Here is a 72089-nt window from a genome sequence, read left to right as displayed (position 1 = left end):
CTGACAATCTCTGAGTACTCTAATGCCTCGTTTCCACTGAGCGGATCGGTTCGGTTCGGTACGGTACGCTATTTTGGGTGTTTTCATTATAAAAGCGGCCCATACAACCGAACCGTACCGCTACATTCAGGGTCCTGCTTCAGATGTGGGGCCATAGAAAATGGAACGGTTCGGTTAGGGTGGAGCTACGATACATTCCACTGATTGGCTGACAGAAAACCCTCTGCTGTGCTATGCTGAGGCATTTTTTCTAAACCCTGTATGGCCCCTTGTGGTCCCACTTGCAGTGGAAACGCTCACCAGCATAGACCAGACCATTCTAGGCCGTTCAAACTGTATCGACCCGAACCGATACGCTCAGTGGAAACGAGGCATAATATAATTTTTTTTTTTTTTTTTTTATTGTGAACCTATGCCAATAATTTGCACCTTCAATAGCAGGTTCCGGGCTGTCAGAATACAATAGCCTGCAGTCTTTTAGTATGAATGGGGGAATAAAGTGATTTTTCTTGTTTGGCCTACAGACTGAAAAAGTGAAATTTTACTGTGTATGGGCAGCTTGAGAACCATACTTGATCATACTTGAAATCCAGCAATCTCGGTTTACAAATCATTTTTTTCTCCGACATGATACAGTGTAAAACAATGCTTGGTATGCATTGCATGCTGAGACAGAAACAGCGCTAACATTCTAGCTTGGGTCTTATCGGATCTATGTGACAGTGAGGCCCAGGACAGGGAAGAGGGATTATGATGGTTTGCAAAGAAGGAGAACACAACCCACATCTTTCATCCTGCTGATAAGTAGGAATTTCTGGTACATCTTTGCAATCATCATGTGGCAGAATTTTGGCATTCTGCAACAGCTGCCTTGGAAATATTCCACCACTACCCTTTTTTTTTTCTCTCCCTGAAGATTGGTTTCAGCAGTCCTCTACAACCTCTGCAAGATCTTTGGAAATGTAGATTCTTTTCAACTAGGGACTATTGGAACTGTAAAAATTACTAACAGGTGAATCTTTTTTAATGCAATAGGCAAATTCTCTTTAAAAACGATGAGCAAATTCCAATTAAATCCCACAGTGCATCCAAAAAAAAAAATTGCATCACAATTCTTTAAGTGAAAGTGCACGTGCATTCAATCTATGCAAATGTGGGAAAAAAAATAAATGTTATTACACGGGTTTCCTGTACTAGTCAATTGTTTTCACTGACCTAAAAGAGAAAATACTGTATTTAGACACCCGATGACACCAAGTAAGTATAATAGAATTTTCCTATCATATATAGAAAATACCACATTTGGCCACTAGATGGTGCTCTGTATCATAGGAAAAGCCATTTAGTGACTAAATGCGGTATTTTCTCTTTTAATTTAATAAAAAACATTTGACCAGGATGCACTTTCACTCAGTTAGTTAAACACATTTTTTTTAAATCATTTCACCCCCTAGAGTCTTTTAGTATGCCATTACACAAACAAGCACACTTTTGCCATTATTCCTCAGATCAAAAAGTGAAATATACCTTATAATATAAATTGTCCTGGTTGATTCCATCTTTATTATTAAATCAGAACTCCGGGTAAAAACGCTTTTCCATGTTCTCAATGCTGATCTCCTACCTTTACCAACTTTGTCAGCCATGTTCTTCTGAGCTCTGTAGTTCCTCTGCAATAACCTGCTGAACTTGCTGAAAAAACATTATTGCCTGGCGATTTTCTGTTTGTAAGACCGTTGGCTGCTATCCCTCCAGTAACCTCAGCTAAGCGGTCTGGCACGCCCCCTTGTAGTCCTCTGAAAGCGAGCAGAGAGTTATACTTCCCCCTGACTCGTTGTAGTGGGCAGAGGGGGTCTCACAGCCCCCGGTCTGTGCCGCCCATAGAGGTGATGTCCTCCTGTTCCGCTTCCTCCTCCTCCCTGCTAGCACTCTGCCCCCATCCCACCGCCGCAACCGCCATCTCTCTTTCTAGTGCGGGGAGAGTTACAGATAATTGGGACAGAGTGCATCTCGGGCTGACAGGTCTGTATGTGAGAACACCGCTCGTCGTACAGCCCCGCCTCCCTGTACATTAGAACAGTGTGCTGTGAGGTGTCTATCACAATTCCGGTGCAGGGAGGCGGGGCTCTACGATGAGCGGTATTCTCACATACAGACCTGTCAGCTCGAGATGCGCTCTGTCATAGGAGGATCTGTAACTATCCCTGCTCTGCACTGATGGGCACAGATAAGGCACTGGTGACACCGCAATGATCAGAGGCGGCTCTCTAATTAGGCAAATAAGGCGGTCGCCTAAGGCCTCACACTCATAGGGGTCCCACGACCGCCTCATTGAAGAGCTGCCTCTGCTGACAACAATGCCACTGCAGGCGGTGTTAAGCTCCGTCCAGCAGTGGTTTAACATTGCCTGTGTTCTCCACGGCCAGGCAGCGGAGAGAGAGGACGGAGTGTGGCTCTGTCTTGAAGAGGAGGCGGGGCCAGCGCTGTGTTGTCCAGGGTAGGAGAGGGGGAGGAGGCTCCAGCAGCTCTAGCAAAAAGTTTCCTGCTGCTCCGGAGACGCAGATCGCACCCCCCCGGGCATTACCCCCCACCACTGGAGTGCTCAGCGGAGCGGTCCCCGCACACCCGGAGGAGGAATCTGGCTTGCAGTGGTGGAGGCTTTAAACTATAGCAGTGGATTCATTTTTTATCTAAGAAGAAGCAGAGTGGGAGCTTGAGTAATTTGGTGCCAACAATTGGCCAACCAGAATTCTCCTTACAGACATACAGAAAGTGCTGGATTAAGAGAGGTATGTGCTTAGGAAAGGGGGAAAAGTAGTGGAACATTTTATCTTAAAGGAGAAGTAAAGCCAAAGCTCGTTTGGCTATACTTCTCCTGTAGGTCACAGGAGTGCCGTTCGTTCTGCACTCCTGTGAACTGTTTTCGGCTGCCATCACAGATCCCGACCATCTGGTCAGGATCCACCCAGAAGCGTTGACCAGCAGTTGGCTCAGAAATCTTCTTAGAGCCTGAGCCAGCCCCTTCCGCCCCCTCCACAGCCCAGCACTCCAGTGAGCGATGGAGGGGCAGAGCAGAGAGACATAGACTGAAAGTCCCAGCTCTCTGCTCAGAGCAGAGGGGGAGATCTGAGTGATTAGCAGTGTTTGATCACTCAGTTCTCACCGCAGAGCCACCAGGGGGATAGATGCAGCATTGGATCGATGCTGCATCCACCTAGGTATAAATGTTTTTTATTTTCTTTATTTAGAAGTCCATCCTTTTCTTTTATTGCAGGAAATAAGGTAAAAAATGTTTTGACTTTAGAACCACTTTAGCCTCTGTTACATAGTTACATAGTAGGTGAGGATGAAAAAAAGACAGTCCATCAAGTCCAACCTATGTGTGTGATTATATGTCAGTATTACATTGTATATCCCTGTATGTTGTGGTCGTTCAGGTGCTTATCTAATAGTTTTTTGAAATTATCGATGCTCCCCGCTGAGACCACCGCCTGTGGAAGGGAATTCCACATCCTTGCTGCTCTTACAGTAAAGAACCCTCTACGTAGTTTAAGGTTAAACCTCTTTTCTTCTAATTTTAATGAGTGGCCACATGTCTTGGTAAACTCCCTTCCACGAACAAGTTTTATCCCTATTGTAGGGTCACCAGTACGGTATTTGTAAATTGAAATCATATCCCCTCTCAAGCGTCTCTTCTCCAGAGAGAATAATTTCAGTGCTCACAACCTTTCCTCATAACTAATATCCTCCAGACCCTTTATTAGCTTTGTTTCCATTCTTTGTACTCGCTCCATTTTCAGTACATCCTTCCTGAGGACTGGTGCCCAGAACTGGACAGCTTGCTCTAGGTGCGGCCGGACCAGAGTCTTGTAGAGCTGGAGAATTATCCTTTTATCTCTTAGGTTAATCCCCTTTTTAATGCATGCTAATATTCTGTTTGCTTTGTTAGCAGCAGCTTGGCATTGCATGCCATTGCTGAGCCTATCAACTACTAGGACCCCCAGGTCCTTTTCCATCCTAGATTCCCCCAGAGGTTCTCCCCCCAGTGTACAGATTGCTGATTTGCAGATTTTGCCACCCGAATGCATTATTTTACATTTATCTACATTAAACCTCATTTGCCATGTAGTTGCCCACCCCATTAATTTGTTCAAATCTTTTTGCAAGGTTTCCACATCCTGGGGAGAAGTTATTGCCCTGCTTAGCTTAGTATCGTCTGCAAATACAGGGATTTAACGGTTTACCCCATCCTCCAGGTCGTTTATGAACATATATAAATAGGATTGGTCCCAGCACAGAACCCTGGGGGACCCCACTACCCACCCCTGTCCATTCAGAGTACTTTCCATTTATCACCACCCTCTGAACTTGCCCTTGTAGCCAGATTTCAATCCATGTACTTACCCTATGGCCCATGCCAATGAACCTTATTTTGTACAGTAAAAGTTTTTGGGGAACTGTGTCAAATGCTTTTGCAAAATCCAGATACACCACATCTACGGGCCTTCCTTTATCTAGATGGCAACTCACCTCCTCATAGAAGGTTAATAGATTGGTTTGGCAAGAATGATTCTTCATGAATCCATGCTGATTACTGCTAATGATACAGTTCTCATTACTAAAATCTTGTATATAGTACCTTATCATCCCCTCCAAGAGCTTGCATACTATTGATGTTAGGCTAACTGGTCTAATTCCCAGGGATGTATTTTGGGCCCTTTTTAAATATTGATTCTACATTGGCTTTTCTCCAATCAGCTGTATCATTCCAGTCAGTAGACTGTCTAATTTTAAATCTGTCCTCTGTTAACCATGGAGGTGCTTCCTGGGCTATCTCTTGAGGATAAACACTGAAGTTTTGGTTACTGAAGCCCCCCGATTCCCTTGTGAAGACTGAGGAGAAGAATAAATTCTCCCTATCCTTTGTAACCAGATGTCTTTGCTCACTCTTTATGGGGCCAATATGGTCTGTCCTCCTTTTTTACTGTTTACATACTTTTTTTGAAAAATTATGTTTATTCACATCTTTTTAAACATACATACACGACATAACATAACTTGTATACCAAATCCCCCCCCCCCCCCAACATCCCTCCCCCCCTCCAAAACCCCCTCCCCGCAGCTCGTGCAACAATCCATTACATTATATGAACATATTCAATTCCATGATATTTGGGGACAGTGACCATAAATTCTTAGTAATAAAGCATTACACCAATCTTACAAAAAGGAAGAAAAATCTTCTAGCTGGTCACACCTAGACTTTCTAATATCACTATAGTTTCAATTCATATACAGCCACTATGCTAAAGTCTCATTAGCATTAATCCAACATTGCCACACCTTCTCAAATTTTGTGGGGCAGCCCCTACTTAGATATGTAGCTTTGTATAGAGGGAGTGCCTTGTTTACCATGTCTTTCCAAAAGGATACCGTTGGGGACTCAGACCTCTTCCAATAGCATATAATGGCTTTACGGGCATAAAACAGAGAAATAGAGATCAAGGTCCTCTGAGCTCTTCTTGGAGCAATCCCTTCCAGCAAGCCCAGCAAGCATACCGACACTGAGTGGAATAGGTATTTTCAGTAAGGACTGAACAGTGCGAGTAACCCCTGTCTAGAACTCCCTAATCTCCTGACAGTGCCAGAAAACGTGGTCAAAGTCAGCTGGGCTGTGTGCACAGCGCCAGCACTCACCTGCATCAGTGCCATATATGCCAGCTAGCCTTGCCGGGGTATAATATATCCTATGCAAAAGTTTGAATTGAATAAGTCTGTCTCTAGCCGAGACTAAAGTTCCAAATGTGTGGTCCCACATATCCCAGTCATCTCTCCTGAAATCGGGAATTATAGCACTCCACGTGTCTCTACATTTATTAAGCATTTTTGGCGTTTCAACAAATAACCCTTTGTATACCTCCGATAAGGGCTTTTTTAAATTTTCCTCACTCAGTAGGGACTTTATGGGGGATGATCCTATATCCAGGGAATCTGATCCAAATTGTGACTTGAACGCATGACTAAGTTGTAAATAATGGAAGAAGTACCAGTTGGGCAACTTATGTCTGTCCTTCAGCTGATTGAAAGTAAGTAGTTTTTTACCTCCCACTATGTGTTTCAATTGTTTTACACCTACTCTAGCCCATATGACTGGGTCAGGTATTGTACCCAGATGCGACAGCTTGGGATTGAACCACAAGGGAGTATCCGGGGACCACACCTCATTCTGAGACTTCATCAACACCTTCGCTCTGTCCCATGCACGAATCGTAACGCGCATCGAGTCAGTCGGAGATATCAATGCCGAGGTGCCTCTATGTAGCAAAAAGAATAGGCTCTCATAGGACCCCATATAGGCCGCTTCCAACACGTTGGCTGCATCCCCATCATCACGAAGCAACCATCGCCTGGCCACAACCATATGTCCGGCTATGAAATATTTAAATAGGTCCGGAAGAGCAAGCCCTCCCTGTCCCCATGGCTCCTGCAGTGTCCTAAGGCCGATCCTAGGGTGTGTTGCGGACCAGATGAAAGACCAACAGACTGTTCACACGTTTAAAGAAAGATGCTGGAACCCAGACCGGAGAATTTCTTAAAAAGTATAAGAAGACTGGTAAGACCTTCATCTTAATGAGGTTAACTTTTCCAATAAGCGAGAGTGGTAAATGCTTCCATGCTTCCAACTATATTTTTGTTTTGGCCAGTACAGGAAGATTTAATGACATATAGTCACTCACATTGGGTGTTATATGAATACCAAGATATTTAAAGTGTGATACCCAGGCAATGGGGACCTGTTGCGTCACCACAGCCTGAGCATCCGGATCAATGGCCATCGCACTAGACTTCTCCCAATTTACACACAGCCCCGAGAACCTTGAGTATTCTCCCAATATCTTAAAAACCGCCTCCAAAGACGGACCTGGGTCTTGTAAAAAGAGAAGCATATTGTCTGCGTACAAAGCAGTACACTCGCGAATGCCTCCCACCTCTAATGCCTTTACATCTGGTGATTTACGGAGTGCTATAGCTAGTGGCTCTATCGCTATAGCGAACAGTGAAGGCGACAGGGGGCATCCCTGTCGCGTTCCCCTGCCCACCGTAAATTGTTGTGATACAGACATTCCCAATTTGATAGCTGCCATTGGTTTACTATAAAGCAAAGATATCCATGTCCTAAATGCATCTCCAAACCCCATGTGACGCAGCACTGCCGACATGTAGTTCCAATCCACAGAATCAAACGCTTTAGCCATATCAAGGGACAACACCACCCTCGTCCCCTTATTAACGTGTTCAATTTGAAGGTGTGTGAACAGCCTCGTGTGCCCTCTGTGGAATAAAGCCTGTTTGGTCTATGGACACTAGGTTAGTAATAACTTTTGACAGTCTAGTGGCCAATATCTTTGTCAAAATCTTTAGGTCTTGATTCAACAGTGCTATGGGTCTATATGAGGAGCATTCAAACGGGTCTTTACCCAGTTTTGGTAATAGAATAACCTGAGCCTCCAACAGTGTATCCGGTAAAATCTTATTTTCAAGACAGAAGAGGAAAATCGATTTAAGTCGCGGGACTAGGGCCTCCAGATGTGCTCTATACCATTCTATACATAGCCCGTCAGGCCCTGGGGATTTGTGCGGAGGGAATGATCTGATGGCTGTTTCAATCTCTTTTTCTGTTATCTCAGCCTCCAGATCAGACCTATCAGCCTCCGAGAGCGTAGGGATATCTAAAGAAGATAATAATGTCTCTAATTCTTGTACATTGTAAGTAGGTATAGGAGCATAAAGGGTCCTATAATATTCCACAAAGGTATCCAAAATATCAGTGGGATCCGTAAGAAGAATACCCTGGTTATTCCTAATACATGGTATGTTTGTCTGCAGTCTCTGTTCCGCAACTAAAATGGCCAATAATTTCCCATTTTTATCACCCTGTTCAAAGATGGATTCAGCCCTCCTTGTCCAGGAAGTATGTGTTAACTCCAACAACGCCAACAGACGACGCGCCTCCAAGAAAGTAACATCTGAGTGGTCATTAGCATGAGCTGCCTCGTGTGCCCTATCTGCCTCCTGCAATTCTTGTGTTTTGCTACTGAAGCTTTTCCTGGCCTGTTTAATGGCCGAAATGTACTGCCCCCGCATACATGCCTTAAAGGCATCCCATACAACAGGCAAAGGAGCTGAATCAAGGTTATCCTCCCAGTAACTGGACACATATGGTGTCACCTGCGAAGCCACTGATTGTACCTCTATCCAACCCGGATTCAACCTCCATGCTCCCCCCCCGAGCCTTGAAGGCAGACCCACATGCACAGACAGGGGTGTATGATCCGAGAGGCCTCCCGCTAGATAATTTGCGCCTCGTACTAGCTGTAGCATGGGTGGATTGGCAAATGCCAAGTCTATCCTTGAGGAAGATTTATGCGTTTTAGATAGATAGGAAAAACTCCTTGTGGTTGGATTCTTCCAGCGCCACAGCTCTGTCAAGGATGCCGTGTCCACCCATGCAGCTAAATCCACTGATGCCGCCCTGGACACATTAGATGAATCCAGGGCAGCACATAATATGGCGTTAAAATCCCCTGCAATCAACAGGGGAAGATGCATAAAAAGGGAGCTAGCTTGCCTATCAAATCATACAAAATCTGAATATGGAATGGGGGAGGAACATAAATGTTTACCAGGACCATTTTATGTGTATATAGATCAGCAACCACTATTAAATACCGACCTCCAGGGTCAGATATGACTTTATGAATTGTACAGGGCACCGACTTACTAATTAAAATGGCAACCCCTCTGGCATACGTAGAGTATGCAGCATGAAGTGCACGCTGAATCCAGGATCTGCGCAATGACAAAATCCTGTTCCCATCTAAATGCGTCTCCTGCAAAAATACCAACTGTGGTTTAATTGGTTTCAGATATTGGAACATCAAGGCCCTACGGAACCTATCATTGAGGCCCCTGACATTCCAAGATACCACATTAACAATTGACCCCGCCATAATTATATGTTAGCATATTACATATGTTGCTGTATACCAAGACCTTTAGTAGGTGTGACCATGAAATATCAGGATTTTGTACGTGTAATAAAGTATGACTATCACCAAATACCCAACATGGATCATTGCACATTCGCTGTAAATAAAGCCCAATTTCTTCATAACCCCATGCTACGGTGGTAAAAAAAACAAAAACTGTACACCGAGCTTACTCCCAAAGCTTGCCTCTTACAAACAAACCCTGCCAACCCGCCAGAACCATTAGGACAGGTCAGCTTCATCCCTGAACAAAACTGGAACAGTCTGTAATCCAAACTAGTCGCTAAACTAAGAGAAACTAGTTAGTCATATACCTCCTATACTTTTGTGGTGCAACAACAGTACTTTGCAGTGAAAACAGACTTGAACTCAAAAGGGGGCAACGTCCAAGGGTGTAAAGATCTTCCATTCTGTATTGCTCCGTTTACTCCAGTTAGTCAAGGATGACAAAAGTAGTATACAGGAAAGGACCTAATTAAAGTGGAGTTCCACCCACTTTTACAACTCTTCAGAATCCCTCACTAAACTGTGCACTGTAAACGAATTGGATATTTTAAAAGTTTTTTTCTCAGCACCTACTGTATATCAGCTGTATTCATTTTTCACTTCCTCCTCCCTGGCCCAACGCATCATTTCCTGTTTGCAATGCCTTCTGGGAAGGGGCGGCAACTTCCTCTGACTCTGCCGTTGCTATGGAAACCTGACCTGAAACCTATTACACTGCTTGTGCTGCACTGAGCATGTGCGAGATCTGCAAGATCCAGGAAGAAATACAGTCTGGCTTCAGATGCCCATACTTAAGATGGCCACAGCCTGCTGTAAGTTTATAAAATAAAATACTGCTGCTATAAACTAACAAAACAGACCTTAGTTTACAGACTGACTTTACTAGAATACATTAAGCGTGTGTATTATAGGGGTATTTTTATTTAAAAAGTATAATTTCGGCCGGAACACCACTTTAAGCGCCAGGATGTTCGGACCCGTTAGGGTAGGATAATGCATCCGTCAAACACCATTGGACGTGTCAGGCAACAACAGTTTACCGCAGAGTAGAGAACCAGGAGTCGGTCTCCTCCGGGGAGTCAAAGAATTTTGCAGTGCCAGCATGGACAACTCTCAGGCGGCTCGGGTACAGCATGCTATAGGGCAGGCCTTTTTCTCTGAGGCGTTGACGGATGTCTTGGAAGGTTTTTCTCTTCTTCTGTAGGTCCGCCGAAAAGTCGGGGTAAAAGTGGATGTCAGCATTTTCATATTTGAGGTGAGGATGTTTCCTAGCTTCGCTGAGTATACGGTCACGATCCCGATAATTGAGGAACCTTACCAGGAATGGGCGAGGTTGTGCCCCAGGTGGTCGACGGCCAGTGGGAACTCGATGTGCACGTTCAACTACATAGGTCGGCGGAACAGGTGCTAGCTCGAGGATGTCTTTGAAGAAGGCCTCAGCAAACTCTGCAGGCCGCCCGCCCTCTGATCCCTCTGGCAGGCCAAGCACCCTCACGTTATTCCTCCTGAGGCGATTCTCTGCATCATCTGATTTAGCTACCAGTGATTTGACTGTGTTTTCTAGCACTTCAATGCGATGGTCATGGCTGGCAGTCAGGTTCTCTGTGGCTGATATACGTGATTCAGATTCTGTGAGGCGTCCTCTGAACTTATCTAGATCTGCCCTTATGCAATTGCATTCCTCAGTGAGCTTATCACTATGAGTCAGCAGAGAGGATCTACTATTTTCTATGGCTAGCAGAATCACCAGCGTGTCCCCAGAGGTGGAGGATTCCGGGGCCGCTGGAGCGAGCGGGCTCTCCTGGCTCGTGGCCATGTTTAGCTCAGCCAGCAGCGCGTGGAGCCTGTCAGCTAAAATGGCGTCTGGGTGTCCGACCGGTGCCGGCGGTTGTTTTTTACTGGAGTTCGAGGCCGCTGTTTTACCTTTTGCCGGCATGGATGGAGGCACAACAACAAGTACTATCCGTTCTGGGCTCCAATGGCCGTCCGGACAGAGTCCCGTTTGGTGCGGAGAAGGATGTTGTTATTTTAGGGTGACAGAAGCTCTTCACAATGCGACCTTCCTCCCCACCCCGGCCCAAATGTAGTGCTGAGAGGCAGCTAAATGCAACCTAAGCTGGCCATATACCTCTAGTCCTTGGTGTTTTCACTGTGGACAGACAGACAATGCTCACCAGCAGCCTCCCCCCTCACAGTAACAGGCAGACAGGAGTAAGGCAGTAAAGATGGTGGGCTGAGAGTGCCAGGGAGCAGAGGGCCCAGAACAATGCGGCGGAGGCAGCAGCTGATGGGGCACCAATACCCCCACCCGGTCAGGCAGTCCTTGGGAGCACTCCGGGCCTTGGCAAGAACCTGGGGGACTGGTAGAGAGGATGTGTAGAGGATGCCTGCACTTCCGACGTAGGCCGAACCGGCCGCGGCGACCCCCGGCGGGAAGCAGCCACAGGAAACACTGGGGATCCACAGGACTTACTAGGCCGCGGCCTCCACGGACGTCCCCGGAGCTCGTCAAGGCCTCCGGTCTGTCCCAGGTGGATTGAGATTCCCCCGGGAGGCCTCGGATCTGCAAGATGGCAGCGGCCGCGAGAGTCCAGAGGCCGTCTCCCTCTGTTGATGACTGGCCGAGTTTCTGAAAAATATTGGCGTAGAACACTGTAGGGGCACTTAGATGAGTAGGTTGGCAGGTTTTTTGCAGATAGTAGGTCTTTAAACACTCGGATGGCGACGGATTAGCAATCAGGATTCTGGAGCACCTTGCAAAGACGTCCGCCGCCGCTCACATCCGAACACGCCCCCCACTTTTTACATACTTAAAGAATTTCTTGGGATTTTTTTTGCTACTGTTACATGTTTTATTTACATAATTGTAGGACTATACACTGATAACATGGGAAGAAACAACGAAAAAGTGTAGCGCTAAACAATAAACGACAATAGATAGGTCGATGTGCAGTGAAGGGGATCACCTATGCATAAAACTTTTTGTAAATAGGTAGTCCTGATATGGATATTATGACTAAAAATGACAGTGGTTAGTCCTTAAGTAAACATATATTAGACAAATAATTCCAGCGTCCCAAAATGCAGATCAGCTCACTCCCACCGAGAGATGAAGAGGCTTACCAGATGAGGTGGACCCAAAGGGGCATACGCCAAATTGGGTCAGATAAGGCTTGGGTGGTGAGTGGCTGTGGATGTCTGTGATCCCACAGATTGCTGTATTCCTCCAAGTGGCACCCGGGTCCTGAAAGGTGTGGGGAGTCACACGGATGTAGATGGTCCTATAGGTCCTGGAAGGGGTGGGGTATTCCGTAGATGGGTCCCTCAAAGCAACATTCCATGGATCGAGTGATGATGTTGTTTAAGTAGAAAGGAAAGGAAGGGCCACATAGTGTAAATCCGAAAACGAAACTTTTTATTTAAAATAAAAGGATATACACTCACGTATAAATCCAAGGTATAAAACAGCGCTGTAACAAAGTGGCGACAGTGGATTCCTATCCGACGCGTTTCGTCCTAAAAGACGTCATCTGGGGGTTACCCCCACTGTAGCCACGCTAATATATATAGGGGATGCATCAGTAATCATGGGAATCAGCTCCACATTGAAAAAAACTTCACCAAAATGGCCGATACCGGAAGTGAAGTTTTTTTCAATGTGGAGCTGATTCCCATGATTACTGATGCATCCCCTATATATATATTAGCGTGGCTACAGTGGGGGTAACCCCCCAGATGACGTCTTTTAGGACGAAACGCGTCGGGTAGGACTCCACTGTCGCCACTTTGTTACAGCGCTGTTTTATACCTTGGATTTATACGTGAGTGTATATCCTTTTATTTTAAATAAAAAGTTTCGTTTTCGGATTTACACTATGTGGCCCTTCCTTTCCTTTCTACTTAAACAACATCATCACTCGATCCATGGAATGTTGCTTTGAGGGACCCATCTACGGAATACCCCATCCCTTCCAGGACCTATAGGACCATCTACATCCGTGTGACTCCCCACACCTTTCAGGACCCGGGTGCCACTTGGAGGAATACAGCAATCCGTGGGATCACAGACATCCACAGCCACTCACCACTCAAGCCTTATCTGACCCAATTTGGCGTATGCCCCTTTGGGTCCACCTCATCTGGTAAGCCTCTTCATCTCTCGGTGGGAGTGAGCTGATCTGCATTTTGGGACGCTGGAATTATTTGTCTAATATATGTTTACTTAAGGACTAACCACTGTCATTTTTAGTCATAATATCCATATCAGGACTACCTATTTACAAAAAGTTTTATGCATAGGTGATCCCCTTCACTGCACATCGACCTATCTATTGTCGTTTATTGTTTAGCGCTACACTTTTTCGTTGTTTCTTCCCATATATACTTTGTTGGTTGTGTTAGCTGCTGTTTGTTTCCTTTTTGGGTAGCGCAGAATTATTTTGCATATATTATACACTGATAACATGACAGGAAAGCGACATGAACACCTGCAAGTTATGAGAATTTTTATGATTTTATGACCCCTTTCATGTAGCAAGAAGGGAGCCATTGTATCTGGCCTGAATAGCAGCAGGTGGACTAGGTGTGTATAGATATATTGTAACTGAGTTCCAGGACTATCCCTGCTTAGAAAAGAACAAAGTCGTTCAGGTACACAACCTTCCAAGAGTTGACTTTTCTTACCATACAGTATTTGAACAAGCAAACATTAGATCTTTATTCAAACAATGCCTACAGTTAAGTGTAATATATACTTGAACAAATGACACAGAAAATTGACATGATGTATTAATGCAAATAAACTAGAATACTAATGTAAGCACCCCCTCAAGGAGCCACTAGTTCAGCTGGTCCTCTGATGCTGGCCTTGACTCTTTTAACACCTCGACCACTCTGACACACCCAGCTGAATTCACACAATTCAAGTTTCACCACAAAACCACTCATGAAACAAGTCTTAGCACCAATTCTGTCTAAAAAAAAAATGGACAAGAACACAGTTGGAAAGTAAACCTTATATAATAAGGCAGTAAACTTATGATAAATATAATTTGACATACCAAGAGACAAAACAAATAAAATTCACTTGGGTCAACAGATGAAGCAGAATATTGCACCAAATACATCTACTGTACTGTAGATATAGATTTGTACAGAATCACCCATGTGCAATCAATAGCCAGTAGTTAGTGATGTACCCGGGTCAGCTTAAACAGTAACACGTTCACTGAAGGTGCATTGAGGGCAGTCTAACCTTGGAAAAGTCTAAACCCCTGGAGCTATACTGCCCACGATTGCACTGGTGTGGCTATCTTGGGTCCAAGGCTGCCTTTAGGACTTTACCAGGCCTGATGGCCAAAGATAGGTCACAATAAGTGAAATCAATGCCAACTGAATTGGAATAGACTTCCAGCAGAGGTAGTGAGTCAGTTAACAGTAAATGTATTCAAACATGCTTCCAAAAAGGGACCACAAGAGCCCAGGCAGCATCTCAGTAGTCAGTCTACAGCCCACACACAACTGTATTGTGTTCCACTCAACACTTCATAGACACCTGCTGACTGCTTCTGCCCTTTTCAGCCCTCTCTTGCAGGTGGGTTAACCCCACATGGGACCAAGATACCCGTAGTCAGGGTTGGAGGCTTTTTCCCACCCAACAATCTCTCCAAACTTCTGAATTCCGGGTCCTATATCAGGCCTTAATAATCCTGGGGAAGCTGCAAATTAGCTTTCCCTTTCTATTGGCTCACCCTGGAGCCCCTCACTGACAATCTCTGAGTACTCTAATATAAGTGTGTATAAGTGTAAAACAATGCTTGGTATGCATTGCATGCTGAGACAGAAACAGCGCTAACATTCTAGCTTGGGTCTTATCGGATCTGTGTGACAGTGAGGCCCAGGACAGGGAAGGGGGATTATGATGGTTTGTAAAGAAGGAGAACACAACCCACATCTTTCATCCTGTTGATAAGTGGGAATTTCCAGTACATCTTTTGCAATGCCCATGTGGCAGAATTTTGGCATTCTGCAACAGTTGCCTTGGAAATATTCCACCACTACCATTTTTTTTTTCTCTCCCTGAAGATTGGTTTCAGCAGTCCTCTACAACCTCTGCAAGATCTTTGGAAATGTAGATTCTTTTCAATCAGGGACTATTGGAACTGTAAAAATTACTAATAGGTGAATCTTAATAATGCAATAGGCAAATTCTCTTTAAAAACGATGAGAAAATTCCAATTAAAATCCCACAGTGCATCCTTTTGCCATTATTCCTCATATCATAAAGTGAAATACACCTTATAATATAAATTTTCCTGGTTGATTCCATCTTTATTATTAAATCAGAACTCCGGGTAAAAATGTTTTTCCATGTTCTCGTTGCTGATCTCCTACCTTTACCAACTTTGTCAGCCATGTTCTTCTGAGCTCTGTAGTTCCTCTGCAATAACCTGCTGAAAAAACATTATTGCCTGGTGATTTCCTGTTTGTAAGACCACTGGCTGCTATCCCTCCAGTAACCTCAGCCAGCGGTCTGACACGCCCCCTTGTAGTCCTCTGAAAGTGAGCAGAGTTGTTCTTCCGCCTGACTCGTTGTAGTGGGCGGAGGGGGTCTCACAGCCCCCGGTCTGTGCCGCCCATAGAGGTGGTGTCCTCCTCCTCTGCTTCCTCCTCCTCCTCCTCCCTGCTAGCACTCTGCCCCCATCCCCCCGCCGCAACCGCCCGCCCGCCATCTCTCTTTCTAGTGCAGGGAGTGTTACAGATAATCGGGACAGAGTGCATCTCGAGCTGACAGGTCTGTTTGTGAGAACACCGCTCGTCGTACAGCCCCGCCTCCCTGTACATTAGAACAGTGTGCTGTGAGACGTCTATCACAATTCCGGTGCAGGGAGGCGGGGCTGTACGACGAGCGGAGGAGGCCCCATGAGCGCTGTATGGAGCCGATTGAAAGGGTGGTAGGAAAGAAGAGGTATCCGGACCGGGCCGCCTCTCTCTCTCTCTGGGGCTGTCAATCAGTGCAGGGGGGGGGGGACCGGGGCTCCAGCTGCAGGGCGAGGCACAGCTACCATGCCACAACCCCTTCTGCAGCCAACGACCACCAACATGAGAGAGATCCAGCACCCCCCAGCATCCCTCAGCCACAGACTGGTCTTTATATCCACCCCCTGTCCTGTCCCATGCACTCCACTCCCTTCCTCCTGATCATCAGTGTCACAAACAGTAAGGACAGCTCAGTCCCAGTGTGTCCACCTGTGATTGGCAGCCCCTGACCCCTCCCTCCGCCCTGCCCTTACCCCCACCTATGCGGGACTCCACTGCGGGGGGGGGGGGGTTGGGAGGTCCCAGTCCAATGCTGATCCTCAGCCATGGTGGGCCGGGCGCTCTGCATCCTGCGCTGGCACTGCCTGCTGATTGGCTTCTCCGCTGCTATCTCCTTCACTGACACCAGCACCGAGACAGAGAACGCTGACACCAGCACCGAGACAGAGAACGCTGACACCAGCACCGAGACAGAGAACGCTGACACCAGCACCGAGACAGAGAACGCTGACACCAGCACCGAGACAGAGAACGCTGACACCAGCACCGAGACAGAGAACGCTGACACCAGCACCGAGACAGAGAACGCTGACACCAGCACTTTAAAGATCCTAATATATGTAATTTATACAGGTTATTTTTTTGTTGCTTGAATTATTTTTCCCATTATGGGCGTGAGTGGGGCCTCATGTCTAGGTTTTGCCTAAGGCCTCACAAAGCCTAGAGCCACCTCTGACAATGATGGGCACAGATAAGGCACTGGGGACAGGTAAGGCACTGGTGACACTGCACTGATGGGCACAGGTAAGGCACTGGTGACACCGCACTGATGGGCACAGATAAGGCACTGGTGACACCACAATCATGGGCACAGACACGGCACTGGTGACACCGCACTGATGGGCACTGGTAAGGCACTGGTGACACCGCTCTGATGGGCAAAAGGTAAGGCACTGGTGACACCGCACTGATAGGCACAGATAAGGCACTGGTGACACCGCAATTATGGGCAAAGATAAGGCACTGGTGACACTGAAATGATGGGTACAGATAAGGCACAGGTGACACGGCACTGATGGGCACAGATAAGGCACTGGTGTCACCTCACTGATGGGCATTGATAATCTGCACTGGTGACACCACAATGATGGGCATAGATAAGGCACTAGTGACATCGCAATGATGGGAACAGATAAGGCACTGGTGACACCGCAATCATGGGCACAGACAAGGCACTGGTGTCACCTCACTGATGGGCATTGATAATCTGCACTGGTGACACCACAATGATAATCTGCACTGTTGGTCCCTGACATTCGGCACGTGTGGTCCCTGACATTTGGCACTGGTGGTCCCTGATAACCTGCACTGGTTTGCATTTATATTAAATGAGTTAAATATTTATATTTTTTATTTATTTATTTTAAAATGCTTTGCATTTATAAGGCTGTAACCTATCATACTGGCTGCAGAATGAGGGGTGTGATTTATGTTGAAGTGGGCAAGTTCACATGTACAAGCCTAGTGTACCTCCTACATTCACTCCCATCCCAAGGATTCATGGGAAATGTAGTCTGATTACAGTTAGAGAGAGAAGAGAATATGATGCAATCACTGTTCTAACACCTCCTACCTGCCAGAATACAGGCTGCATATTTTAAATTACAAAGCTGACTTCCTGAAAATTCAATCAGACATATCTCTTAAACGGTAAGAAATTTCACAAATGTAATAACTGTTTAGTAAAAATGTGAATGAGGGGTTAAAAACCCCAGGACCGCAAAGTGGAAAGATAATTAGTGCAACTATAATAATTAAACAGGTGAAAGTTGGTAAGGAGCAGCACGTTGTAAAAAAGAAAATGGATAAGTAAACATCAATACTAAATTGATTAAACCGCGCTCCTTCCCTAATAAAATGCAAACATGCAAAAGTGATTTCAACTGAGCACCAACATGATAATATAATATGTGTATAAAAAATCCAAACACAAAATAAGTTCAGTAGTGCAAATATTCAAACAATGTATCAAAATCTTCAGACAATGTATCAACTTCTTCAGATATTATACACAATCTTCAAATCCCTGCTGGACAATAGGTAAATTTGACTGAAATATCTTCCACCACCACCACCTGTCATACATCCTACTCCCCAGACTTCCATGACTCCTATTACAGGTAGTCATAAAGCGCATATGGATATATCCAGCAGGAGTTGCGCACGATCCCAATGTTGATCCCAAAATTGGCAATCTCCCAGGCGAGTGCGGGAACCAGGAAAAGTGAAGTCACATAAAGAGACTGTTGCATAAAGAAGAAAATACTTTAAAAATGAAAAAAAAAAACAATATTTGGAAAGTTGGCAGGGTGGAGAAATCTATCTGGCAACCATTGTAAATCAGGTAATTAAATTAAAAGTATACAAAGTATTTCAATATACACCTATGGAGTCTTCACTAAACAGAGCATGTAAATTAGGCGGGGAGAGAGTGTGTTATCCAAGTGGATATTAAAGTCAGGTGTAGATGGAAATAGTCCAAGGAACCATCTAAAGCCACATACGAATTCTATATAGTATATAAAGAACATTAAAGAAGCTTACTGTTAGAATGATTGAAACGTCTTAGCGCAGATCAAATCCTAATGAGAGTGATCAAAAGAAATGCGAACCTATCTGAGAGATCTCAAAGCATAATGTCAAGATCACATCATGCGAGCTGGATATACTCAGTAGGGATCCAAGCTTCAAAGGATGTTCACAATGAAGTATTACACAAGATCTCAGACAGGCACTAGATACACCAGGATCTGTGGAAAAACATATCTTCAGACCGTGGTTCATAAAGGAACACATCATAAAAATCATATCAACACATATAGCAAGACACATACCAGTCAATCAACTCCACAGCGTGTATCTCCACCGCCATGCAAGCTGCCACAGGGAACATCTGAAAAATCAGTTCCCCTTAAATACCATAAGATGCACCTGATTCCTATCTGTTTATGGGTAAAAAGTGTGCGCCGAGGCACCGCAGTATGACATCAACAGATTCAACTTCAGACTGTGCTTGTGGACATGCGCAGTACTGCCTGACGATTTGTAAGTGTGAAACACAAAGAAAACAAAAACGTCGGCCCACCCACAAGTCTCATAACTGTGTGCGCCACCTAGTGGATATAACACAGAAGACAGGAGGATGGGGAATCACACACTCGCCCAAGAGAAATAGACCTCCAAGAAAAACGGGAAGTCGGACATGGGGAGTAATCGCAACTATTCACAAGGATCCAATCCAAAGCCGAGGAATGTAATTGAAGGAAAAAGAGGGGATAAAAAATTATATTAATCTAAAAATACAAAAATATATATTAATCCATTAGATAGTATTAACTATGTGGGTTCAATATCAAAGAGTCCAGATAAGCATTGTTTATATAAAATTCTAACCATACAATAGCACAGTATGCACAGATTCGGGTACCATAAAGCTAGAACCACTGACAGAGTGGAAAGGAAAGAGAATGGTGGCTTTCAATAGAAAGAACAACCAAGAATTTTGAACATTTTATGATGAGAGAGAGAAATAACGCCATGAAGTCCTACGGATACCAATTGGTCCCATGGGATCAATGCCTACAAAAAAGGTCTGTACAGATAAGGGTGGGAACATCATTTTGATGTCCCACCCCAATATCAAAAAATGTGTATTAACATCTTAAAAAATCACGAATGGTACTGTAAAATTGATTCACAAAAAATTCCGTTATACATTGATGAACTTTGTGTTCTATGTACAAATGCCTACCTTAAAGGATTGATTGACCAAAAAACCTACACAATAGAGAGTAAAAAGCTGTGTACATTCAGTATCTCTGTAACTGGTACACTAAAGGGTCTATTTGAAAAAAAAAGTCCCAGCATTCACAAAAAGATCACTAATAATCCTCCTAGTTATGTAATATGCTTTAAATGTCATTTTCAATGCAATTCCTGGGCTTGTCTGCTCCATCTAGTGGCCATAATGTGGTATTTTTTCCTAATTGCATTATATCAGGGAAATACTGCATTATGGTCACTAGATGGAGCGGACAACATATTACAAATATTTTGGGGCTTATTGAAGACATTTATAATAATAAATATTAAAAAGAATACAAGTGCTGCACTGTATCCCAATACAAAGGATCATAATATAATCAAAAATAAATCTGTAAGAATGCTGAGACATTCACAAACAATTTTGATTGAATTTTTGTCTGTTGACTCAATAAAGCTCAGAAGTTATAGTTCATTCAGTATTTTTTCCTGGAAAATGAAAGGTCTACTGAGCAATTTTTCTTATAGAGTTTTTGAGTTACTATACTTTATACAGTATGACATTGGTGCTTTTTATGCTAGTATGTAACAGGTACTCACCGAAACACTAGTTTCCCTTTCAGTCCGGCTAACATTTCAATTGACAACCCTGAGGATAAGGCTGAGGTTATAATATATATATATATATATATATATATATATATATATATATATATATATATATATATATATATATATATATATAGATTTATTCATTATTAAAACCTTTTTTTTTGTTACTTTGAAGGCTTTACAGCTGCATCATCAAATATGATCAGCCTGCTGTTGATGTATTCAGCAAATACCAGATTGACTTCACAGATGCATTTTTACTATAGTGTATTCGTTTGGGAGATCTGCAGCTTTTGAGTTTAAATGAGCGGAAAAAAAAAAATCATTGAAATGAAACTTTTATTGGAGAAGTAAAAACATTTACATCACGCCATATACAATCAGTCATGTCATTGTCTGTAGCCCATTAAAAAAAAATTACTGTACTGTCATAACGTAACACAAAAAAGGCAGTATTTTATTTTACATTTTCACAGTATACTCATTACATACATCTTGACTACTAAACTGCAATATTATTACATTTTTGTTTTTGGATTTATATATGTGTAACCTGTTGGGGTGGAAAAATAAGGTGTACTTACAAAAATGTAATAACTTGCAGCTTACCAATTCCTAAATATGTTGGCTACAATTGTTTTGGGTATTTTTTCAGTCTATTTTCCTTTAAGAGTTTATATAAATAAATAAAAGCGGACCATTGTAAGCACACCTGTGGGTGATCAGTGGTTTGTTTCAACCCTCTAACTGATACTTTGTCTGGATAGCTTGGTCGGTTAGAGAAAGTTGAAAAAAAAAAAACTTATTGGCAGGATCACCAGGTAAAAATAAAAAAGGAAAAAAAGCCTTAAAAAGAAAACTAATGCAGCCACCCCATCTAACAATTGGTAAGCTGCAATATATTACATTTTTGTTTTTTGGTTAATACCGCTTTAAAGTGAATCTGCTACTTTCTTAAATATTCAAATGAAATATTTGAAAGAAATAGTAGGGACCTTCACCGCTGAGGCAATGTGCACTAAAGTGCTTAGGTTACCTTGTGTTTCTGCAACACACGGCAATGCACCTGCTCTGTGTGCCGTGCATTGTGGAGCCATTTATTATGAATACTGTGTAGTATAGTGCAATGTGTGATACACCACAATGCACAGACTTTGCATTATAGAGCAGTGCATTGCTAATAAAGGGTCTTGTGCGCTTTGACCCATTGTGGTGCATTGACAGCCCATTCACAATGATTTGATTTCCTTAACATGGCATTCATGAACACACCACAACAGATTGTCAAAGTATGAATCAGCCCCCTTGCTGTGATACCTTTAATTTGAATATTTCCGGCTTTGTACCTGAATTTAAATATGTTAAAATAAACTTTATTTTGGAACTTGGTTCTCTAATATATTTTTGTTTATTGATTATGTATAACCAGGGAGATTTTGAAATGTACCGACCTAAATGTATTTGCTTCTGATATTTAGGAAGCATTTAGTTATTATTAATAGTAGACATGTACCCTTTTATTAAATAGTAAAAATGTGAAAAAGGAAAACAAGAAAGGGTAAAGAATAAAAGATCAGTGTATTCTGGCAGTAACAGCACATATAGTTAGATACTTATGTGAGAAAAATATTCATGAAAAATATTGAGCTGCTGTAGGGTCATCAATCATTATAAAATCAATAGACAAACCCTTCAGTAAATCAATCAACACAATTTAGCACGCAAAGAAAAACTTAAACAATTATGGCAAAGGACTGTTCTATGACATATTACCTTGCATGTTACCTGAGCAGTCTGCCTCTGTAACTTGGCAGTCTCTCTTAATAACTGGTTGGCCTCTCACTGCAACTGAACACTTTGTCTCTTTAATCAACCAGCCTCCCTCTGTAACTGGGCAATCTGTCTCTTTAATTGAGTGGTTTTCCTCTGTAACTGGGCATTCTTTCTCTGTAATTGCTCAGTCTGTCTCTGTAACTGAGAACCCTCTCTCTGTATCTGAGTGGTCTATATCTGTAACTGGACAATCTCTGTAATTTGGCAATCTCTATCTGTAACTGGGCAGTCTCTCTTTGTAACTATAACAAAAATGGCATTTCAAGCACCACAACACTTCTAAGAGGTCAAGATACAGCCCTATTCTAATAAAAGTCAGAGGGACAATCCAAAATGTAGCCAATGCGTTTTGGGGGTCAAAGAGCACCCCCTTCACCAGGGCTTGATTGACAACAATGGAAAAAGATTAGCAGATTTGGAGGACCCTGGAAACGCATTGGCTACTCTTTGTAGTGTAGCCCTGTTTTTTATTGGAATAAAAATTGGTCTGGACCTCTTAGCAGTGTACTGGTGTTTCAATTTACAATTTTGTTGCATTACACTACAAGTTAAAGAGCCTGTGTAGATCCTCTAGGTTGGAGCCTGTTTAGAATCTTTGGGATGGAGCCTGTGTAGATCCTCTAGGTTGGAGCCTGTTTAGAATCTTTGGGATGGAGCCTGTGTAGATCCTCTGGGATGGAGCCCGTGTAGATCCTCTGGGATGGAGCCCGTGTAGGTCCTCTGGGATGGAGCCTGTGTAGATCCTCTGGGATGGAGCCTGTGTAGATCCTCTGGGATGGAGCCTGTGTAGATCCTCTTGGATGGAGCCTGTGTAGATCCTCTGGGATGGAGCCTGTGTAGATCCTCTGGGATGGAGACTGTGTAGATCCTCTGGGATGGAGACTGTGTTGATCCTCTGGGATGGAGCCTGTGTAGATACTCTGGGATGGAGACTGTGTAGATCCTCTGGGATGGAGCCTGTGTAGATCCTCTGGGATGGAGCCTGTGTAGATCCTCTGGGATGGAGCCTGTGTAGATCCTCTGGGATGGAGACTGTGTAGATCCTCTGGGATGGAGACTGTGTTGATCCTCTGGGATGGAGCCTGTGTAGATCCTCTGGGATGGAGCCTGTGTAGATCCTCTGGGATGGAGACTGTGTGGATCCTCTGGGATGGAGACTGTGTTGATCCTCTGGGATGGAGCGTGTGTAGATCCTCTGGGATGGAGAGTGTGTAGATCCTCTGGTATGTAGACGTTGCCTGCCCAAGAACCAGTTTATTTACATCAACCTCTATACTTTAAGATAGCAATACCAGAGAGATAACCCTATGGGTCCAGTGCTATTTCTCCACTTTTCTCAACCCTCTTCCTAACTGGACAGTCTCTTTGTAATTGAGGAGCTCAGAACTTTCTTGTAACGTGTAGAAGTCTCCGTAATGTGGCAAGACCCCAAAGATTTGCATTAGTCGTGTCAAGTGGTGGTATTGCCTGTGAATGTGACATGCTGTCTAATTTTTGCCATGGCCGTGAAGCAAAGCATTGCAGCCACAGCATGTGTACAATCCTGATCAGCTCTATGCCCAGGTTCAGGCAGGCATTTGTGGGGTGGTGAAGCTACGATTCAACCATTTGATTTTACTGCCCTCTAGCTGCACATGTGAACGAAGCCTTATACTTGAAAGTTTGCATTAACACTGATTTATTTTAAGTTTGTATGTCTTCTAAATAAATATATATATATATATATATATATATATATATATATATATATATATATATATATAAAAGAAAAGTGGTGGGAAGTGCACCAGGGTGTTCCAACAAATATACAACTTTCATATAACTTACACCCAAGATTGACCTTTTTTTTTTTTTTACCTAAGATGCAATTAAAACAAAGGGTAAATCTTGTAAAAAAGTTGTTAATACTGTGTGAAAAACATTGATAAATAGATCCCTTAATAACCGAATTCCAACTGTTGTTTATCTAATGCCTGCTACACAATGAAACCTCACATTTGTGTGTACATTGAGATGATCAAAGATCTTTAGATCTGTGAGAAATGTACAGTAAAAATGAAACTAAAAGGCAAGAAAATCTCGTGTGATTCCACCTCAGGCTTGTTCACATATCTTGTTAAAGAGGGAGTCCCGCGGAAAAAAAAAATGTAAAAGTCAGCATCTACAAATACTGCAGCTGCTGACTTTTAAAAAAGGAAACACTCACCTATCCCAGGGTCCAGCGATGTCGGCACCCGAGACCGAATTGTCCCTCGGTCCTCGGGTGCTGCCACCGCCATCCTCTGTAAGGGAATCAGGCAGTGAAGCGCTGCGGCCTCACTTCCCGGTTCCCTACTGCGCATGTGCGAGTCGCGCTGCGCTTCCTAACTTGTCCCCGCTGTCTCTGGGACCCGTGTGTGTCCCAGCAGACAGCGCGGTGGGGACGGGAAGAGGCATAGACTCCCGTGGGAGTCTATGCCGGAAGTGGGTACAAATACCTGTCTTAGACAGGTATTTGCACCCCCCTCCCCCCTGAAAGGTGCCAAATGTGACACCAGAGGGGGGGGGGTTCAGAAAAGCGGAGGTTCAATTTTTATGTGAACCTGCACTTTAACTGCAGCTTGCACAAATGTAAGTAATCCAGGAGCAAGTATGCATCCCAGTAAGCAAAACAAAGGAGGTTGTGGATTTCAGGAGAAATTCTGTTGATCACTCCGCACTGACCATCGACAGCTTGACTGTAGAGAGAGTAAATAGTATTAAATTCCTGGGAGTGCACATCTCAGAGGATCTTACCTGGACAACCAACATCACGTCACTATCCAAGAAGGCACAACAGCGCCTATATTTTCTCCGCCGCCTTAAAAAAGCCAGTCTCCCCCCACCCATCCTTACTACATTTTACAGGGGAACCACTGAAAGCGTGCTGACCAGCTGCATCATTGTCTGGTATGAGAACTGCAGTTCTGCTGACCGCAAGACCCTGCAGCAACTAGTGAAGACGGCTGAAAAGATTATTGGTGTCTCTCTCCCCTCCATCCTGGACATTTTCCATACACAATGCTCCAGAAAAGCTACCAGTATCGCGAGGGATCCTACTCATCCCTCCCACAGTCTCTTTCAGCTCTTGCCATCAGGTAGAAGGTCCCGGAGTATCAAAACCAGGACTGTCAGACTGTTCAACAGTTTTTTTCCCCCAGGCTGTGAGAGCCTTCAACTCCAATGTTCTTTGAAACCTCTTCTACTCCTATAAATTGTGACCAGGAACGTATCACGTCCCCTCCTTTTTACTCTTGAATATGCACTAGACACTTTTATAAACACTTGCTGCTACAAAGACTTTTGGAAACATATAGTATATGTACAGTTACGTAGTTCCCAGAAGTGTATTCCTCACTGTGTTTTTATTCTTTGTACATCTAGTTATAATTATGCTTAATTTGTATGTAGCACCTTGGCCCTGTGAGATACGACATTTCGTTCTACTGTATGTTCTTACGTGTAGTGGAATGACAATAAAGCTTTACTTGATTTGACTTGACTTGGTTTGGTACCATATAGCCAATGTTGCAGTTCAGATATAGGTGGTTGAAATGGAGCATCCCATAACTCTGTATACAGCAGCTAGGGTGGTGTTGTATAGAGTATAGGCAGTGGTGTATTTATGTTTTGTGCTGCCCTAAGCCTGACTAAACTCGTATACCCCCAAATTTAAATATGACCCACCCCTTCCTGGCAAGGCCACACCCTTTCCTGTTTAATGCCCACCCTGTCATCTGTAAACCACACCCCTTCCTCCTGATGCTCCACCTTTTGCTCTTAGAGCTCCACCTCAACTGCAGTGGAGTCCTGCAGTTGGATTTTCAGGTGCTTGAAAACAGTTGAAGCTGCTCAGGCTGTTCAAATCCATGAAAGGCTGACAGCAGCCGCAGCCATCCTCGATGTTTACATGTAATCAATTTATGGAATGATTATCTATGGTGAGGGACAGATGACTGTCCTTGGACACAAGTGGTTTGTGTCCTGGAGTGATCATCTGTCCTGCACCCCAGGTAATTGCTCCATGTGAGATTACATTGGAATACCAGTGGACAACTGCTGTCAGCCTGTCACTGGTTTGTATGGGCTGAGCTGTATGTTTTTGTGCAGGAGGCAGGACAAGGGGCTTTTTTTTGTGAGGGTTGGGGGGAGTGAGCAGCTTTTTTGCTGCCCCCCCCTGTAAAGTGCTGCCCTAGGCCTGGGCCTTGTTGGGCTAGGCCAAGATACAGCGCTGAGTATAGGGACAGCCATCTTCTTTATCAGATTTAAACTGTGGGTTTGCAGCACAGATAACTAAACATAGCTTTAGGGAACTAGACCCATTCTGCCTCTGCATTGCAGTGGCCTCTCCACTTTCTGCCTTTTGGGTGCTGTGAACCCTTAAAGCACTTGCTCCTGCCTCTTTAAATGAATGCACCGGGAAACATCTGAATAGGACATATGTAGGTTTTGTTGGGTGCACTATTCATAGGATTCAATGAACCCTTATGCCCCATACACACGGTCGGACATTGATCGGACTTTCCGACAACAAAATCCATGGATTTTTTCCGACGGATGTTGGCTCAAACTTGTCTTGCATACACACGGCCACACAAAGTTGTTGGAAAATCCGATCGTTCTGAACGCGGTGGCGTATTGGCAGTAGCCAATAGCTTTCGTCTCTTAATTTATTCTGAGCATGCGCTTTGTGTGTCGGATTTGTGTATACATAAACAGAATTTCCGACAACGGATTTTGTTGTCGAAAAATTTTATAGCAAGCTCTCAAACTTTGTGTGTCGGAAATTCCGATGGAAAATGTGTGATGGAGCCCACACATGGTCGGAATTTCCGACAACAAGGTTCTATCACACATTTTCCGTCGGAAAATCCGACCGTGTGTATGGGGCATTAGGCTGGGTTCACACTGGAGAACGCAGCGGCTCAAAGCAGGAGTCTGGTGCGTCTCCTTTCACTGTTTCAGGTCTGATTTCAGCTCGAATTTTGGGCTGAATTCGGACCTAAAATGGACCAAAGGACACACAGGACTCCTGTGCAATTTGCACCGGAGCCGCTGTGGAGATGTGTGAACCGGCTCCATAGAGAGCCAGTCACAATCTCCTGCTATGCGAATTGGGTGCGGGTAAACCTGCATCCAATTTACAATAGTGTGAACCCAGCCTTAAGGAAGCAGGTGACGCACTATGGATCCTGTTTGATGGCAGCCAGAGGGGGGTGAGGCTTGGAACATCTACCCTTGCGCTGAAACCATTACCAGTGAAATAAGTCCATGGTATTGATTAAAAATATCTGCACCTACAGTAAATTTTCATAAGACAACTTCAGAAAATTTGTGAACTTGCTTCTTGTCCAAGAGCTCTTTCTTTCTTGGACAAATATAACTCAAGACAAGAATATATTTAAATAGATTGTAAAAAATAGAAGATAAGCTAAGGATGCCCATGCATTGCTTCCAGGATAATTGAGTGAGGATTAGTCTTTGTAAGGCATCTCCAAAGGGGCACCTCAAACTGTCCAAACAGATTTAGAAAAGGAAGAAGTTATCCATGCATGGTGACTCATTGCGCTGGCCAAAGAGCAGATAAGTATTGGCACAGGTCCTGGTGGGTCTGTGGGCAGGCAGATGTCACAATGTTGTAATTCTCTGTCGTATTTCAAAGCATGTATGACTGTATTTCTGTGAAGGTTCTCATGTATTCTGGATATGGTATATCTAGCAGTGCAGGATTTAATCATGCATGGCTGCATTGATATCCAGTAGTATATATCCTCAAAAAATATGTGTGCCCACTTCATCTACATTGTGATAACAGACAGAACAGCTTGCAGGCTGTTCCTGCTGGATTATAGGAACAGGGGTTTTATCCCTGTTCAACCTGATAAACAGTGGTTTAGGACATGGTTATATAATGACAAGAAGCCAGGTCTATAACGAGGATCCTTGAGAAGTACCTTTTTGGTTTATGAGCAGTAAGGCCATTTGGGTAGGGTCTGATGGCATCTCCATCTATTCTTCTTTAGCTGATATTGGTCTCAAAGACTAGAGAGTCTTATTGGAGAAGAGACTGCATAATTGTTGGTAGAGTGCTGTCGTGATGGTGAGAGCAAGTCAGACCATAGATGTAAAGAAACAGAGTGTCCGATCCTTAGAGGTGAATAAGAAAAGTGCCCTGATGATTTAAAGGTTGCCAGAACAGAGATAGCCAACAACCTTATGTGATTCCAGCAGGCCCTCGTGCTAAGTGTGCCTGAGGCAATTTGTGTCACTTCTGGAATGGAAAGCTTTGTTTTCAAGTGCACAAAGCTTTTACTAAGTAATGGTGGAAGAAAGATGGTCATGCCTGGAAATTTGTACGTGAACCAGTGTATAGAGTCAAGTGAATTAACGTGCACATTTGGCACTGGATTTGGCGCCCAGAGTCCCATTTAAAGTACAGCAGAGCTAAGGAGAATTGCTGGGTGGTCATCACCTTCTGTGACTTCTGACCAGACCTGTATCCTATTTACCTGTGTTTGACCCTACTTGGCTCCTGACTCTACTTTATCCTGATCCTCTGTTGCTGATTTTGGCTTGTGTCCTGACTTAGTCCTCTGCCTTCTGTTTTTGTTCTTCTGCTGCCTATCTGATTGACCCTGCTCCTTCATTCTACTTTGGTACCTCTGCTGCCCGTTTTTTCTGACTCTGGCTTGTCTTGACTATGGCTTTGATTTTTGCATCTGTTAGTTCTTGTGCTCCATCTGTGTGCCGGCATTATGCACAAATTCCAGTCTGAGCATCCACAGCATCCCAGCAGTATCCAGACTGTCCCACTGTGTTGGGACCTACCACATCACTTGTGCCACTCCTTGTCCTGCTACACTTCTGCCACTCCTTGTCCACCTATTCCAGGGGGTATTGAACAGGAGGTGTAAAAGAAGCCCTCTAAACAGTTCATCCTCTTTTAGGTACGTTACAAAAGGTTAGCTCTGTTTCTGGTACCCCGTACTATTATACCTTCAGAGTTTAGGATGACCTGATCCATCTGGCTGCACCATCTAGGGGGCTCTGTACTTTTGCAGCCTCTGTTAAATGTCTTCAGCCTTATGTGGCTTCCCAATGTTCAAGGTAATGAAATACAAAAATCAAATACTTTTATCAGGATTGCGTCCTAAATGGAAAATGTGTGTACTTTGACTTTGTCATATGTTATATAAGTTATATAAGTCAAGTAGATACTAAAGATCAATGCGTGTGCATGCGCCATTCTTTTGAGGTAACATACCAGTTACAACTGAGCTGCTAATGGTGAGAAGACGGTTGTGTTCTGGCTTTCTGGGGTGATTGTTTTCTGTTGACATCACCTAAGATATCCTCATTACTGACCTACTTTTTTCTTGCCTGCAATACAAAGGTACCAGCCGTAGGTGTGTACAGTAACCCACATGAAGCTGAGCCCCTCTTCCCTAAGCTTTTGCCAGAATTCCAGTAGAATCAGTCTGTGACATGTCTCAAAGTACTGTACACAATGTCTTCACTTGACCCCTCTGGGGGATTGCGGGCCTCCTTGGGTACCTGAAAAACGAAAACAAAAAATAGTTTGCATTTTGCAATATTTTTGCCTAAAATAAGTTGAAACCTGAAGACGTTCCCTTTGCATAATAAAACTGACAGTGGCAGTATTTATGAACCTGAAGGAAAGAGTGAATTAGCAGTTCACCACAATTAGCTTCCATGTTTTATTTTCTTAGCTCCACTAAAAAAACTGATGTTTGGAATTTGGTTACTATGGGCAGTTTTCCTTTCTTTGGAAATGAGCACCAGTATGAGCTGTATTCAGCTAGAAGATACATGTCTTATTTAGTGTACCAAAAAATGAGGAGGACTGTGGTGTATATCTTGCTTAGAGACAACCAGTCCAATTGGATTATGCAAGAATGTGAAAGTTCTGTGTAGCCAAGTCCCAGGCCTCTCCAGGCCTAATGGTGACCTCCAGAATTAGGGACAGCTGACATCCTTCTGTGCAGAGTGGGTTACGAGGCATGGTGGGTGTAATGCAAGGTAGATTTATGGGCGCCAGACACTTCTTGAACGCAAAAGAAAATTATTTTCTCTTGAACAGAACTGTGGGAGAGAGGGTTAGGGCCAGGACACCCTTTAATAGTTGCAATGTTAATTAGCAGACTCCGAGACTTCTATAGGTAGACAGCCATGCCGGGAAAGGCACCCAGCTGGACACCACGTCTGCATGTGTAGACACGCTGTTTCCTATGGCAACAATCTTGAACAGTTTGCTCTTTCACCTCCACAATCTCCTCTTTAGATCTTCACTCAACTGAGCTACCAGTCTATCACTTAGACCCGCTGATCCACTGCCACTGGATCTCCTGAGCTCTTCCAATCTTCTCACTGAGTATCTTTCTCAAGCGTCACTGCTGGGTCCCTAGCTTGGCACACAAGACTGCTCTGCAAGGGTCACCTCCGCTGGCTGGGTCCCTGGCTTGACACCTGCTGAAGTTTCCCAATTCTTCACTGTTCCCGGTTGGTGAGAATACTGCTCTGGTACTTGCTTCAGCTACTCACGGAGGTCCCTGGTAACAAGGTGGGTGCCCCCCCTAGTGGCAACAGCTTTCCCTCTAACTCTGACCACGACAGGTTCCTCGGCCGGCAGAACCGTCACTTTTGGTTGGACTGCAAGCCGCAGTCCCAACCCTGTGCTGCTCTCTTGCTTCTGGATAGGCCCTCAGACAGCTTAGCAGCCAGATGTCCCTGGGATAGGCCTCAGGCTCTGGCCTAGCAGCCCCTGGCAGTGAAACACACATCCACTCAGACAGCCGTCCATGTGGGGAAGAACACCGATCACCTGACCTCACCCAAATAAATAGGCTCTCCGAGCAGGCCAAGGGACCCAGGAAATCCCTGCCCATTGGCTGAGACACCCCTCTATTCCTAATCTGTCCTTGCAATGCCCTTGTCTTATCTAATGCCACCAGATACCCGGCCATCTAGTGACAGAAGAGAGAGGTGCAGCAATTCCAGAATTAGGGTGGAATCAATTGATCTCCTATCAATTGGCCAAGGCAACTACACCTGGCAGGTAAATTTACTAGCAACCCTGCCTAAACATCAGGGTGCTACATCCTCCCCTGCCTACAAAATTACATCTCGGAGTTTGCAGAAAAATAATTTGAGCTCTCAAGCCTGAGAGCGAATGTCCTGGCAAAAACTGGGATGGGTGGGGAAAACAGGAAAGGAATAGTAATAACAAATAATGCAGGTGGCATACCACATGAAATAAACATGTCCAACACATACATGAGCAAATGGTAGTTCACACAGGGTGGATAAATATCAGACATCATATATACAATTTAACATGTGGTGTACCACCCATGTAGTTAAGGGAAAACATATCAACAATAGCCTTATATCCTATCTACCTAATATATACAGTAATAAAGAGCATGAATATTTAGCATTATTATCCATGTCGGGTCACTGTCTCTCCTTGTCCAAGGAAGACGCAATGGTGCAGGAACACCTGAAACAGAAAATAAACAGCAATGCAAATGCATCCTATCCCTATGATAATACAGTGTAATATGTACATAAGTGAACCTTAGGAAGGTTGTTAATTGTCCTCAGCCGAGGACAGCATAGCAGTGTAAATACCACCTTTAACATGTCTAAACTATACACATATGAATGAAAGTGGGCCCCATTCTCATTCGGGAATGCCACCCCTTTCACAATTAGCCTTCAAACTTTCTCAGCATGTACTATAGATGAACACATAATGTAAATGAGAAGTCACGCAGGCTGGCACCTCTCACACAACCTGGTGGCCAATATGTGCCACTGGGCAGTCCATTATTCAGTGTACACGGTAAGAACTTTCACCCTCTTTCTTACCACAGTCTATTCTATCTAGCTAATACCCCAGTGTCTTTGATTCGCCAGAGTATATCAATATCACTTGGGTGAAACACATTTCCCAGCAGTTTCCCTTCTTCTTAGGGATAACTCCGGGGACGGGTAGCACAGCTGCAATCAGGCAACAAGCAGCCAGGCCATGGTGCAAGGTACCGCACTCCAGAACACAGGTCCCCTTGCAAGGGTAGTCTCAATCTGTCCGCAAGACAGCTGGGGACTGAGAAAGATCTACTTATCAATTGAAGGAACAACCTGCTGAACATCACAGGTAATTTTTCAGAGGGAACCATACTGGCAATTCCACAGTACTGGCCAGCGCGACTCAAGTGGGCACTCCCTGTATCTGCCGGCAGAATTCAGTCCAGCACAATCTCAGCAGTACAGCCAACAGGAATGTTCTCCACTAGCAATAACCTGTGTGCAGGGGTGAAGTGGCTTCCAGCATAGCGTCCTTAACTCCACAGAGCACACATTTGTAATCAACAAGATAAGGAGAACAGGTATAGTTCCGTAGTATTTACCAGTAATACCTGGGATCTGGCAACTTCAAATCCTCTCCTCTCCTCTGGTATTTCCGGTGGGGATGTAGTGTTGAATATCCTTTTTGCCAGGTCTGCAAATGATCACACTGTCCAGATTGATTATATGTCTGTAGCCCCAGGTGTGCAGCACTGAGACGTATCTTTCGGCCACCTTGGGTGACAGTTTTGGAAAGTCCACCTGCAAAGGGATTAGAAGGAAACTTCGCAGAACCTCATCCACCCATTGCGTTTCCTTGTCTAAGATTTCTTCCTCTATGGGAGCCGGTACATAGGGATACAGGTATCCATATTCTTCCGCTACCTTTTTGATAATTATGTGCTGTACTTTAGACAGCCTGGGCAGTGTTGTAGGGTCTCCATACCCGGGTAGGACCCGTAAGTCTGGAGCACGCTGGACTAGATACCCAGTACCAAACATCTGGCTTGCAATCAGACTTAGTTACAGGTGTTGGCTTGGCTATGCGTACTTTAGGGATCCGTCAGGCCCAACGATCCTCCTCAAAAGATTTAGTAATACATACCGATGGAGCTGCATTGGCAGACAGCTCAATTTTGACACTAGCAGCAGTAGCAGAAGAAACTTTATCCTCCTCCATGTCACACTCCTGCTCCTCACTTTCACTCTACTTTCCCATACAAGACAAAGTGTTCGAAAACAGTTCAGATAATCCATCAGAGGGGGTGTCTGAATTGGTTGTCGTGGAGCATTTTTCAGCCGGGAGGTAGTTGCGCTTGGCACTGGCCTTAACCGGCACAACCATGTTGTCTCCCTTAACGGCCACAGGTATCACCTCCCCCACTGGCACACTGCTTTCCCCCCTTGCAGGCTTACCCTACTCCGGTACCCTTTTCCTCAGTGACTCCGACATCAGAGCGAGCAGGTGGGCCCGACTGTGGCCTCGAGGACTGACCAAAGTGATGGGTCCTGGGGCAGCCGCTCAGACAGGAGGAGCAGCTTCCTGCATGACTCAAGTGATGGCAGGTGGGCTCTTGATATCACTCCCAGCCAGGATAGCAACATTCTTGTCCCAATCTGCCTGCAGTATCTGTGGAGGTTGAGCTGGTGAGACTACCTCAAGCAGGGGTTTCCCGCAGCTTCCACAGACAATCCAAGGCCTCAGATGTGTGGTCAAACTGGAACACTTCCTGCAGATCAGTCCCAAGGCCTCAACACCCGGAGCATACATTTTCCAATCCTCCATATTACTTCCAAACTGCGCCATCTTCTCCAACCCACAATCAGGCACACGTGGCAGCACTTCCTTATCCTCCTCTGCAGAGCGGGGGGCTCCTGCCCCTGCCACCAGATTGGTGCAGATACTTTCTGGAAACTCTTCACTCTTACCTATTACGTTTGGAGGGTGCTCCTGGGGTGTGTCAGTGTACTTGCTTCTTCCTTGGGTTCATTCCCTCAGCTCCCGGGCCAGACTTGCCTCGCAGATCCTGACTTGCAACGCTGCTTATCTAGAACAATTTATACGTAAGTATTCCGGGGAGATATACATCTTGTTTCCCATTGCCCCTACCTTGTTTCTTACTATGTGGGCAAAACATTAGATGCTATTTGGTACCTTTTTTTATTTTTCCAGATATGCTATGCATTTTCTCCTGATGAGTGGCGACTGGCCACGAAATGCGTCAAGCCTAATAATGTCATCATGTTCCCAACATATACCCTGACCTCAACTGTGATTAATTTGTATCTTATAACACATTTGAATCCATTATTCTATAAGCATTGGCTTTTTATACTAATTACTTCCATGGGATACCGAAAAAACCCTTTATTTTTTCTGAATTAGCGATGGAGGTGCATGTTATCATGCACCTCATTTAAAGTTCCAAACCCCTTCTGCTTTCTATATTAATAGGGATGGAGGCACAATTGACTGGTTGGTCTGGATTAATTTGTTACTTTTTGAACAATTCATACTGGTGTATGATTTGGATGTTGCTATACATTTTGTCCGCATATGCTATCTGTTTTTTATTATTTCTACTGAGTCTAGCTTTTGGAATACACACATCCTTTATTCCATGTTTAGTGATAGTTTCTATTTTAGGTGGTTTTTGCCAGTCGGGCTGCGTATCTGTCTGTATACTAGGGATGAGCTTTATGTTCGGGTCGAACATGAGTTCGACTCGAACATTGGCTGTTCGCCCGTTTGCCGAATAGCGAACAATTTGGGGTGTTTGCAGCAAATTGGAAACCCGCGGAACACCCTTTAAAAGTCTATGGGAGAAATCAAAAGTGATAACTTTAAAGGCTTATATGCATGGTATTGTCATAAAAAGTGTTTGGGGACCTGGGTCCTGCCCCAGGGGACATGTATCAATGCAAAAAAAAGTTTTAAAAACGGACGTTTTTTCGGGAGCAGTGATTTTAATAATGCTTAAAGTGAAACGATAAAAGTGAAATATTCCTTTAAATTTCGTACCTGGGGGGTGTCTATAGTATGCCTGTAAAGTGGCGCATGTTTCCCGTGTTTAGAACAGTCCGAGAGCGAAATTACATTTCTAAAGAAAAAAAAGTAATTCAAACGTACTTGCGGCTATTAATGAATTGTCGGTCCCGGCAATACACATAAAAGTCATTGAAAAAAACGGCATGGGATTCCCCCACAGTCCATTATCAGGCCCTTTGGGTCTGGTATGAATATTAAGGGGAACCCGCGCCAAAATTTTTTAAAAAATGGCGTGGGGGTCCCCCCTTCAGGTCTGGTATGGATTTTATGGGGAACCCTGCGCCAAATTTAAAAAAGGGGTGGCCCCGCCCCCCTCTGATGCTACAGGGAAGCCATAGGGATGTCCCCGTGCATCAGAGGGGAGTGGGTCACTCAGCGATGTCACCGTGTGGCCCCGCCCTCAGTTATAAAAGAGCTGTCACCTGAGAGGATGGTCATTACGGCGGGTGCCTCCCATGGAGGCGGATCGGTGGTGGCGTGCTGATTTTTTTTTTATTTTTCGGTCCGTCGGCGGAGCAAGAGAAGAAGAAGACTTAGTGGGACAGTTTTATTTTTTTATTTTTAAATAAAGGATATGTCCCAAGCCGTGTCATGTAACTTTTTATCATTTTCCCAATTTTTTTGTGATATGGTAGGGGTACATTTGTACTCCGTTACCATTTCACACAGGGGGGAGGCCGGGATCTGGGGGTCCCCTTGTTAAAGAGGGCTTCCAGATTCCGATAAGCCCCCCGCCTGCAGACCCCCACAACCACCAGGCAAGGGTTGTGGGGATGAGGCCCTTGTCCCCATCAACATGGGGACACGGTGCTTTGGCTACCCCAAAGCACCCTCCCCATGTGGCCTGGTACAGTTCGGGGGGGGGGCGATCTCTCGTTCCCCCTCTTTTCCTGTGGCCTGCCAGGTTGCGTACTCGGATAAGGGTCTGGTATGGATTTTTGGGGGGACCCCCATGCCATTTTTTTAGAAATTTTGGTTAGGAGTTCCCCTTAATTAATATTCATACCAGACCCAAAGGGCATGGTAATGGACTGTGGGGGAATCCCATGCCATTTTTTTCAATGACTTTTATGTGTATTGTCGGGACCGACAATTCATTAATAGCCACGAGTAGGGATAAAGAGTAGGGATAAAAAGTGTTTGGGGACCCGGGTCCCGGGTCCTGCCCCAGGGGACATGTATCATTGCAAAAAAAAGTTTAAAAACGTCAGTTTTTTGGGGAGCAGTGATTTTAATAATGCTTAAAGTGAAACAATAAAAGTGAAATGTTTCTTTAAATTTCGTACCTGTGGGGTGTCTATAAGTATGCCTGTAAAGTGGTGCATGTTTCCCATGTTTACAACAGTCCGAGAGCAAAATAACATTTCTAAAGGAAAAAAAAGTCATTTAAAAGTAAATCTAAGTATAAGACCAATTCTGTGCTTTTCATTTAAATTTACTCGCGGCTATAATGAATTGTCAGGTCTCTGCAATACACATAAAAGTCATTGAAAAAAAGGCATGGGATTCCCCGACAGTCCATTACCTGGCCCTTTGGGTCTGGTATGAATATTAAGGGGAACCCTGAACCAAAATTTAAAAAAAAAATGTGTGGGGGTCCCCCCAAATTCCATAGCAGGCCCTTCAGGTCTGGTATGGATATTAAAGGGAACCCCGCGTCAATTTAAAAAAAAAAAAATGGCGTGGGGGTCCCCCTCAAAATCCAAACCAGACCCTTATCCGAGCACGCAACCTAGCAGGCCGCAGGAAAAGAGGGAGGGACGAAAATGTAACGGGTGACTCCGCCCCTCTCTAACACCATGGAGAAAGCCATAAGGAAGTCCCCTTGTGTCAGAGGGGGCGGGGTCACCGGGTAGCCCCGCCCTCAGTTATATAAGAACTGTCACAGAACCGAAGCTTCACATTGCGGGAAGAAGCTGGAGGAAGATGCCGGAGGAGAAGACCGGAGGAAGATGCCGCAGGAGAAGACCGGACGAAGAAGCAGAGGAAGATAGAGGAAGAAGCGGGGGAAGAACAAGATGGAGGAAGAAGAAGAAAACCGAAGGAAGACCAGAAGCAGATGAAAGAAGAAGAGAGGAAAGAAGAAGACATTAATAAAGGAATTGTCAAAAACCATCTCTTGTCTTTTTTAACATTTTTGACACTTTTTTGTGAAATGGTAGGGGTACATTTGTACCCCATTACTAATTGACACGGGGGGGGCGGGATCTGGGGGTCTCCTTGTTAAAGGGGGCTTCCAGATTCCGATAAGCCCCACGCCCGCAGACCCCCACAACCACCAGGCAAGGGTTGTGGGGATGAGGCTCTTGTCCCCATCAACATGGGGACACCCTCCCCATGTTGAGGGCATGTGGCCTGCTATGGTTCAGGAGGGGGGGCGCTCTCTTGTCCCCCCCTCTTTTCCTGCGGCCTGCCAAGTTGCATGCTCGGATAAGGGTCTGGTATGGATTTTTAGGGGGACCCCCACGCCATTTTTAAAAAAATTTTGGCACGGGTTCCCCTTAAAATCCATACCAGACCTGAAGGACCGACGGACTGAAAAATAAAAAAAAAAACAGTGCACCGCCACCGATCCGCCTCCATGGGAGGCACCCGCCGTAATGACCATCCTCTCAGGTGACAGCTCTTTTATAACTGAGGGCGGGGCCACACGGTTACGTCGCGGAGTGACCCGCCCCCCTCTGATGCACGGGGACATCCCTATGGCTTCCCTGTAGCATCAGAGGGGGGCGGGGCCACCCCTTTTTGTAAATTTGGGGCAGGGTTCCCCTTAAAATCCATACCAGACCTGAAGGGGGGACCCCCATTTTTTTTTTTAATTTTGGCGCGGGTTCCCCTTAATATCCATACCAGACCTAAAGGGCCTGGTATGGAATTTGGGGGGACCCCCACACACTATTTTTTTTATATTGGTTCGGGGTTCCCCTTAATATTTATACCAGACCCAAACGTTCCTGGTAATGGACTGTTGGGTTATCCCATACCGTTTTTTCAATGACTTTTATGTGTATTGCAGAGACCCGACAATTCATTAATAGCCGCGAGTACTTTTAAATGACTTTTTTCCTTTAGAAATGTCATTTTGCTCTCAGACTGTTGTAAACACGGGAAACATGCGTCACTTTACAGGCATACTATAGACACCCCCAGGTACGAAATTTAAAGGAATATTTCACTTTTATTGTTTCACTTTAAGCATCATTAAAATCACTTCTCCCAAAAAAAGTCAGTTTTTAAAACTTTTTTTGCATTGATACATGTCCCCTGTGGCAGGACCCAGGTCCCCAAACACTTTTTATGACAATAACTTGCATATTAACCTTTAAAATGAGCACTTTTGATTTCTCCCATAGACTTTTAAAGGGTGATCCGCGGCTTTAGAATTTGCCGCAAACACCCCAAATTGTTCGCTATTCGGCGAATGGGCGAACAGCCAATGTTCGAGTCGAACATAAAGCCCATCCCTAGCCGCGAGTACTTTTAAATGACTTTTTTTCCTTTAGAAATGTAATTTTGCTCTCGGACTGTTCTAAACACGGGAAACATGCGCCACTTTACAGGCATACTATAGACACCCCCCAGGTACGAAATTTAAAGGAATATTTCACTTTCATTGTTTCACTTTAAGCATTATTAAAATCACTGCTCCCGAAAAAGCGTCAGTTTTTAAAACTTTTTTTTGCATTGATACATGTCCCCTGGGGCAGGACCCAGGTCCCCAAACACTTTTTATGACAATAACTTGCATATAAGCCTTTAAAATTAGCACTTTTGAGTTTTCATGTTCGTGTCCCATAGACTTTAACGGTGTTTGCATGTTCGAACAAATTTTTTGCCTGTGCGTATGTTCTGCTGCGAACCGAACCAGGGGTGTTCGCCTCATCCCTACTGTATACCTGGGAGCTGCGATGCACGTTGGGTGCCCTCCCCTCCCCCTCTGCTGTGTTTCACATGGGGGGGCGAGAGGGTTTCCTGACGTGCATCGGTGCCACACCCCGCACCGTGTGTTGTGCGTCCTGGCGGACATCATGACACCGACGCGTTAATTATCTAGCTGGTACACTAGCTGAGTGGTTGGGCGCCATCAGCGGACGGTGTTGCTGCTGGAGCGAGGCCATCTCTCTTAGACCTTCCATGCTTAACGTGATGCTGGGAGGGATCCGGGGAGTGTCGGGCGTTACTTACACTCCCTTGGGAGTCTTGTTCACACTCTGGTTTTTCATTCCACCTCATTTAAAGCCCCAAACCCCTTCTGCTTTATTTCTGGAAACTTCAGCACCTGCCCTTTTGCTTCTGCAGCGCGTCAAATCTGTAATGGAGTCTGTTTTAACCCTAGTAGCACTGGCGGGAAGTGTCAAAAGATCAGGCTGGTACTCTCCCATGAGCAATGAGACATGTTGGTTCTTCCCCACATTGTTAGGATGCATATTAACACAGTCTATAAGAAGTAGAGATGTTACTTGCCACTTTCCCATGGAGCCAGACGAAATCCCGATGAAGCTGTAGCCAGTTGCTATGGGTGACTGCTGCAAGGATAAGGCCTTTGCCCCATGTTGGGTGCCAAATGTAGCCAAGCCCCAGGCCTCTCCAGGCCTAATGGTGACCTCCACAGTTAGGGACAGCTGACATCCTTCTCTGCAGAGTGGGTTACGAGGCATGGTGGGTGTAATGCAAGGTAGATTCATGGGCGCCAGACACTTCTTGAATGCAAAATAAATGTATTTTCTCTTGAACATAACTGTGGGAGAGAAGGTTAGGGCCAGGACCCCCTTTTAATAGTTGCCATGTTAATTAGCAGACTCAGAGACTTCTATAGGTAGACAGCCATGCAGGGAAAGGCACCCATCCGGATACCATGTCTGCATGTGTAGACACGCTGTCTCCTATGGCAACAATCTTGAACAGTTTCTAACAAAGGTTGCAATGAACTCTTTCACTTCCTCCACAACCTCCTCTTTAGATCTTCACTCAACTGAGCTCCCAGTCTATCACTTAGACTCGCTGATCCACTGACACTGGATCTCCTGAGCTCTTCCAATCTTCTCACTGAGTATCTTCCTCAAGCATCTCGCCCGCATCCCTGCTGGGTCCCTAGCTTGGCACTCACAGATACTCCTCATGCATCACCCCACTGGCCTGCTCAGTCCCTGGCTTGGCACACAAGATTGCTCTGCAAGCGTCACCTCCGCTGGCTGGGTCCCTGGCTTGACACCTGCTGAGGTTTCCCAATTCTTCACCATCCCCAGTTGGTGAGAATACTGCTCTGGTACTTGCTTCAGCTACTCACGGGGTGGTCCCTGGTAACAAGGTGGATGGTCCCTTAGTGGCGACAGCTTCCCCCCTAACTCCGACCACAACAGGTTCTCCGGCCAGCAGAACCGCCATTTTTGGTTGGACTGTAAGCCGCAGTCCCAACCCTATGCTGCTCTCTTGTTTCTAGATAGACTCTCAGACAGCCTAGCAGCCAGATGTCCCCGGGATAGGCCTCAGGCTCTGGCCTAGCAGCCTGGGGCAGTACAACACACATCCACCCAGACAGCCGTCCAGGTGGCACAGAAAACCGATCACCTGACCTCACCCAAATAAATAGGCTCTCCCAGCAAGTCAAGGGACCCAGGAAATCCCTGCCCATTGGCTGAGACACCCCATCTATTCCTAATCTGTCCTTGCAATTCCCTTGTCTTATCTAATGCCACCAGATACCCAGCCATCTAGTGACAGAAGAGAGAATGAAGCAGCTCCAGAATTAGGGTGGAATCAATTGATCTCCTATCAATTGGCCAAGGCAACTACACTTGGCAGGTAAATTTACTAGCAGCCCTGCCTAAACATCAGGGTGCTACATCTGTCTTGTAAATACTTATTACAACTCATCATTTATATGTCATCCTTTTATCCTTAGTTATTATTATATAATAACTATATAATTTTTAATATCTCCCTCCTTGTTTAGTTTGTTTAATTTATCGTGGGATACAGTTTTGCCATCTTATCAGCTTTCCTGGCACTTCCCTTCTCCAGTATGGAGAATCTTGTAATGACATCTTAGTGAAATAATGTTGCACCATGTTCCATTCAAATTTTTTTAAAAAGGAAAAAAAAAAACAATTTTACATTTTATTTTTAGTATAAAACTTAGGAATACACTGGAGCAGGGGTCCCCAACCCCCCAGGCCTCAGAACAGTGTCTGTTAGCAGCCTGGCTGCATAGGCTGAACTGAAGAAGCTGCAGCGGCCGAGCAGAGAGATGATGTCATCATCTTTCACCACTCACCCGCATCACCGCAGCTAGGTCCGCCTTCTTACATTTCTTAGGTTGAATTCTGCTGAGATTAACTGCGCATGTGCTGGGTCCCCCCGCCCCCCTTCCTGAATGTTAGAGTCCCTAGCGCTGAGGAGAGGTGAGGAGTGCTGAGAAGTTCTTTCACTGCTGTCAGAAATTGCCCTTAAATTCTTAAAAAGTGGCACATTGCATCTATTGGTGGCTGTGGAGGCAGGCTACAGTGGGAAGCTGCACCTTGTGGCAGGCAGTGGTGGCAAGTGACAAGCTGCATCTGGTGGCAGGAGACGGTGGCAAGTGACACAATGCATCTGGTGGCAGGCAACGGTGGCAAGTGACATACTGCATCTGGTGGCAGGCGACGGTGGCAATTGACACACTGCATCTGGTGGCCAGCGACGGTGGCAAGTGACACGCTGCATCTGGTGGCCAGCAACGGTGGCAAGTGACACGTTGCATCTGGTGGATCCTCGCCCAGGATTGGCCTTAAATTCTTAAAAAGTGGCACATTGCATCTATTGGTGGCTGTGGAGGCAGGCTACAGTGGGAAGCTGCATCTTGTGGCAGGCAGTGGTGGCAAGTGACAAGCTGCATCTGGTGGCAGGCAACGGTGGCAATTGACACACTGCATCTGGTGGCCAGCGATGGTGGCAAGTGACACGCTGCATCTAGTGGCCAGCGACGGTGGGAAGTGACACGCTGCATCTGGTGGCAGACGACGGTGACAAGCGATGCGCTGCATCTGGTGGTAGGCGACGGTGGGAAGTGACAAGCTCAGTGCTAAACTATTTAATTAAATATGACAATGTAATAATAGAAATAATGTGCTCATTGATGATTGATATGCTAAGATCAGCCATTCCCCTGACAACACCGCCATCAGCCCCAACACTTCCCCCCTCCTTCTGGTTCTTGGCAAAATTTTCTTCCTTGAGACCACTCCCCGGTGGCAAAAAGGTTGGGGACTGCTGCACTGGACTGTCTACTTTTGTAGATGGGGTGATTTTATAGATGTAGTAAAAATAATTGTTTAATCCTCAGGTATTTAGAGCTAAATCCAGAGATTAGGTTTAGAGGATTCATTTAAAAATTGGTATGAGATGAAAGCCTAATCATTTAGAATTGCATTCGACTACATATTAGTATTACATATATTTAAACTTACACATATTTGATGCCTTGACTATACACATATTTAAAATACTTTTTATTAATTTTATTTTTTGCAATGAAAAAAACAAAAGACATATTGGTGCCTCTAATTCCTAAGACAATCTTTCCCAATGTGTGGCAGATATTTTAGTTGCCAAAGGGGAACTCAGCCACAAATTCCATACTTTTCAGCCTTAAAGTATAACTAAAGGCAAAACTTTTTTTTTTTGTTTTGGATAGAGTGTCCCTGTTAGGGAGATTCACAGCCTCTATTTGTCCTGTTTACCATTATCATTTAAAGTGAAAGTAAAAGAAAATTCAAAAGTTTGAGTTGTCCCCAGAAAAGTAATAGAGGGGAAATCTTCCAATGGGGACACTAGTTTTGGTGACCTGGGGGTCCCCAAGGAATTCCCTTAAAGTGGTTTTAAAGCCTAAAAGTTTTTTTTTTTTACCTTAATGCATCTATGCATTAAGGTAAAAAACCTTCAAACCTTCTGTGTAGCAGAACCCCCCCCTGCCCCACCCTTATACTTACCTGAGCCCGTTCACGATTCAGCGCTGTGCATAGGAGCCAAGGCTCTCCCAGCTCTGTCCCTCCTCTTTGGCCAGATTGATAGCAGCAGGAGCCACTGGCTCCCGCTGCTGTCAATCAAATGCTGTGAAGAGGAGCGGAGGGCAGGGCCAAGCTGCCTGGTCTGTGTCAATGGACACAGACAAAGCGGCCCAGTAGCAAGCCTCTGTAAGTGCCCCCATAGGAATTGGCTTCCTATGGGGGCACTAGCCGAAGAGGAGGAGCCAGGAGCGTTTGCTGGGGACCCCAGAAGTTGAGGATCAGGGTAAGTATGATATGTTTATTATTTTATTTAAAAAAAAGGAACCTTTAATATCACTTTATTATGCAGGGATTTACTTTCACTTCCTGTTAGGCTATGGGACAGGAAGTCCAAGAGAAATCTCCACAATGGGACAAAAAAAATCTGACAGTGGTTATACCCTCACTTTCTCTAGCTGAAATAAAAAAAAATGTTTTGCCTATAGTTCTACTTGAAAGCAAAGCTATTATTTGTCCATGCAGGTCAAAGAAAAAAGGTTCACTTTATTACCCTCATCTCCAACAGTATCTATTCAACTTTTCTTGTCTCCTACTGTTCTCCTCAGCTGCCAACTGGTACTTCCAACACTGAACAGCTGGTGCTTGCCAGGAGTTAACAAACTAATTGGTACTTCTGGGTTTGGAAGCCAACTGGTGCTTACAAAGATTGTAATAAATCCTCGGTACTTCGGGGTATGGAGGACAACTGGTGCTTTGTGGTTGTCCCTGAATAATTTTTTATTATTTTTAGGTACGCTGTGTGAATGGGAGCATATAAACATATGGTGGAGGTTTCTCAAATTTGGTTGCAAAGATGGAAAATACACTTTAAGAATCTATGAATATCAACTTTATTTCAACTTTATTTCACTTTCATTATTTATGGCAATGCATTTTTCCAAAATCTGACTTTCACCAAAATATCTGTGAATTAAAAACTCTCAATTTTGTTTATCCTTACTCTCTATGATGATTGGAGCATTGGGGGTGATGAAAAGGTGAGCACATGCAACTGGCCAGGGGTTTATTTTTTAAGTGGACCTTCACCCCAAAAATCCAAATTTAAATAAAACCAATATTTAACTCCAGATTTTGTTTTCTTGGAATACCTTTGCATTGGTATGTGTGTGTGTGGTGGGGGGTCCACTTTAAAACAAAAACATGTTCCTTTCCCCTACATGGGCAAGCACAGGTTTGAGTGGACATTATCCACGCTCAAAGGTAAACTTGTAACATGGTAGGGAAGCATTTAGCCACACATTCTGATATTGCTGGAGAAAACCCAGAACTTCTAGGTCATGCCCGCAATTTACAGACACAAAAAATAGTACATGAAAAAAATGAAAACTCCTTATATGGTTAGCGAGGGTTTTTTTTTTTATTTGGGTGGGACTTTATATGAAGCACGGCTAAAAAATAGGTTTGCAATCACATGAAGATAGATTCCAAAGAGAGGTATAATTAATAATTGAAATTATATGGTTAGCCTGAACCCCAACCACCCCAGAATATGCCCTTGAGGATCACAAATGTTCATCAAAGCAAAAGTGTTGTAAATAAATTGCATGACTTTTGACTAGAATTGATGTACTGCTGGACGCTTCTCAACTAGGGTTGGTATCTGATTCCATTTAAAGGAAATCTGTACTGAGGGAATACAGGATGATGCTGATCCAGTGTCTTCAATACATTCTGAGTTACTGACCCAGAATAAGCATGCAATTTAGGAGTTCTGACTTCACTTGCATGCTTGTTCTAGATCCATTACTCAGCTTTTAGATTTGAATAGAATAGTGTTGTATCCCAAAGTGTCTTAAGAAACTGACCTGCTTAGACTCATTTTGTCGTGTCAGTCGAACTTCTGTATAAGTAATGTCTTCTGGATTAGTTCTTGTAAGATCTACAAAAAATATAAGAAATAAATCACTCATTATAAAGTCAGGGTTAGAAAGTATTTTTTGTAAGATTTGTATAGCAAGTTTTATTTAGTTTTGATGGAAAACATAGGTTGTCTACAGTCAGTAAAGTGGAACTATACTCAAAAGCATTTTCTGACACATGTGCCTAGGCTGCAGTACCTGTAGCTTCATACTTCCAATTTTGCAAAGTGAGATTATTTAGGAGGAACTGAACTCTGAATGTTGTGCTCAAAGAAAGGCAGACAGAAGGCAAAGGATCAGTCACCAGTATTGGCTGTGGCCTCCTTGCAGATTTTCTTTTCTCCATTACTGACTTACTATGTCTTATTCTGTGCTGTGTCTCTGTGTAGATTTGACCACCCTGATAGAAGCAGGCTTTTCTTTTTCATGTCAGAGCCTCCAGCAAGAGGAACACTAGGCAAAATAGTAGTAAAATCACCAAATTTCACTCCTGATCTCTTGAGACTAACATTCAGAGGCAGCAGTACTTGTAGATGTCTCCTATACAGTTATGAGGCTGTATTTCAGGTGCTCAATACCAATATCAATATCAGTATATTTCTACAGCCTTTTTTCTCTACCTGTTTAACATTGGTGCTGCCATACTGGGGCAATACATTCTTTCTACCAATGAACCAATGAGCTTCCTGTTATTATGATTTCCCTCTTTTGGAACTTGGGGACATTCCTTGAGTGAGTGGTGGATGCAGAGATGGGCAATCTTAAATTTTGCATTCCCAGGAGTGCCTAGACACTCGCCCACCCCAAACTCTGTTGGAGAGCCAGTAAGTATAGTATAGTATAGAATAGTAACCGGTGAACTAATTGCTGTGCATTTACTAAAAATTCAGCATTGCCACAACCATAATGGCAGCTGCCAAGAGGAAGCGTCAACACTATTTGCAGATATAGCACCCTCTTCTGGTTAGGTTGTTAAGTAAATTCAGTTTTTGGCTCCCTTTTAGTGAATGGGGCAGTGATTGATAGCGCAAGTCTGTTCAGGGTCCTATGATTACTCCCACCTGCCTCTGAAAGAAGTTTCAAGAGCACAGGGCTGGGGGATTCAAATGATCAGTTGATTATTTATCAAGCCCCAGCCAATTCCTTGATGGAGGCACCCAGAAGGTGGCTGGGGAGGTGATAAATGTGTAGGAAGCCTGAGCAGATTGTTCTGTTCCCTAAACGGAGGGTTCCAGTCTCCTGGGGGGGGTGTGTGTGGGGGGGCGGGTGCTATGCTGCCCATGGTAGATAGCCAGAGAGACAAGAAGCTGCAGTCTAAGCCGCAGCAGCTGCTGGGCTGAGGGCCCAGAGAAGATTTTTGGAGCATCACATTTGCTGGAGGGTACTGCACTGAAGTCCTGGGTCTGGAGAAGTTGCTTGTTATCTTCCTCACCAAGGTTCAACCTGTGGATGCTTGGATGGGGCAGACAGCTTCTGGGACATTGTGAGTAAAGACCTTGCTGGGAACTATTAGTTTTGCAAGTGCCAGAAGGGAACTAAGTACCAGAGGTTGCTTTATGGACTGCTGCGATAGGGTCCCAGATATACTGGCTATTCCTTGCTACCTTTGAAAAAGCTGCTTTTGGAATATTAAAGAGAAGTGTGTCCTCCTACCGTTGTTAATGATCATTTTGGTTTATCCTGAGACCCTAAACCCCTCTCCTGTTAAGGTTCATTAGCAATAAATCCTAAAAAGACATCCCTTGGACTAAGCCTTAATTGTCGGTGTGTGTGTGACTGTGCTTGTATGACTGGCAAGGAGGACCTGGGTATATTCTCAGCAGTCCCTTTGTGAGTGAGCACTACACAAGAATATAATTATTATCAGTACTATTATTTAAAGCAGTATTTACTAAATTACTTTAATATTGATTGATGAACAATCTGAAACTTCTTGAAGGGATTGATGAACTGAAGAGTCCCTTGCAACATGGGAATATGTGGCTTTGGGCCATGTCTCGCTCATCTTTCCAACACTCTGGCAGGGCATGGTAGATACAGTAATGTTAAGGAGCAAGATTCCTTGAGGTCTACACGTTCGAGAAGCATTCCTTGACGTCACCACGTATCAGCCTGTTGGAAAGATCCACGGCTGTATTACCACTGTGATTTTCACTGTTTTCTTCAATGTAAGTGCTACATATTTTTTAATAAATATGCGTTTGAAGTACTACACCATGAAGCCTCTTCCTTCCATTATCCTATGTACCTGAGACAACCCGGAGACAAATGATCCACATCCACAAGAGATCCTTCATCTTAACAGCCCTGTCACATTGGAGAGGAGCAGTGTTTGGAGGAGTCTGGGAAGAGGATTATCTGTGTTGGCTGACACTTGCATGAGTGCAATTGATCTCTATAAATTGAGATCCAACTGTTCTGGTAAGCGGCACTGATTTTGTATGAAAGAAGAGCACCAAGTGAACACTTTATTTTACCATTTTTTGGAGCACTTGTTGGACTTTCATTTGGTCATTCAATTTATTTTTTATGTTTCAGTTTCAGTTTTTAGATGGATACTTATTGTTTCTGAATCTTTGTATTCACATTATTAGCAATTGACTATTGGATTGCGCGCTTATATTTTTCTTACACACATTAGCTAAAGTATTCAAGCTATCATAAGAAGCAGCACCTTCACTATATATATATATATATATATATATATATATATATATATATATATATATATATATATATATATATATATAAACACTTTTTTGGGATAAGCGCAAATATATATATTTTACAGTAATGTTAATGAATAGGTTTGCAACAAAGGGGCTTGACCTAAATAATGCAGCAGTTTTCATTTTGAAATGCCAAAGCTATCAAACAACTGTATGCTTGTATTTGGCCCTTTACTGGTAACATTATCATTTAAATCAAAGTTTCAGGAGAACAAATAAATATACCTTTCCTTTGTTTCTTCTTAATTTTAACGAGGTACCATACTGCTCCCAGAACTACCAGAACTACCAGAGAGAGTACATAATGATTTCTGCCTCGTATAGCTGCAATAAATACAAAAAAAGAAGTATAGAACAAAATGTTTAATATAAGAAGGCTGCTAAATTGCTAAGAAAATCGTTCCAGCTTTTTATTATATAATAGATTAGTACTACCTGGAGCCCCAGCAGCTTTGGTCAAAGGGTCAGGCATGAAGAGGGAGACTGGGTTTTCTGAAAGTGCACAGTATATATAGCTTTAACATATTGTATAAAAAATACCCAGGTAAAAAATTATCTTGCCTTCCTCCCCATAAGTGATTCCTGGTGAATACCGTATGTGCAGGGCCTCAATGCAAATCAGTAAATGTAATATTGTATCTCTGATAAGCAGAAGTCCCCCCCACCCTCTTCTTCACACTCTCCAGCTCATACAAGCCCTTTGCAGCAGGTCATTTACAGCAGCTCTCAGGTGCCTATGGAGAAACAGAAATGGTTGGTGGAGTCCATGCAAGGAAGAATATTAATTGCTGCAAATTATGCGGTTTGGACACTGCCTTTGTAATATTTCTTGCTTAGCAAAGGGGTAAACTGCACATATTGCTGCTTTTAACTACTTATCCCAGGTTGTGCAAAGTATGGTTTAGTTAGTGCATTGCCTGGTTGAGATATCAAGAAAGCAACCTATTGCTTGGGTTAGTTACCTGTACCATGCAATACATTTCCCCCATCTCCATTCTTACATTATCATCTGTTTCTCCTGGTTGTTAGGAGATCAAAGCTAATATAAGCACCGTGATCACCATACATAGGCCAGGCATAAGGGAACAGTAATCATGTTTCAAATAGATGTCTTACTTCAAAACATGTACATGTAGTACTTTGTCCCATCATCCTAGGTGCTGTCTAAGGCTAGCTGGGAGACCAGACTGGGTGCCCCCTCCCCCCACAGCTGTCCAAACATGCACCTAGGAAGGACATGGCTGCTTTTACAAATGGCCCTTTTTTCCATCTTCAAGCACTTGTCCGCTTGCCTGGAACATTTGAGCTAATATACGCCCTCTCTCCACATTCCTCATGAGTAGCTTGTCTCATGCATGTGCTTGGAGAAGGAGAAAAATGCTGTCTGTCAAATCAGCAATCTCCTTGCTAGGCACATTGTCGAATGCCCATGGGTCTACATCTACTTTGTCCTCTGGGTTACAGAACACATTATTAAAAAGGAAGTGAGACTTTGTAAGAGCGGTAGGGGGTCTAATTTGCTCATTTGCAAGTTGCTTGAAACCCTTACAGCTAGGGGTCGACCGATTATCGTTTTTTCAGGGCCGATACAATACAGATTTTTCGTCTGCCTTTAAGGCCGATAGCCGATATAGGATGCCGATATTCTGTAGATTCAAAGTTTTTTCTTTTACACTGTCCTTTTACATTTTTTTTATCACTTTTATTGCTGTCACAAGGAAAACATCCCTTGTGACAGTAATAGGCAGTGACAGGTACGCTTTATGGAGGGATCTGGGGTTTATAAGAGCCCAAACCCCTCCTCTGCACTTAAAAATATTCAAAATGCCAAGATCTGCTTTTTGAATACTTTATATTTTTTAAAACTGGCGTCTTTAGGATGCCTGTAATCTGGAAATGATGTCATGACATAGTTCCCGGGTTATTAGATCTGAGACACAAAGAAAACAATTGGCTCTGGCCAGCTGGTGGACGTGCCGGTTGGTCGGCTGGGCCTCCCGGTGGGACAGGAGACCCAGGCTGAGTGGCGGAAGATGGCGGGGTTGTCCCCTCCCACTACTTGTGATAATGGCCGAGCGGCTACTTATCCACATCGGTTGTTATTACTTGAAAGCAGACCATCTGCTCTAAAGAATGGTACCAGGGTGATGCCAGCAGGTACAACCACTTGAAGCAATATCCGTAACATTGGTAAGTTTGTTACCGATTCTTCAAAAAAAGTGAATATCAGCCGCCCCGATAATCGGTCGACCCCTATTTACAGCTATGGTCTGGGTAAAAAAAAAACTTAAGCACAAGGCCCACTGAAACCACTGCTATGAAAAGCAGGCATGGCTTAATGAGCATGGTGAAACACAGCCAAGTTTTCATTAAAGTGTATGTAAAGACATTTTTTTTTTTAGTTTGGGATAAGTGGGAAAGTGTATCACATTTTTATTGCTGTCCATGTCCCAACTGTCACCAAGAGAGAAAGTGAGAGAAAAAAAAAAAAAAAAAAAATGTAGTTTTCAGGTGAGAAAGGTCTTCCAATGAGAGACAACTCTATGATATTTCAATTCTATAAACTGTGGAGATATTCCCCCTCATTTCCGGTTATATCTCCTGTGCAGAATATTAATTGAAATCTCAACACAAAGGCACAAAAAAACTACATCAGAGCCCTTTTAACCCTTACCTATCTAAAGCTAAAAGAAGCTATCTAAAGCTAAAAAGAAGATTTTTGACATTGCATTCACTTTATTATATTCATAAACAAATAATTTTCTACAGTCTGGAAACTAAAGCAGTTTTAGTGCCGGTTCACACAAGCGCATGAGATGATTCGCATTTGCATTGCAGTGAAATTCACAGGCGATGTCTGTGCGATGCATTTTTAGCAATACAGATAGTATGGCTGATATAGCATCGCATTCGGACCAAACTCGCACAGGACCCTTTTTTTGGTCCGCACACCCATGCGATCCGATTCATGTTCGAACTGTCAGTTCACAGTGTGATTTGCAAGCTGAGATGGGGGTGTTATTTAACAATGTAATGACACTCCCCGCAGTTCGCATATGGCAGTGTGAATTGCTGTGCAAGTCGGGTGCGATGCGCAGGGTTCCCGCATCGAATACGTGTGAACCTTAAGCTGCTCAGGCTCCTCTTGGAATAGTGCACATTCATTCTTCAAGTTTATAACTACACTGAAATGATGCTTCTGGTACAAAGCATAGTGAAGTCATTTACCAAAAAAAATTAAGCCCTAAGTGTATTTTGTAGTATATTGATAACATGAAAACATTTACAAAAAAACATATATAAATGTGGAAATTACACAAATGCGTAAATTAAAAAAAAAGCAGTAAAAAAGGGGACAGGAGGCAACCTTATGGGTGGTCCTAAAATTTTGAATGACACTGTAATTATCCTTTAAAAATCCTGAATGGTCTTCTACCTGCTGCTGTTTTATTTCCATCATAATCTCGGCAGATCTTCTGCACAGAGACATTCTTCCGGTCAACAGGATTCTGTACTATACACATAATCTCCATATCCCAGGACTCAGGCTGCAGTGACATTTTTATTGTGTCTCCAGTCTTATTATGCAGAATTGTAGAAGAAGAATTCCCGTGTTTGTAGTTCCAGATATAGGACAGTGCTGATGTGTTTGTTGAGGTGGAACAATGAAGAGTTACATTACACCATTCACCATCTTTCTTCATCTCTGCACCTTCTATGGTTGGAACAGGAACATAGTCTATAGGGAAGAACACACTTATGTTAGATGTATGTTGGTGTGTTCAAAAAAGAATGATAGAAATAAAGTTGTATGTTTTACTGTTGTATAAAAAAGATGTGTTTGTTAAATTAATCCTGCAGCAAAAATTAAAAAAAAACAAAAAACAAAAAAAACTTAAGGCCACCCCCCCCTCCCAAAAAAATAAAAATAATTCATACCCTGACCCTTATCTCTCTACTTTTTTAATTTTTTTAGGTTTTGTTGGACTCTCACTGGATAAGATGTTTAATAATCTGGTATCTGGTAGGTAGCAAAAAAACAGTGTTTGCAAAAGTGCAAAAAAGAGCGATGAGTAAAAAGACGGGAAAGCACTTGGCTCCTTAAATTTAAAAGCATGCCTCAGCAGATGGTTGTGAGAAAGTACAAATTATAGTGTTGCCAACCTTCTACTCCTCTATCTCCCACTGACTGATTAGCTTACATGTAGCAGTGCAAGGAAAGCATCTGTTGCATCCCAGGAGTTTTTTAACCACTTCAATACCAGGCACTTAGACACCTTCCCGCCCAGACCAATTTTCAGCTTTCAGCGCTGTCGCAATTTGAATGACAATTGCGCGGTCATGCTACACTGTACCCAAACAAATTTTTTATCATTTTGTTCCCACAAATAGAGCTTTCTTTTGGTGGTATTTGATCACCTTTGCGGTTTTTATTTTTTGCGCAACAAATAAAAAAAGACCGAAAATTTTGAAAAACAACAAGTTTTTCTTTGTTTCTGTTAAAACTTTTTGTAAATAAGTACGTTTTCTTCTTCAATGACGGGCACTGATATGGCTGCACTGACGGGCACTGATACGGCGGCACTGATGGGCACCGATGAGGTGGCACTGATGAGGTGGCACTGACGGGCACTGATGATGGGCACTGATAGGCGGCACGGATGGGCACTGATGGGCACTGATAGGTGGCACTGGTATGCGGCAATGATGGGCACTCATAGGTGGCACGGATGGGCACTTATAGGCGGCACTGATGGGCACTCATAGGTGGCATTGATGGGCACTCGTAGGTGGCATTGATGGTTACTTATGGGTGGCACTGATAGTTGGCACAGATGGGCACGGATGGGCACTGATAGATGGGCACTGATGGGCACGGATGGGCACTGACAGGTGGCATGAATGGACACTGATGGGTGGCACTGATGGCATTACTTGTTTGCAGTGATGCCCCTAAGGGTGGCATTGCTGGGCATCACTGCAACATAATTGTGCCAATCAGTGCCCATTTGTGGGCACTGATTGGCACAGATTTGGCACACTGGGCACATGTGGATGGCCATGGGGTACATACCTGGCCATCCACATGTTGTCCCTTCCCTGTTGGTCCTAGTGGCGATCCCTGGTGGTCCAGTGTGGTGATCTGCGGGGGGGCTGCGCTGATAAACAATCATCGCAGACCCCCCCTGCCAGGAGAGCCGCCGATCGGCTCTCCTCTACTTGCGTCTGTCAGACGCGAGTGAGGAAGAGCCGATCAACGGCTCTTCCTATTGACAGCGTGATCAGCTGTGATTGGACACGGCTGATCACGTGGTAAAGAGCCTCCGCCGGAGGCTTTTTACCAAGATTAGTGTAGCGGTGTGTCAGACTGACACACTGCTCCACCGATCGCCGTGATGCGCGCCCCCGGGGGCGCGCTGCAGCATGTTATCCTGCTGGACGTCATATGACGTTCAGTCAGGATAACAGAACCACTTCCCGGACGTCAATCCGCTATAGGGCGGGCGGGAAGTGGTTAAATAATTTTAAACCTGCTTACACAAAGGAGAGGGCACCAAAAATAGCATGTATGTACATCTAGCTGTCAGTTACACATGAGGGCATTTTCCCATATAGCGACTCTGTTGCATACATCAGTTGCAGCATAAAGAATGTACCTACAGAAGAAGAAACTTACCTCCACTGCTGTTCATTCGCTGGACCTCGATCCAGTATAGAAAAACCACCAACTAAAGTCTCTGCAGAAACCGACACTCCTGGAAGTGTCGATCTCTGGTGCCCCCAGCTGTGCTTAGTGACTCCTCCCACAAATCTCTATGTCACTACAGACACAGTATTGTGCTGTAGAGCTCCTCTTTACATTTAGTGGTCTAGTTATAAAACATTTACAGAACTATTTATCCAGCAAATTTGCATGTAAACGTGTTCTGTATGAATTAGGCAAATACAAATGTTCCTTAGGCTATTTCCTTTTCTGAACAAATGTTCTTTTATTATTGGCAGTAGACAGTAGTAAAATACCACATCATAGCCACTAGAGATGTAGCTGAAGGAATACATCCAACTTTGTAACAAGAGAGACAGTGTAACAATTCTAGAAAATCCTAGAGAAAGTTTGCAAATAAATATAACCAATTGTCAAATTTCTATTCCCATTTGAATTAAATAAAAAATATGTGTCCATAAAATACCTGAACAACATCTATTTTTGCCCCATTTGCACAGAATAAATGTACATGCACTTTTACTGGGTGATTTCCTATGCAACTTTTCTTTTTTATATAGTTACATTGTTTTTCAGGTTGAAAAAAAGACACAAGTCCATCTAGGTCAACCAATTAAAGATAAAAAAAAATAAAAATCATACAATCCCATATACACAATCCTATACCCACAGATCTAGAGGAAGACGAAAAACCCCAGCAAAGTATTAAACTATTTGCTACAGCACAGGAAAAAATTCCTTCCTGATCCACTGAGAGGCAATTGGATATTCCATGGATCAACTTTACCTATAAATGTCAGTATCAAGTTATATTATGTACATTTAGGAAAGAACCCAGGCCTTTTTTTAAATCTACTGAGCTGGCCAGAACCAGCTATTGAGAGAGCCTCTTCCACATGTTCACAGCTTTTACTGTGAAGAAACCTTTCCGTATTTGGAGATTGAATCTCTTTTCCTCTAGACATATAGAGTGCCCCCTTGTCCTCTGTGATGACTTTAAAGTGAATAACTCAACACCAAGTTCACTATATGGACCACTTATTTATTTGCAGAACTCAGTTCCTCTAATCTTTTCCTCATAGTTGAGCTCCTCCATGCCTCTTATCAGTTTGGTTGCCCTTCTCTGCACCTTCTCCAGTTCCCCGTTATAATTACACCCCTTAACCAGTTCCCGACCAGCGCACACCGATGTACGTCGGCAGCATGGCACGGCTGGGCAAATGAACTTACAGGTACATCCATTTGAATTCCCCGCCGTGCCATTGCGTGGGCGCCGCCCGGGAGCTCCGTGAGTCGTGTCGCGGGTCCCGCGGACTCGATCGCCGCGGGGATATCCGCGATCGCCTCATGGAGAGGACGAACGGGGAGATGCTGATGTAAACAGCATCTCCCCGTTATGCCTAGTGACAAGTGTCACTGATCACAGCTCCCTGTCATAGGTAGCTGTGATCAGAGTAATGACACTGCTAGCCCATCCCCCTACAGTTAGTAATCACTCCCCTAGGACACACTTAACCCCTCCCCGCCCCCTAGTGGTTAACCCCTTCACTGCCAGTGTCATTTACACAGTAATCAGTGCATTTTTAATCGCACTGTATAAATGACAATGGTCCCAAAAATGTTATAAAAATGTCCGACATGTCCGCCATAACGTCGCAGTCACAATAAAAATCGCTATTTGCCGCCATTACTAGTAAAAAAAAAAAATATTAATAAAAATGCCATAAAACTATCCCCTATTTAGTAAACGCTATAACTTTTGCGCAAACCAATCAATAAAGGCTTATTGCAATTTTTTTTACCCAAAAATATGTAGAAGAATCCGATCGGCCTAAACTGAGGAAAAAAATGTTTTTTTAATATATTTTTGGGGGATATTTATTATAGCAAAATGTAAAAAGTAATGCGTTTTTTTCAAAATTGTCGCTCTTATTTTGTTTATAGCGCAAAAAATTAAAATCGCAGAGGCGATCAAATACCACCAAAAGAAAGCTTTACTTGTGGGAAAAAAAGGACGTCAATTCTGTTTGGGAGCCACTTTGCACGACCGCGCAATTGTCAGTTAAAGCGACGCAGTGCCGAATCGCAAAAAACGCTCTGGTCAGGAAGGGGGTAAAAACTTCCGGGACTGAATAATTCCATTATTTTTGACAAACTTACTTTTTCAAGTGATGATTACTGCCGGCTTTAAGTGCAGTAGTCCAAACTTCTGGGTAGGGAAGTGTATGCATTGAGCACATCAGCAAGTCACTAGTCACTTAGACAGCACAGGGTCATGCTGCTGTTCATTAAGCTAATGGAGGAGGGGGACAGAGCAGCAGGGGAATGGCTTCCCACTGTAGGCTTCTCATACTACAGAATGTGTGAACACACATACTCGTCTACAGTCCTAGATGAGAGTGAACATGCAGAGGTGAATCCATGGGATCCGACAAGGCAATGGAGCCACTGTTAAGAAGGAACCGGGGAAAGTGCTTCTTTTGTCCTTTTTCAAGATGGATTGCAACGCAACCACAGGCTTAAAGCCTACTATTTTTTTTTTTAAATCAGCACAAGGGACAATACTTACATTGAATGAGAAGTATCGTTTGTGCTGGTGATTGCTCTCTTCATTTAAATCTTCATTTAAATCTTCAGTCCTCTCTCCTCTCCCAACCCACAGCAGTAATCTTCCAGTGCTGCTCCTTTTAACACAAGCTACTGGACCTTGTCAAGAATGCCTACTGTGCCCACCCTTTCTGCCTCTTCCATTCACAGATGCTGCCCTACAGCTTCCAGCAATGAAAAGCGCTCTATGAATGGAGGAGGGCAGATGAATGAAAGGTCCACCTCTTCCTTTCATAGAGTGCTTTTCATTGAAGGAAGCTTTAGGGCAGCTTTTGTGTATGGAGAAGGGGGCAGAAAGGGCAGGTATAGTTGGCACTGACAGGCCCAGAAGCTCATATTAGGCCCCACAGCACTGGATGATTACCACTGTGGAGATATGGGGAGGGAGGAGCAAAGAGAGGAAGAGTTAAACGAAGAGAGTAGCCAACAGCACAAAGGACACTTCTCTTTCTATTTCTTGTGCTGATTAAAAAAATGACCTAAACTTAGACTATAATACAAATGCCACATAGAAAAAATGGTATGTGCTTTTAACATTTCAGTGTTTAGTAACACTTTAACCACTTTAACACCAGCCCCGGAAGATTTGGCTGCTCAATGACCAGAGCACTTTTTACAATTTGGCACTGCGCTGCTTTAACTGGTAATTGCGCGGTCATGCAATGTTGTACCCAAATGAAATTTATGTCCTTTGGGTACAACATTGCACAAAAAGAGATTTCTTTTAATGGTATTTGATTGCCTCTGCGATTTTTATTTTTTGCGATATAAATGGAAAAAGACTGTAAAATTTGTAAAAAAATGATATTTTCTACTTTCTGTTATAAAAAAATCCAATAAACTAAATTTTAGTCTTACATGTAGGCCAAAATGTATTCAGCCACATGTCTTTGGTAAAAAAAAATGTCAATAAGCGTATATTTATTGGTTTGCGCAAAAGTTAAGGCGATAATTGGTTTTTGGGGTCCTGTACACGGCTAGGCTCCAGAGAAGCAGCAGAATGTATTTTGGGGTGTAATTCCACATAAAAAAAAAAAAGTTTGTATTTTTCCCGAAACTTGTGGCAAAATATAAAATATTCCATGGACTCAACATGCCTATCAGCAAATAGCTTGGGGTGTGTACTTTCCACTGCTAAAATTACTGCCCTCAATCTGACCTTCACGGTGATACCTCACATGCATGGTGCAATTGCTGTTTACATATGACACCAGACCGATGCTTGCGTTCGCTTTTGCGCGTGAGCATGGGGGGACAGGGGTGCTTTTTTTTTTTTTATTTTATTTTTAAACTGTTCCTTTCATTTTATTTTTTTAAATAATTTTTATTGTTATCTCAGGGAATGTACATATCCCCTATGATAGCAATAGGTAGTGACAGGTACTCTTTTTTGAAAAAAATGGGGTCTATTAGACCCTAGATCTCTCCTCTGCCCTCAAAGCATCTGACCACACCAAGATTGGTGTGATAAAATGCTTTCCCTATGGCGCTGTTTAGATCCGGCGAAACCTAAGTCATGAAATGCTCATAGCTTCCGGTTTCTTAGGCCATTGAGATGATTGGAGCCATTCTGGTCTCCGATCAGCTCTATGGTCAGCTGGCGGAACCACCAGCTGCATTCTCAGGTTCCCTGTTGGGACAGGAGAGCCCAAGAAAACCATAAAAAAAGACGGTGGGATGGGGGGGTGTTCCCTCCCACTGCTTGTAAAAGCAGTCTAGAGGCTAATTAGCCGGTAGGATTGCTTTTACATGAAAGCCGACCGCTGGCTGAAAAGAATGATACCAAGATGATACCTAAACCTGCAGACATCATTCTGGTATAAAGACTCAAATTCCAGCAACATACTAGTATGTTGCTGGTCCTTGTTGGGCATATATTGTAATGTTCTTTTTTTCATGCAGCCTGTGGGCTGAACAAAAAAAAGAGATTGATTGGTGGGTATGCCCACCATTAGAATACCCTTCATCCACCCACTTCTAATGATGGGCATACATGCACCTTTTTTTTTTTAAACTGTGGTGGTGAAATCACCTCCTACAGCGATGGAGTCACTGATTTACATATCGTGAGAGCAAACGCTGTTGCTGTCAAGATAAATAAATCAGTGCTGCAGCTGAATGGCGTACCTGCTAAGCAAATGATGGTTAACAATAAAACAAAGTAACATTACAGTTTAACAGTAAGACATATCATACCTGCAAAGCAAATACAATAAAACATAGTAAAAATAAAACATTTTTAACGCAATCTGTGCCTAAAAAATATATGCCGAAGCATGGGGGCAATCCGCTCCTAATGTTAGGAGCAAAACGCTCCTCCACCTCTGCCCCCATGCTTCTGCATAAATGCTCTTTTTTTTAACTGTGGTGGTGAAATCACCTCCTACAGCGCTGGAGTCACGGCGTTATGTATCGTGGGAGCAAATGCTGTTTGCAGTCAGAATAAATAAACCCATGCTGCAGCTGAAAGGCATACCTGCTAAGCAAATATTGGTTAACAATAAAAAAGTAACATTACAGTATAACAGTAAGACATACCAAACCTGCAAAGCAAATACAATAAAACATTGTATTTGCATGAGAGGCATTTTCTATATGTCTTCCCTGGTACACCCGCTTTTATTGTCCTTCCTGTTTAACCACTTACCGACCGCCGCATGACGATGTACGTCCAAACTTTGAACGGGGATATCGTTCCCCGTTCAAACCGTATCCCCGTTTTTGTGCGGCGGCCGGCTTTCAGATAAAAGTGGTCCCTTCTTGCCGATTCGCCGCGAGATCACTTTTATCGGTGGCGGGAGAGGCGATCGCATCTGTCTCCGTCCTGTGTCTGGAGACAGAGTGAGGCTAAGATGGCGCCCACTCGTCTCCATGACACTGCTGGGCAGAAGCAACGTCAAAACGTCACTTCCGTCCACGCCTCTTAAAGGCACATTTTTTCAAATGTCATTTTTTTAAATTACTTTTTCTTTTTTTTTTATTAATTGCATTTTAGTGTAAATATGAGATCTGAAGTCTTTTTGACCCCAGATCTCATATTTAAAAGGTCCTGTCATGCTTTTTTCTATTACAAGGGATGTTTACATTCCTTGTAATAGGAATAAAAGTGACACATTTTTTTTTAAAAAACAGTGTAAAAATAAATAAAATATTGTAAAATAAATAATAAAAATAAAAAAAATTTAAAAAACCCCCCGTCCCGACGAGCTCGCGCGCAGAAGCGAACGCATACTCGAGTAGCGGCCGCGTACGAAAACGGTGGTCAAACCACACATGTGAGGTATCGCCGCGACCGGTAGAGCGAGTGCAATAATTCTAGCCCTAGACCTCCTCTGTACCGCAAAATATGCAATCTGTAGAATTTTTTAAACGTCGCCTATGGAGATTTTTGAGGGTAAAAGTTTGACATAAAATGTATTTTTGTTATATTCCTGTCCTGACCAACCTGGTCTCTGCATCGTTGACTGTTTCAAACGCTACTACACACTAGGGGAGTATAAGAGTAGGGTACAGCACTACACATTCCTAGGGCACACTTACACAGGGTCTTGAAAGATGAGATGGCCATCACATTTTGAGAGAGCCTGGAACATTTCCAGTTTATATAAAAGTGCAAAAAAATTAAAAAAACACAAAAAAAACAAAAAACAATAGTTGTGGTTTTACTTTTCTTCTCTCGCTATTGTTCTCTCTCTTATGTTCACTCTCTATTGTCTGCTCTATTGTTCTCTCTCTATTGTTCCTGTATTTTAGAACTGAAATTTTTTTTTTATATGTTTTATTGTATTTGCTTTGCAGATATGGTATGTCTTACTGTTCTGGCCATCTCATCTTTCGAGACCCTGTGTAAGTGTGCCCTAGGAATGTGCAGTGCTATACCCTATGCTAATACTCCACTAGTGTGTAGTAGCATTTGAAACAGTCACCGATGCAGAGACCAGGTTGGTCAGGACAGGAATATAACAAAAATACATTGTATGTGTAGCACTTACCCCCTAAGGAGCTGCTGGTTTTGATTGGGCTTACCGTTACCTTGTGTCCGTCACAATGGTGAGAAGGGAAAAAAAAGAGTATTAAATGATGTCTGCACCAAACACTTAGTTTCTTTCGTTGCAATTCTTTTATTCTTTGAATCCAAAAGAACAGGGATGGAGGATTAAGGGAGATCCGGGTACCTTAGATTGCGAGTCACGGTATTTCTACTTATCCAGAAGACTAACGGTCTCCTCAACTGGATACAGCAATCACCGGATAGGCCTCTCTCACTGGCCTAGCAGTCGGGTGCAATGCTTGAACACAGTCTCTGCCACAGACTTGATAAAAAAAACAGAATATCTTTGCGATCGTACAGAATCCTCTGCCACAGGATGGTGTAACCGAACTTTGATTAGAATTTAAGTTTAGCTGCACAGTACCAGATTCTTTCAGCCGACCGGGCGAGTAGATTATCCAAGTTGCATCCACCGTTTGGGTTTCCAGGCTCCTCCTGAGATACCAGCATACTTGGCTCGGTCACCTCTAGAGAAGTCCTCCCCTGGTCTCCTCCAATCGATCGGTTTCTCCCCGCAGGCAAGACAGCACAGGACCAACCTCTGGATCAGTAGGCCCCAGGACTCCTGGGCCTACTTCTGTAGTAACAAAGCCTCGGGCCAGCCGGCCCCGAGACAGCAGAGCTGCCACGGTACACCCTGGGCCAGGAGGGCCTCCAGGTCGGGAACAATGAACCCCGACCAAATGGCACCTATACCTTAAGTACCCTTACCCAGAATGCACGGTGAGTGAACCACTCCAACCGGGTTATTTCTGAGTAAAAGGGGTACCCAATACATCCAGCCTGTTGCATTTCCAACATTTAACGGTGGCCACAGCGACACCCACGGCCAAGTGGAAATTGACACAACCCAGCTGAACTGGTACAAATGCCAGGAAATTTACCATAATTAGTCTGAGCTAAACTACAGCTTCAGACAACTTAAATTTACGTAGATAGCACCTGCCCATCAGGAGCAGGGCGCTACATATGTATACATACACCAAAAATTTTGTTGTATGTATACAATGATAATAAAGTATATCTATCTACTCTTTAAACAGGAGGGACAATAAAAGCGGGTGTACCAGGGAGGACATATGGAAAATTCCTCTCATGCAGCCGGCTTACTGCATTTGCATTGGGAAGGTGGGCCATAGCACCGTCTGGAAACAGAAGGGCTGTGACGATCTCTTCCTGGAATTTTAGGAAGGATCCAGTTCGTCTTGAAGCTTTTGTATAGCACAAAAGCATTCAGCAGAGCCAATTGGAATAAATATACAGACAATTTTTTATACCAGCGTCTGGCCTTACAGGCAATTAGGTACGGCGCCAAAAACTGGTCATTGAGGTCCACCCCTCCCATGTTAAGGTTGTATTCGTGGACACAGAGGGGTTTCTCCACAACACCAGTCACTGTAGGAATTTGGACTGTCGCATCTGCATGAAGGGAGGATAGAATGAAAACATTCTGTGAATCCCTCCACTTCACTGCTAACAAATTATTACATTTCAAGCAGGCTCTCTCCCCTGTCTAAGTCGGGACTCTACAAGCCGTTGCGGGAAGCCCCGGCGATTAGATCGCACGGTGCCACATGTGCCAATTCCACAATCAAAAAGGTGACTAAAAAGTGGCACGCTTGTGTAATAATTGTCCACGTACAAGTGGTACCCCTTTCCGAAAAAGGGTGACACCATGTCCCACACAATCTTACCAGCACTCCCTATGTAGTCTGGTCAGTTCTCTGGCTCCACGTGACTATCTCTTCCCTCGTAAACCATAAAACTATATGTATAGCCTGTTGTCCTGTCACAGAGCTTATACATCTTGACCCCATATCTGGAACGCTTGCTGGGAAAATACTGTTTGATAGACAAGCGGCAAAAAACTTAATTAGGGACTCATCAATGCAGACAACTTGATCGGGAGTAAACAAGGCTGCAAACTGCTGGTTGAAGTGGTTTACGAAGGGACGAATTTTGTGGAGCCAATCGTATCCAGGGTCACCCCGAGGATGACAGAGTTCATTGTCATTGAAATGCATGAACCGCAAGATCTGCTCGTATCGTGTCCTGATCATGGAGGCAGCGAACACGGGATATGGTGAATTGGGTCAGTGGACCAATATGTCCGCAACTCACTCTTTTTGGTTATGCCCATGAGGAAGGATAGGCCCAGGAAGGTCTTAAATTCAGAAACTGTAATAGGTTTCCAAACTCAGGTAAGGGTCAACTGGGGATTAGCGGAGATGAATTGACGAGCATACAAATTGCTTTGGTCCACTATAGATCTATAAACAGCGAATAAAAATCAAGTGACGTAAAATCAACTGTATCCACCTGAATTCCGGGTTGGCCAGTGAATGGGGGAAGTACGGGTGCTGCAGAAGTGGTGGGCTCCCAATTCGGATTGGCAAATGCAGCAGGAAGGTCACCATGGACTCGACGGGCCTGTGTTTGTCTTCTTCTTGGTGGCTGCGGAACACTACTTGTGCTAGCCACCTCACCAGCTTGAACTGCACTTATTGGACTCCCTACGTCACCAAGTGTTACTGCAGTGCTGGATGGACGACCAGGATGTACTAGGCCTCTGGTGCTTGCCAGTTCACCAGAAGGATGAGCGGCACTAGTAGTGGCTCTCTGCGCTATACGAGAGCCCTGCGGGTCTTGCACCTCAACAACAGCAGAAGAACGGGGTCGGGTATGCCTGACCTTGGCAGGGACCACTACTCCGTCGTCAGAGCTATCTGTCAGGGTGCCTCTGCTGTTTACTGGTTCATATTCTGAGCCAGAATCGGACAGATGGGTGACTGCCTCTTCATTCTCATCTGTCAGGCTCAGAAACGTGTAGGCCCCTTCACTAGTGTACCTTCGATTGGACATTTTGGCCTCTAAATTTACTGGTACACTAGTGAGACTCAAAGGAAAAAAGACCACCTGACTGTCAGCAACTGCTTCAAACGCTACCAAAAAAACTGTTATGCCACGTACACATAGTCGCACATTCCGACAACAAAATCCATGTTTTTTTTCTAACTGATGTTGGCTCAAACTTGTCTTGCATACACACTGTCAACAAATCTTGTCGGAAATTCCGAACGTCAAGAACGCGGTGACATACAACACGTACGACGAGCCGAGAAAAGTGAAGTTCAATAGCCAGTGCGGCTCTTCTGTTTGATTCCGAGCATGCATGGAACTTTGTGCGTCGGAATTGTGTACACACGATCGCAATTTACGACAACAGATTTTGTTGTCGGAAAATTTGAGATCCAGATCTCAAATTTTGTGTGACGGAAATTCCGATGGAAAATGTCCGATGGAGCCAACACGGTCGGAATTTCCGACAACAAGCTCCCATCGAAACATTTTCCGTCGTAAAATCCTATCGTGTGTACAGGGCATTAGCGTTCGTAGGGATTAGGCCTGACTCTGCGAATGCTGCAATTATGTATTTTGTGTTTTGAAAGGGACAGTGATCGATTGATACTGTACTTGGGTGGGCTGGGCTGGGCGAAGGGGCTAAACGCAGGTGCTAGCAGGTATCTGGGCTGATCCCGTTAACGCTGCGTTTTTGGAAACCCTAAATTACTGGGGGCGCTAGTATAGATCTGATCAGATCAGATATTGATCCATTCAGACACTAACCAGCGTCACCCGTGACACTACTACGGTGATCACTGGTGACAGGGGGTGATCAAGGGGTTAAACCTTGTTTAGGGGGGTCTCTAGACCTATCTGGGCCTACCACTAAGTACCCTAACACTGATTATTGTCACAAATTACACCAGTACAGTGATCAAAAAAAATATGAACACTGCACTGGGTGACAGGGAGTGAAGGGGTTAACTGGGGGGGGGTGATCAGGGGGTGACAAGTGTGCCTATGTGTACTGTGTCAGTGCAGTGTTGGTGCAATTTACTCTGAGATGTCTTCTCTTCTCTCACTGGAATGGAAAAGAGTTCCACGAGGAGAGATGACATCACTTCCCCTGCCTGTGTTTACACTTACACAGGCAGGGGAGGATTTCATTCGCCAGAACCGATCACCAGGTCAAGGCCTGAAATAATTGGCCTGGGCCTGGAGACTGATCGGTTCTGAAGCGGCTGGTCCGGAACCGGTTAAATGGTGCAATATTGTCATTTTAGGTTTCTAGCCTCCAGATAGAATCAATTCATGAAGTTGTAAAGACACCCCAGAGCAGCTCGATTATAGCTAGGTTCTGGAACTCAGGCCTACTATTGGTCTATTACAGTGTGGATTTGTGGATGTGATCTGATCTGCAGAAACTTCTTTTAATCAGAGTTATAAGTGTATAGTACATCTGCTATTAGCTGCTGATATCTGACAAACTTGGCAGGGTGGTGCACTAATACAATCTGAGATTATTGTGCTCATGATATTGAATCTTATCGATGATACTAACCAATGATCACTGTCAGTAGACTTGCTGAAACTCTGTAACCCTCGGCTTATGAAAAAAAAGCAGGCGGCTGAATTCTGCCCTTGTTATATTATCACAGATATGTGAACAAGCAGGAGATCATTTGATTGACACTGATCATGCTGAGAGGGCCTAAAGACTTTGGTAAACATGGGGTTAAGTTAATGGAAAGCATGCACAGACATACCATACACAGTGAGATTGTAGGTTTTCTGATCTTTACTTTTGTCAGTAAAAGTTATAGTTCCAGCATACATTCCACTGTCCTCCAGTCTCAGCTCTCCAATCCTCAGTGATCTTCCATTGTCCACGATCTCCAGCCTTCCTTCAAATTTATCCTGAATTACAGTAAGCTGATTATTTATATAAGATGCCATTATGTAGGTTTGGAAGTTCCAGTAGACATGTTGTACAGAATGTGATGAATCCACAGATGGTGACAGAAGGATGGACTGGTTTAAAAGGCAATTCACTCTGATAGGGACAACTTCTTCTCCTGTAAAGACAAAAGAGTTAGAGGTTTAAAGGTGAACATTTTTTTCTAGATCTTAAAGAGGTGTTCCGCCCAAAAAAAAAAAAATAAAAGCCAGAAACTACACATACTGTAGCTGCTGGCTTTTAACAATAGGACACATACCTGTCCTGGAGTCCAGCGATGTCGGCACCGCAGGTGATGTTTCCATTAGCTGTCGGGTGCATGCCGCCACCATTGCGGGTAAGGGTACCCGGCAATGTAGCCTTACGGCTTCACGCCGGGAACCCTACTGCACATGCGCAAGGCCCTGCTCCTCTCTCCTACTGGCCCGGCGACAGGGAGAGGAGGAGGGAGGAGGAGGGTGCCCCGTGGTGATGTCATGGGCCGTGGCCCGGACTCCCGGAGGTGGGTACAGGATACCTGTCAAAGACGGGTATCTTGTCCCCCCTCCCCCAGAAAGGTGCCAATTGTGGCACCGGAGGGGGAGAGGAGACAAATGAGCGGAAGTTCCACTTTTGGGTGGAACTCCACTTTAAATGGTAGATGCTAACAACCCCCAGTAATAACAATTGGAGAGTTTAAATGTAGAACATCCAACCCTAAAACATAAGTGTAAGAACCGTTGTCAGGTTTTTATTGCTGATTGTGACCCTTTTGGGATTCCCTTTCATCTCCTGTCCTAGAAATAAAAAAGCGTAAGTAGGACAAAATCTCAATGTAAATTCTAGGTCACCCTAGAAGCACAGTTTGTAGGGGGGTAGGCAGGTTATGGTGACAGGTTGGTCATCACGCCCAGTGGCGTAGCGCGGGGGGTGCAGGGGGTGTCATGGCCCCGGGCGCAACATTTAGTGGGGCGCCAGTATGTGTCTCCTCCTAATTTTAAATTCCTGTGTCCCTGGGCTCCGGCCGCCATGTTCAGTGTCCGGCGCCCTGTTGGGCGTATGGGGGTCATGTAAGTTGTAGAGCTGGCCTATCCTCGATCACTCCTGAAGTCCCGTCTCCGCACATGACCCCCATAACTCCCAATCACAGTGCACTGTGCCGGACACTGAATATGGCAGCTAGAGCGCGGGGGAGAGAAGCAATGTGAGCCGCCGCTGTCTTCTCCTCCTCCTCCTCCGGACTGATGCAGGCCAGCCAGACACGAAGGTGAGTGAGACTCCCTCGTGACAGTCGTGTTACTGGCCCCGGGAGGGGGAGAGAAAGTCAGTTATTGTAGTATGGTGGGTAGTTAGTGTAGTATGGTGGGTAGTTAGTGTAGTATGGTGGGTAGTTAGTGTAGTATGGTGGGTAGTTAGTGTAGTATGGTGGTGGGTAGTTAGTGTAGTATGGTGGGTAGTTAGTGTAGTATGGTGCGTCAGTTATTGTAGTATGGTGGGTAGTTAGTGTAGTATGGTGGGTAGTTAGTGTAGTATGGTGGTCAGTTAGTGTAGTATGGTGCGTCAGTTATTGTAGTATGGTGGGTAGTTAGTGTAGTATGGTGGTCAGTTAGTGTAGTATGGTGGTCAGTTAGTGTAGTATGGTGGGTAGTTAGTGTAGTATGGTGGTCAGTTAGTGTAGTATAGTGGGTAGTTAGTGTAGTATGGTGGGTTGTTAGTGTAGTATGGTGGTCAGTTAGTGTAGTATGGTGGGTCAGTTATTGTAGTATGGTGGGTAGTTAGTGTAGTATGGTGGGTAGTTAGTGTAGTATGGTGAGTCAGTTATTGTAGTATGGTGGGTAGTTAGTGTAGTATGGTGGGTAGTTAGTGTAGTATGGTGGTCAGTTAGTGTAGTATGGTGGGTAGTTAGTGTAGTATGGTGGGTAGTTAGTGTAGTATGGTGGTCAGTTAGTGTAGTATGGTGGGTAGTTAGTGTAGTATGGTGGGTTGTTAGTGTAGTATGGTGGTCAGTTAGTGTAGTATGGTGGGTATTTAGTGTAGTATGGTGGGTAGTTAGTGTAGTATGGTGGGTAGTTAGTGTAGTATGGTGGTCAGTTAGTGTAGTATGGTGGGTAGTTAGTGTAGTATGGTGGTCAGATAGTGTAGTATGGTGGGTAGTTAGTGTAGTATGGTGGTCAGTTAGTGTAGTATGGTGGTCAGATAGTGTAGTATGGTGGGTAGTTAGTGTAGTATGGTGGGTAGTTAGTGTAGTATGGTGCGTCAGTTATTGTAGTATGGTGGGTAGTTAGTGTAGTATGGTGGTCAGTTAGTGTAGTATGGTGGTCAGTTAGTGTAGTATGGTGGGTAGTTAGTGTAGTATGGTGGTCAGTTAGTGCAGTATAGTGGGTAGTTAGTGTAGTATGGTGGGTAGTTAGTGTAGCATGGTGGTCAGTTAGTGTAGTATGGTGGTCAGTTAGTGTAGTATGGTGGGTAGTTAGTGTAGTATGGTGGGTAGTTAGTGTAGTATGGTGAGTCAGTTATTGTAGTATGGTGGGTAGTTAGTGTAGTGTGGTGGTCAGTTAGTGTAGTATGGTGGTCAGTTAGTGTAGTATGGTGGGTAGTTAGTGTAGTATGGTGGGTAGTTAGTGTAGTATGGTGGTCAGTTAGTGTAGTATGGTGGTCAGTTAGTGTAGTATGGTGGGTAGTTAGTGTAGTATGGTGGTCAGTTAGTGTAGTATGGTGGGTAGTTAGTGTAGTATGGTGGGTTGTTAGTGTAGTATGGTGGTCAGTTAGTGTAGTATGGTGGGTAGATAGTGTAGTATGGTGGGTAGTTAGTGTAGTATGGTGGGTAGTTAGTGTAGTATGGTGGTCAGTTAGTGTAGTATGGTAGTCAGTTAGTGTAGTATGGTGGGTAGTTATTGTAGTATGGTGGGTAGTTAGTGTAGTATGGTGCATCAGTTATTGTAGTATGGTGGGTAGTTAGTGTAGTATGGTGGTCAGTTAGTGTAGTATGGTGGGTAGTTAGTGTAGTATGGTGGTCAGTTAGTGTAGTATGGTGGTCAGTTATTGTAGTATGGTGGGTAGTTAGTGTAGTATGGTGGGTAGTTAGTGTAGTATGGTGGGTAGTTAGTGTAGTATGGTGGTCAGTTAGTGTAGTATGGTGGGTAGTTAGTGTAGTATGGTGGGTAGTTAGTGTAGTATGGTGGTCAGTTAGTGTAGTATGGTAGTCAGTTAGTGTAGTGTGGTGGGTAATTAGTGTAGTATGGTGGTCAGTTAGTGTAGTATGGTGGGTAGTTAGTGTAGCATGGTGGGTAGTTAGTGTAGTATGGTGGGTAGTTAGTGTAGTATGGTGGGTAGTTAGTGTAGTATGGTGGTCAGTTAGTGTAGTATGGTGCGTCAGTTATTGTAGTATGGTGGGTAGTTAGTGTAGTATGGTGGTCAGTTAGTGTAGTATGGTGGGTAGTTAGTGTAGTATGGTGGGTAGTTAGTGTAGTATGGTGGTCAGTTATTGTAGTATGGTGGGTAGTTAGTGTAGTATGGTGGGTAGTTAGTGTAGTATGGTGGTCAGTTAGTGTAGTATGGTGGGTCAGTTAGTGTAGTATGGTGGGTAGTTAGTGTAGTATGGTGGTCAGTTAGTGTAGTATGGTGGGTCAGTTAGTGTAGTATGGTGGGTAGTTAGTGTAGTATGGTGGGTAGTTAGTGTAGTATGGTCAGTGTTGAAATCAAGTAGGTTAGTGTAGTGGTCAGTATAGGAATCGGGTAGGTCAGTACTATTGTATTTGAAGGGACTCGGGGAGTGCTAAAAGTCCGCAGGTTAGGGGGGTGCAAATTATTTGCCTTGCCCCGGGTGCTGGCAACCCACGCTACGCCACTGATCACGCCCTCCATGTTTCCCTCCTCCTTGGGGCGCCAAGCAAGTGTAACATGAGAGGCCTACCCCAGGGAGGGTTTTTCTTTGCTACGCCATGCACTTAGTACAGGGTCGATGCCATACACATGGTGTACCTTTACTTGAGCCACACTCATGACCCAGACAGATGGCTCAACATGAATGAACTAGTAAACTCTTGATGTATTACCACAGTTACTTGTGCATTTAGGAGGGATGGGTGGAAAAACAGAAGCTTGTTACCCTACACGGAAACCAAAATTCCAAAACTAAGACCCTATGGACAACTCCCCCCATCTTTGGACAGACCATCTCACCAAGCACTAAAGCCAAGAGTCTCGGAGTTATTTTTGACTCAGAAATGTCGATGGATGCACAAATAGGATCAGTAGTCAGCGGATCTCACCATCTCCTCCGCCTACTACGTAGACTCATCCCATTCGTGCCAGAAGAGGACAAAGCAGCAGTAGTTGGAACTATCATCAATTCCAGACTCGACTACGCAAACTCCCTCTACATGGGACTACCCCAATATCAGCTTGCGCGCTTACAACTCATTCAAAACACGGCGGCAAGACTGTTAACAGGAACAAAAAACTGGGAATCCACCTCCCCTTCCCTGAGGAGCCTACATTGGCTAACCGTAAAGAATCGGATAACCTTCAAGACCCTCTGCCTCACCCACAAATGCATATACGGAAACGCTCCTCACTACCTATGCGAGAAAATAAAACGCTACACACCGAATCGCAGTCTTCGATCTTCTAGCCATAACCTCCTCCTCATTCCAAAAACCTGCTACAAAACAAAGGGAGAACGAAGATTCGCAGTCCAAGGACCACGGCTATTGAACGCGCTACCTACTCACATCCGCATGGAAGAAAACCATCAGGCCTTCAGAAAGAAACTCAAGACCTACCTCTTCTGAGAAGCTTGACAACACAGGCCGGATCCAGCGCCTTGGGGCGATTCAGTTCGCAAATGCAGCGCTATACAAATCATTCATTCATTCATTCATTCATTATGCCGCGTACACACAAGCGGACTTTACGGCAGACTTTGTCCTGCGGACGCTTGGGAGGACTTTACGACGGACTTTCCGAATGAACGGACTTGCCTACACACGATCAACCAAAGTCCGACGGATTCGTACGCGATGACTTACGACTGGACTAAAATAAGGAAGTTCATAGCCAGTAGCCAATAGCTGCCCTAGCGTCGGTTTTTGTCCGTCGGACTAGCATACAGACGAGCGGACTTTTCGACCGGACTCAAGTCCGTCGAAAAGATTTGAAACAGGTTTAATTTCTAGGTCCGTCGAACTTTTGGGGAAAAAAAGTCCGCTGGAGCCCACACACGATCGAATTGTCCGACGGACTTTGGTCCACCGAACCAAGTATGCCGTAAAGTCCGGTCGTGTGTACGCGGCATAACAGATACAAAAGTGCCCCATCCCCAAGTCAATTTAATGAAAAAGCGAACATTGGACCACAGTCCATGGACTTTATAGGCACCAGTGCACCAAGCTAAATTATCTTAAAAATATACAGTCTTTATTAATGCACTCTTAAAAGTCTCTATTGTATATTTGTTAGGCTGCTAGCGAAAACCTTGTTACGTTTGGTAACCTCTTGCTTGTATTTCACGCTGTCATACCCCAATGTACTTAGTGACCCAAGCTGTGGACTATTTGTGCTGGTTACTTGCACTGCACCCCTTTAGTAACTTCAAACCAGGCAAAGACAAAGTTTCAAAAGCTTTACGTTACTTAACCACTTCAATACCAGGCACTTAGACACCTTCCCGCCCAGACCAATTTTCAGCTTTCAGCGCTGTCGCAATTTGAATGACAATTGCGCGGTCATGCTACACTGTACCCAAACAAATTTTTTATCATTTTGTTCCTACAAATAGAGCTTTCTTTTGGTAGTATTTGATCACCTTTGCGGTTTTTATTTTTTTGCGCAACAAATAAAAAAAGACCAAAAATTTTGAAAAAAAAAACACGTTTTTCTTTGTTTCTGTTAAAACTTTTTGTAAATAAGTAAGTTTTCTTCTTCAATGACGGGCACTGATACGACGGCACTGATGGGCACCGATGAGGTGGCACCGATGAGGTGGCACTGATGAGGTGGCACTGACGGGCACTGATGATGGGCACTGATAGGCGGCACTGATGGGCACTGATAGGTGGCACTGATGGGCACTGATAGGTGGCACTGGTATGTGGCACTGATGAGCACTCATAGGTGGCATGGATGGGCACTTATAGGCGGCACTGATGGGCACTCATAGGTGGCATTGATGGGCACTCGTAGGTGGCATTGATGGTTACTTATGGGTGGCACTGATAGTTGGCACAGATGGGCACGGATGGGCACTGATAGATGGGCACTGATGGGCACGGATGGGCACTGACAGGTGGCATGAATGGACACTGATGGGTGGCACTGATGGCATTACTTGTTTGCAGTGATGCCCCTAAGGGTGGCATTGCTGGGCATCACTGCAACATAATTGTGCCAATCAGTGCCCATTTGTGGGCACTGATTGGCACAGATTTGGCACACTGGGCACATGTGGATGGCCATGGGGTACATACTTGGCCATCCACATGTTGCCCCTTCCCTGGTGGTCCTAGTGGCGATCCCTGGTGGTCCAGTGTGGTGATCTGCGGGGGGGCTGCGCTGATAAACAATCAGCGCAGACCCCCCCTGCCAGGAGAACCGCCGATCGGCTCTCCTCTACTTGCGTCTGTCAGACGCGAGTGAGGAAGAGCCGATCAACGGCTCTTCCTATTGACAGCGTGATCAGCCGTGATTGGACACGGCTGATCACGTGGTAAAGAGCCTCCGCCGGAGGCTTTTTACCAAGATCAGTGTAGCGGTGTGTCAGACTGACACACCGCTCCACCGATCGCCGCGATGCGCGCCCCCGGGGGCGCGCTGCGGCATGTTATCCTGCTGGACGTCATATGACGCCCAGTCAGGATAACAGAACCACTTCCCGGATGTCAATCCGCTATAGGGCGGGCGGGAAGTGGTTAAAGAATAAATTAACATGATCACAGCGACAATGGGCAGTCCAAGATAGTGCAGACATTCCCTAACATCCCTGGTCCTTAACTCAG

General features: G+C 44.3%; 1 protein-coding gene across 1 annotated transcript; it reads right to left on the bottom strand.

Moving 5' to 3' along the window:
- Positions 1-20877: 20877 nt before the first annotated feature.
- LOC141116614 (SLAM family member 9-like) lies at positions 20878-65258 on the bottom strand (the record flags this gene model as incomplete). The annotated part of the gene is made up of 5 exons (XM_073609007.1): positions 20878-29933; positions 45149-45222; positions 48157-48255; positions 51350-51670; positions 64925-65258. Coding segments are annotated over 5 exons (909 nt in total), but the record flags the coding sequence as incomplete, so codon positions are not given.
- Positions 65259-72089: the final 6831 nt, after the last annotated feature.

Source organism: Aquarana catesbeiana, linkage group LG13, assembly GCF_042186555.1.
Source record: "Aquarana catesbeiana isolate 2022-GZ linkage group LG13, ASM4218655v1, whole genome shotgun sequence".
Taxonomy (NCBI): domain Eukaryota; kingdom Metazoa; phylum Chordata; class Amphibia; order Anura; family Ranidae; genus Aquarana; species Aquarana catesbeiana.
This window is presented reverse-complemented; position numbering and strand designations above follow the sequence as displayed.